Source organism: Benincasa hispida, chromosome 9 (assembly GCF_009727055.1).
Source record: "Benincasa hispida cultivar B227 chromosome 9, ASM972705v1, whole genome shotgun sequence".
NCBI classification, from domain to species: domain Eukaryota; kingdom Viridiplantae; phylum Streptophyta; class Magnoliopsida; order Cucurbitales; family Cucurbitaceae; genus Benincasa; species Benincasa hispida.
Window position 1 is genome coordinate 80,837,194 of NC_052357.1, and position 72,089 is coordinate 80,909,282.

The 72,089-nt window shown below is 35.1% G+C and overlaps 4 protein-coding genes and 1 long non-coding RNA gene across 15 annotated transcripts; 4 read left to right on the plus strand and 1 right to left on the minus strand.

Annotated features, from left to right (window-relative positions):
- The first annotated feature begins 21,375 nt into the window (after positions 1–21,375).
- LOC120086250 (GATA transcription factor 21-like) lies at positions 21,376–23,922 on the plus strand. Its single transcript, XM_039042798.1, has 3 exons — positions 21,376–21,722; positions 22,115–22,558; positions 23,388–23,922. The coding sequence occupies exons 1-3, from the start codon at positions 21,456–21,458 to the stop codon at positions 23,802–23,804; spliced, it is 1,128 nt and encodes a 375-aa protein (XP_038898726.1). The 5' UTR covers positions 21,376–21,455; the 3' UTR covers positions 23,805–23,922.
- Positions 23,923–25,628: 1,706 nt separating this feature from the next.
- Positions 25,629–29,283, plus strand: LOC120085348. Of its 6 annotated transcripts, none has more exons than XR_005483892.1 (4): positions 25,629–26,263; positions 27,046–28,385; positions 28,530–28,611; positions 28,915–29,283. XR_005483892.1 is itself a non-coding variant. In XM_039041290.1 (3 exons), exons 1-3 carry the CDS (start codon positions 26,176–26,178, stop codon positions 28,246–28,248), a joined length of 423 nt encoding a protein of 140 aa, XP_038897218.1. In that variant the 5' UTR covers positions 25,629–26,175; the 3' UTR covers positions 28,249–28,673. The 6 variants fall into 6 exon arrangements, 1 of the variants encoding a protein (XP_038897218.1); XR_005483893.1 differs by having other exon boundaries at positions 27,046–27,185; positions 28,266–28,611; XR_005483894.1 differs by having other exon boundaries at positions 27,046–27,112; positions 28,266–28,611.
- Positions 29,284–32,942: 3,659 nt separating this feature from the next.
- LOC120085707 (serine/threonine-protein kinase EDR1) lies at positions 32,943–42,904 on the plus strand. Its single transcript, XM_039041860.1, has 13 exons — positions 32,943–33,911; positions 35,391–35,831; positions 36,050–36,153; positions 37,072–38,192; positions 38,932–38,972; positions 39,181–39,249; positions 40,389–40,489; positions 41,216–41,294; positions 41,370–41,468; positions 41,559–41,627; positions 41,764–41,813; positions 41,901–42,077; positions 42,246–42,904. The coding sequence occupies exons 1-13, from the start codon at positions 33,456–33,458 to the stop codon at positions 42,346–42,348; spliced, it is 2,910 nt and encodes a 969-aa protein (XP_038897788.1). The 5' UTR covers positions 32,943–33,455; the 3' UTR covers positions 42,349–42,904.
- A 936-nt stretch (positions 42,905–43,840) lies between these two features.
- On the plus strand, positions 43,841–45,451 carry LOC120086148 (uncharacterized protein ycf36). 4 transcript variants are annotated; one of them, XM_039042621.1, is made up of 4 exons: positions 43,841–44,543; positions 44,670–44,713; positions 44,790–44,861; positions 44,949–45,451. In XM_039042621.1, the coding sequence occupies exons 1-4, from the start codon at positions 44,048–44,050 to the stop codon at positions 45,189–45,191; spliced, it is 855 nt and encodes a 284-aa protein (XP_038898549.1). In that variant the 5' UTR covers positions 43,841–44,047; the 3' UTR covers positions 45,192–45,451. The 4 variants fall into 4 exon arrangements, with proteins under 4 accessions (XP_038898549.1, XP_038898551.1, XP_038898550.1 ...); XM_039042623.1 differs by having other exon boundaries at positions 43,842–44,543; positions 44,685–44,713; XM_039042622.1 differs by having other exon boundaries at positions 43,843–44,543; positions 44,805–44,861.
- Positions 45,452–46,357: 906 nt separating this feature from the next.
- On the minus strand, positions 46,358–50,210 carry LOC120087147. 3 transcript variants are annotated; one of them, XR_005484446.1, is made up of 5 exons: positions 49,888–50,210; positions 49,725–49,792; positions 49,540–49,626; positions 49,426–49,451; positions 46,358–46,581 (listed from the first exon to the last, which is right to left on the minus strand). It is a non-coding gene; the product is annotated as an uncharacterized LOC120087147 (long non-coding RNA). The 3 variants fall into 3 exon arrangements; XR_005484447.1 differs by lacking the exon at positions 49,426–49,451; XR_005484445.1 differs by lacking the exon at positions 46,358–46,581 and having other exon boundaries at positions 49,326–49,626.
- Between the last annotated feature and the right edge of the window lie 21,879 nt (positions 50,211–72,089).

Here is a 72,089-nt window from a genome sequence, read left to right on the forward strand (position 1 = left end):
TCAGCCTCAAAAGGTTTTTGGCTGGTCCGGTTCATGTTGTTTGGGTTTGGTTTGGAGCGATTCGAGTGGTCCAGAAGCGGTTTTGAAGTTGTTTCTTGTTGTTTTGTAATAATTAGGCTTTTGTTTGCTTGTTTATGCCAAAACTAAAACCATATCAGTTTGTTTTTAATTGTTTATGCATGTGATATATGTAATTATTAAATAAATCTTGTATATGCATACAGTACGCATGTAGATTTAAAACTCCACCATAGGAAGCATGTTACATGCATTGAAAGTATGTTATAAAATGTTATAATATATAGTTTGCATGCTAGGGTTTCTTTCATTTAATATAATTATTATATTAAATATTGAATGTCTTTGTTGTATGTTGTGGATGTTTAACATGTCTAAAGTTTTGTAAGCTGTTATAAAATTGAATTAGACTTTAAAATCCATAACGAAGATACACAACATGCTTACTTATGTTCACATCTAGTTTTAACCGTTAAAATAGATGGTTACACTATAAAATTTGGTTACAAACTCAAACCAAAACCTGTCTAAGGCTGAGGGTATTTAAGTTGATGGTTTACGGAACACCTCCTACCTGGGGATTATGGCCGAAAGATTGAGCATTGTTAACTGATTTTATGAGCTTGCGTGAGTGGTGTGAGGTTTAAAACTGGTTTAAACACTTAGACATCGTAGGGTTATATCCAAATATAATTGTTATACTTGGATAAAAATGATATAGACATAGGTTGTTTAAATTTAGTCGTTTTGTACCTAAGTAAATAGATACCCAAACATATAGAACACTTCAGTGGGAGATTAACAATATATTCGATATATAGTTATTAGCTTTCACGTCCTCAAGAGTTCACACCGTGAGATCCATGCTCGGCTCCGTGTCACTTTTACAGCGACTACTCCATTAGAAAAATGTTTCATGGATCAATAATAAGGTGAATGAGGGAAGTAGTTCATAGTAAGTAGGTGAAAAAAATGTGTCAATATTGTTCTACAGTCTCCTCCATTAGTTTGAATCGTGAGATTCCTATGTTGCGTCTGCTGCATTTTTAGGCAGCACTAGCTAGTCATTAACCACGGTGATTCCCTCGGAGGGTTGTAACATAGGATTTGGAACAACCCAGGCTTCAGTAAATGAATAGGGTCTTATAGTTCTGTCTTAGGTATTGTCTTCTATCTCGGGGCATATTCGTACCGTTCTATAAGGTCTGAACATGGCGGGTCACACTTACAAGAATTACTAATTGTTAGTAAAGATCTTGACCAAAAATGATAACCAAAAGAACTATAGGAGTAAAGAGTTATTCTGATATAGTATTTGGTCAAGAATTGTCTTGCTTCAGTGAAGAAATTCTTGACTGCCCCTCGATAGCAATTGTTCTAAATCACTAAAGTATTGTTGCAAATAGATAAAAACTTATTGGGTACTTTATTATTTTGCTACAATTGGATTTAGATCCATAAATGTTTAATAGAATTTGTTTATATTGTTTCAGCAATTTCGAATTCAATCGTATAATTGCTAGCTTCCGATAAATTTAACGGTGAAGGATATTCAAACTGGAAATCCAACATCAATACAATATTAGTTGTGGATGATTTAAGGTTTGTGTTGACGGAGGAATGTCCTCTCGTTCCCAATATAACAGAGAATCGAAATGTTCAGGACATCTATGATTGGTAGGTAAGAGCTAATGAGAAAGCTCGGGCCTACATCTTAGCAAGTATATATGATGTACTTAATGAGAAACATGAGGTGATGCCTACCGCCCGTGAGATAATGGCGTCACTTCAGGAGATGTTTGGGCAACTGTCATCCTCTGATCGACATGAAGCCATTAAATATGTCTACATTACTCGCATGAAAGATGGAACCAACACTAAAGAACATATTCTCGATATAATGGTCCATTTTAATGTTGCTAAGGCTCATGGGGCGATGATAAATGAAACAAGTCAAGTAAGTATGATATTGGAATCTCTCCAAGAGAGTTAGCTGCCATTCAGAACCAATTTTGTTATGAACAAAATTACTTATAATTCGACCACGTTGTTAAACGAGTTACAGACATATCAATCTATGATGAAAGTGAAGGAGAAAGAAATAAATGTTATTTCTAAACCTAAGAAGTTTTTTAAGGGGTCAGCGTCTGGAACAAGACCCATTGATAACAAAAAGTCTGTTCCTTCTTCTTCAAAAGATATATTCGTACAAATGAAGAATAAAGGTAAAGGGAATAAGAAAACCACTGTTAAGAAAAAAAAACAAAAACAAAACTCCCAAAGGAAAATGTTTCCATTATGGAGAAGATGGGCACTAGAAGTGTAACATTCTAAAGTATTTGGCTGAAAAGAAAATGGAAAAGACGAAACAAGGTAAATCAGATTTACTAATAGTTGAAACATGTCTAGTGGAAAATACTCACCTTACCTGGATATTGGATTCAACTGCCGCTAATCATTTTGCACTTTTCTATAAGAAACTAGGTTTTAAAGAGATCTTTCTGAACAAGAAATGACTTTCAAGGTGGGAACGAGTGAAGTCATTTCAGTTCATGCAGTGGGAGATGTCAATTTAATTTTTGGAGAATCTTTTATCTTACTTAGGAATGTATATTATGTACCTAAGATGAAAAGAAACTCAATCTTCATTTCCTGACTGCTAGAAAATATGTACAGAATATCTTTTGAATATAATGAAGTGTTTGTTTTTTCAAGAAGTATTCATATTTGTTCTATAAGACTCGAAAATAACTTGTACATATTAAAACCAACTGAAGTGAAGATCATTCTAAATATAGAGATGTTTAAAACGGTTGAGACTCAAAATAAGAAATGAAAAATTTCTCCTAATACCTATCTTTGGCACCTCAGACTTGGTCACATTAATCTCAATAGGATTGAAAGATTGGTAAAAAGCGATAATCTAAATAAGTTAGAAGATAGTTCTTTACCTCCATGTGAATCATGTCTTGAGGGAAAAATGACAAAAATATCTTTTTCTGACAAAGGTTTTCGTGCCAAAGAGCCTTTCGAACTTATACATTCAGCCCTATGTGGTCCGATGAATATAAAATCACTAGGAGGCTATCAATATTTCGCCAGTTTTATTGATGATTACTCTAGATATAGCTACATTTACTTAATTAGCCATAAGTCTGGAACTCTTGAAAAGTTCAAAGAATTTAAGGTTGAGACAGAAAATTTGTTAAGTAAAAATTTCGATCTGATCGAGGTGGTGAGTATATGGATTTATAATTTCAGAACTATCTAGTTGATCATGGAATTCAATCCTAGCTCACAGCAACTGGAACATCACAACAAAACGGTGTTGCAGAAAGGAGAAATTGAACCTTATTAGACATGGTCTGATCAATGATGAGTTATGCTCAGTTACCTCAATCTTTTTAGGGGTATGCAGTACAGACTGCTGTATTTATTCTAAACGCCGTTCCTTCAAAAAGTGTTTTAGAAACACCATATGAATTATGGAAAAGATGCAAAACTAGTTTACGTCATTTTCGTATCTGGGGTTGTCCAGCACATACTTCAAAATCCTAAGAAACTGGAAACAAGTTCGAAATTATGTCTTTTTGTAGGATACCCCAAAGAAACAAAATGAGGATTTTCTTATGATCCCCAAGAAGACAAAATATTTATATCGACAAACGCTACATTCTTGGAAGAAGATCACATAAAAAATCATCTACCTCGCAGTAAACTAATATTCCAAGAAATGACCAAAGATGCTACAGAAATATCAACAAGACATGTTGATCAAACTGGTCCATCAACAACTGTTGTTATCACGTCCATCCTAAGAGTTGAGTATGCCTTGACATAGTGGGAGAGTTATTCAACAACCTGAACGCTATATGGGTTTAACAGAAACTCAAAACATCATACAGGATAATGGTTTAGAGGATCCATTAACCTTTAAAAAGGTAATGGAAGATGTTGACAGAGAATAGTGGATAAAAGCCATGGACATTGAAATGGAGTCTATGTACTTCAACTCTATCTGAGAACTTGTAGATCAACCACATAGGGTTACACCTATAGATTGCAAATGGATCTATAAGAGGAAACGAGACCAAACTGGCAAGCTACAAACCTATAAAGCTAGACTCGTGGCAAAAGGTTTTACCCAAAGAGAAGGGATTGATTATGAAGAAACTTTTTCTGGTGTTACCATGATAAAGTCAATTAGAATACTTCTTTCCATTTCCACATATTATGACTATGAAATATGGAAAATGGATGTCAAGACAACTTTTCTAAATGGCTATCTTGATGAAAGTATTTTTATGTCTCAACCAGAAGGGTTCATTTAAAAAGAACAGGAACAGAAAGTCTATAAGCTTAAACGATCTATTTATGGATTGAAACAAGCATCAAGATCCTGTAATATAAAGTTTGATACTACGATCAAATCTTATGGCTTTGAACAGAATGTTGACGAACCTTGTGTATACAAGAAGATAGCCAATAAGACTGCAACATTCTTAGTTCTTTATGTTGATGATATCTTGCTCATTGGGAATGAGACAAGTTTCCTTGATGATGTAAAAAGATGGTTAGCAACACAATTCCAAATTAAAGATTTGGGTGATGCTCAATACATTCTAGGAATACAGATCTTTCGGAATCGAAAGAATAGAACTCTTGCACTATCTCAGGCATCTTATATTGACAAGATGTTGTCAAAATATAATATGCAAAATTCCAAAAGAGGTATATTACCTTTTAGACATGGAATTCATTTGTCAAAGAAACAGTGTCCTAAGACACCTCAAGATGTTGAGGAAATGACAAGAATTCCATACGCATCTGCAGTTGGGAGTTTGATGTACGCAATGTTATATACACGCCCTAACATATGCTTTGCAGTTGGAATTGTCAGCAGGTTCCAATCCAATCCAAGACACAGTCATTGGACTGTTGTAAAAAATATCCTTAAGTATCTAAGGAGAACAAGGGACTATATGCTTGTATATGGACCTAAGGATTTGATCCTCACAGGATACACTGATTCTGATTTCCAGACTGACATAGATTCAAGGAAATCTACTTCAGGATAAATTTTCTCTCTCAATGAAGGAGCTATAGTTTGGAGAAGCATTAAGCAAAGTTGTATCGTTGACTCCACAATGGAAGAAGAATACATGCCTGCATATGAAGCTACTAAAGAAGCAGTATGGCTACGCAAATTCTTGGCTGATTTGGAAGTAGTTCCAGATATGCACCTACCTATCACACTGTATTATGACAATAGTGGCATTGTTGCCAACTCAAAAGAACCAAGAAGTCACAAACGTGGAAAACATAATAAGAGAAAGTACCATCTCATTAGAGAGATAGTCCACCGAAAAGATGTGATTGTCACAAAGATAGCCTCTGAAGACAACCTTGCTGATCCATTTACAAAGGTCTTCTCGACTAAAGTGTTTGAGGGCCACTTGGTTGGACTAGGACACCAAGTGATGTAATCTAGGGCAAGTGGGAGAATATCTATGGTATTAAAGATACCCTAGTTTATTGTATTTTCCCTTTATGTTTCTCAACATTTTATTGTATATATTTATTCTCACTGGAGTTTTTAGTCCATGGGGGAGATTGTTGGGAATGTCCCATAACTCGCAGTTCATATTAAACATTCTATTTATCAATAAAATATTATTGAGTAATTTATTCAATAAAGTTGTTTATTTGCATTCTATTATAAAAATCCAATAAACATATCCACGGCTGTAGTGTGAATACTTCGACTTTATATGGTAACATAAGCAGGATCAAGTTAATAGTATATAGCCTAAATGGTCTAATAAGTATATGGATGAAATTGGGTATCTCATCCTGGTAACACTATTGGATGCGGCCAATTTTGTAGGTAATACAAATGATGTGATCTACAGATCATTCATGTAGAGACACGTGAGTGGGGGCATCCTATGCAATGAGTTTGCATATAGACTGGACCACAAAATAGTCACTTTTCTTTATAACGATCGTTACTGTTAAAACTGGCTATTTCATTTTAAGTAACCTAGGATAACTCGATCTTAATCTTGAGCTAGCTATGAACTCCTATTTATTTGGGATTATCCTTTAATTTACATGGGTGAGAGTAGTCCAACAGCACTGCTCAATAAGCCTTCTATTTTAGGGATAAGACCTGATGAATAGCTGGGGACATAGCTCTACAAGATGGAATTCACTCCTACCTGATTTAGGGTTAGCAGATAGGTTGTTCTCTTAAGTATTGATTCCAGATCTTAATTGGGGCCCGCCTTCTCATGATAGAGAAAGGACTTGATTAATAAGTATTATCAATTAAATTGTTCATTAGAGGGTCAGTGGGAACTTAAGAAACGAGATGTATTCACGGGGGAAAACAGTGATCTTGACCAAGCTGTGATTACGAACGACCTGTGAAGGATCGACTTACTAATCATGATTATATCAATTGGACATAATATATCTACAGTAAGGGGAGTTCAACTATGGGCTTTAGTGAAATGACCCATTAGTTAACGAATTGGGGTTAATTCGGTGTAATAAGTTTAGCCAATTAATCTCGGATCGTTGGAGCCATGATCTATAGGTCCACGAGGTCCACTACTAGCTCGTAAATGGATTAGCTTTAGAGTAGCATGATACGATAATTTGAAACGTTCAAATTAGAATTAAACGAAATAGGAGAATTTATATTTAAATATGATTTAAATATATGAAGGTGGATTTGTGTAAAATTAATTTAATATTTGATATTAAATTAATTTAATTATTTAAATAATTATTTATTAATTTTATTAGAAAATTTAAATTTTATTAATTGAATTATGAGTCCAACAACTCATTCTAAAGTTCCAAGAGAATAGTGGAGAAAATCTTAAGGTGGTTCGCAGCAAGTTTCGGAGAAGATTACAGTTGAGAATCAAGATTTGAAGAAGTTCTACAAAGGTATGGCTTCAAACCCTCTTGTGATTGATGAGCATGCTTTAGTTACTGCAAAAATTAATGAAATAGAGTGTTGATCATTGTTGCTTCAGCTGCATGCTGATATACTCTAACACTTCAACAACTCTTGTTGAGGTGTTAGGTTCTTCAACACGATAAGCAATTGAATCTTTTAACAAAGGACCATTACCAAGAGACAAGTGCAAGTTAAGATCCATGGAATAGTTTAAAGGTTTATGATAACTGGCAGAAATGCCAGTTATTATAAGCCTTTTATTTAGAATTATGAGGGCTAATAAGTAGAAAACGCGGTGATAATACTTAGAATTTGTGAAAAATTGAGTTTTCCGTCGATAGAACCTAAATCCTCACTGACCTCAATATTATGCATTACTCTATGCCAAAGTGTCTATTTTTGTAGTTATCGCAGGGATCAAATGCATGCGTTGAAAATAAGAAATCGCAGATAAAGGCATGCGCTGAAGGACAATCGCAAGATGGGTAAAACGTGTTGATACTTCAGCTGACTCAAACTCAGATGCATACCTTGGGAGTATCAACAAGATAAGACGATGTGACATTACCCATACTGCAACAAAGGCAGCAGTGAGACATAACGCAATCATGATAGCTGTCGGCGTTTAAACTTTATAAATAGCCCCTTCGACCTTCATTTCAAGGCATCTAAACTTCTGCCTCAAGGCAGAGGTTTGCGATCACAGAAGAAAGCTTGAGCAAGATTTTCAGAGAGAATTCTTCACCTCCACAAACCAAACCGAGTGACGACCGGAGCTTTCGCCGGAGATAGAGCTCGAGAGAGACATCTCCACCATTTATCCATGGCACCATTGGCAGCCTTGACGCAGAGTCCTTCATTTCTCTTCTAACCTCTGTATTATATTACATTTTAGCTTAAGATATTAAGACATTTTGTAATCAATGCATCTTTTGATTCCTTCAATGCTATCTTCTTCATCATCTTTATCTTTATCATCATTTACCTTCATCGTTTATTTATCAAAGGTGATCGCATACTTAATCGTGTAGCCTAGAGATAGGACGCATGTTCCCACCGAGAGGTGTGCGTTGTGCAAGTATAGTGAGTTAATCCTCTTTGCTTGGTGTAAGGCTGTAGCAACGCTTGTCTATGGGTTGTTGCATTGCTTGTCTAAAAGTTAAGTAGTCGCGTTTAACTACCTAAGAAGGTAAGAGATGGAACGCACTAAAGCAAAGTATGCATTGTTCCTAGAGATAGGCACAATCTTATGCTCGACGCAACCATGCACTATAGAGATATAGTCATGCGGCTGACCACCAAGAAGTGTGCGATGCGTTAGTGTGACGAGCTGGGATTACTCGAGTGAATTAAGATAATAAACATTACTATGCGTTAATGGTTGTTGTGTATCTACTTATTCTCATCACAAGTCTTCTATTGCTCAATCTGTTTAGATAGGAGTAGGAGTAGTGTATAAATCCATTAAACTTCTCTTTTTATTTTTATTTATCGCCTCAAACGCATTGCTTCACAAGCATTATTGAGTGACAAGTCCCTATGTTCGACTTCGAATTACCCGAGAAACTTGCGTTCGCGTTATACTTAGCACGAGCGTAAGAAAACTTGTGATAGAAACGCGTGGTCATTGCATACTAGATTAACGCATTTTCACTCTAACGCATGACCTCTGACGCATGGGCGTAAACGCATAGCTTAAGCCATGTCTAATGCATGATTGCGTGCGTAACCCCATCCCTAATTTTCCTTCCAACAAGTTTTTGGCGTTGTTGCTGGGGACTTGGCAGCTAATGCTTTGTGAAGTTTTATGTTTTCGTAGGCACCCTTTCAATCTTAGACGTATTGTAGATTGTACGACCAAGCTGCAAACAATATTTGAAGTATAGACGATGCGTTGAAAGTCAAATATTGACCCCGAGATAAAAAGGCTATTTGTCGAATGAGCTGGAAGCAATCTTAGGCGCATGTCAACCATCATGTGTCCAACAATTGCTGGAAGCTTCAATGGTCAGGGCGAACTCCTTGACCCACGCAATTGAGAACTATCTCCTGCATGGGAGACTCCTTGCAGTGACAACACTCCAATTTCTTCAGGGACGTCTTCTACTCTATCTTTACCTTGCTTTCTTAGTTTAGTTTATTTTTATTGTTATTTTGGATATGCGGCTGCTTCCTTGGTTGTGGTGCGTTTACTCCTTATAGGTGCGATAATAACTCTCCTCAGTGCGCAATTACAACGGAAGAATCCTCCACATCCTTCAACGCATGGCTTCAATCGCATGAATTCCAACGCATTGTCGCATGCGTTATTCTACTTAAGGTTATGTTCTTGTTATCTTTTATGCATTATCCTTTTAAAATTCTCCTTGTCTGATTGCGGTTCTTTGTGATGCATCTATGATGGCACAAATAATTCACCACATTCTCTAACTAGTATCGCAAGGGTCTCCATACTTTTAATAGCTTCTTCAAATTATGAAAGTCTATAGTTTTATTGTGTGCAAACCCTTGCTCAAACATTTGTTATCACATTCCTGTTGAGTTTTTTTTTTAGCTTGCGGTGAGAACGTTGCCACCCTTTAAGTTCGGGGGTAGCAGCGGTCTCGGAGAATTGCGTTCACTACATTGTGGTGATTCCTTCAAAAAAAATTGGAATAATAACTCCGCTGTCAACGCAATTGGGAAACCCATGTTGATAAGAGTTAAGCTATGAAAGGCATTTGCTCGAAGTTGGATGTCCGCATGACACACGTGGGGGCAAGCTAATACGAAGGCAAATCGGCTAGATCAGCACATTAGCGCAACTCCTCTGTCTGGCGTAAGCCAAATTAAGCAAGACATGAGTTGAGTTGAATATGGAACACAACCGAAGTTGGATGCCCGCATGACACACGTGGGGGTAAGCCAAAATGAAGAGCATAACCAGGTTCAACGCTGCATTCAAATAAGTAATCGCATAATCTTGAATTGTTTTGAACGAACGCATTTTCAAGAACTGAACGCAAAGCTGCGGAGAATGAATAAAAAGTTTTTGAGTAAAGGCTTGCCAAATTTAACTTAGAAAAGATTTCTTTGAAAAAGCAGCAGAAGTGGAGGAAAGCATTGCGTCCATGGTTAGAGGTACGAGTAAATTATATTCTGATAGACTGGTCATCGCAAAGAAATGCCAGAAGGTGAGTTAAGAATTTCTTGAGTAAAACGCATTCTTGAAGATAAGCATGATTCTAAGTTTGGGGGTGTGATAACTGGCAGAAATGCCTTATTTAGAATTATGAGGGCTAATAAGTAGAAAATGCGGTGATAATACTTAGCATTTGTGAAAAAATGAGTTTTGCGTCGATTAGCACCTAAATCCTCACTGACCCTAATATTATACATTACTCCGTGCCAAAGTGTCTATTTTTGTAGCTATCGCATGGATCAAACGCATGCATTGGAAATAAGTAATCGCAGACAAATGCATACGTTGAAGCCAGGCGACTGCAAAGACAAACGCATGCGCTGAAAACCAAGCTATCGCATAAATGAATGCATGCGGTGATCGCATGTGCCCATCGCATGGAAGTTGTGGTGATCGAATGCGTCCATCGCATGGAAGTTGCAGTGATCGAATGCGCCCATCGCATGGAAGTTGCGATGATCAAGCGAATGCAGTGATCAATTGAAAATTGCAGTCACGGAGTGACAACCATAATAGAAGAACGATCGTAAGATGGGTAGAACGTGCTGATACTTCAGCTGACTCAAGCTCGAACGCATATCTTGGAAGTATCAACAAGATAAGATGATGTGACATTGCCCATACCGCGACAAAGGCAGCAGTGAGACATAACACAATCATGATAGCTGTCGGCGTTTAAACCCTATAAATAGCCCCTTCAGCCTTCATTTCAAGGCATCCGAACTTCTGCCTCAAGGCAGAGGTTTGCGATCACAGATGAGAGCTTGAGCAAGATTTTCAGTGAGAATTCTTCACCTCCACAAACTAAACCGAGTGACGCCCGGAGCTTTCGTCGGAGATAGAGCTCGAGAGAGACATCTCCACCATTCATCCATGGCACCATCGGCAGCCTTGACGCAGAGTCCTTCATTTCTCTTCTAACCTCTTTATTGTATTACATTTTAGCTTAAGATATTAAGACATTTTGTAATCAATGCATCTCTTGATTCCTTCAATGCTATCTTCTTCATCATCTTTATCTTTATCATCATTTACCTTCATCGTTTATATATCAAAGGCGATCGCATACTTCATCGTGTAGTCTAGAGATAGGACGCATGTAGCAACCCACCGAGAGGTGTGCGTTGTGCAAGTATAGTGAGTTAATCCTCTTTGCTTGGTGTAAGGCTGTAGCAACGCTTGTCTATGGGTTGTTTCATTTCTTGTCTATAAGTTAAGTAGCCGCGTCTAACTCCTGAGAAGGTAAGAGATGGAACGCACTAAAGCAAAGTATGCATTGTTCCTAGAAATAGGAATGTTCGACGCAACCATGCACTATAGAGATATAGTCATGCGGCTGACCACCAAGAGGTGTGCGATGCGTTAGTGTGACGAGCTGGGTTTACTCGAGCGAATTAAGATAATAAACATTACTATGCATTAATGGTTGTTGTGTATCTACCTATTCTCATCGCAAGTCTTTTATTGCTCATTCTGTTTAGATAGGAGTAAGAGTAGTGTATAAATCCATTAAACTTCTTTTTATTTTTAGTCATTGCCTCAAACGCATTGTTTCACAAGAATTATTGAGTGACAAGTCCCTATGTTCGACCTCGGATTACCCGAGAAACTTGCGTTCGCGTTATACTTGGCGCGAGCGTAAGAAAACTTGTGATAGGAACGCGTGGTCATTACATACTAGATTAACGCATTTTCACTCCAACGCATGACCTCTAACACATGGGCGTAAACACATAGCTTAAGTCATGTCTAACGCATGATTGCGTGTGCAACCCCATCCCTAATTTTCCTTCCAACAGTTTATAACCCAAAAGACCAGCATCTTCAAGAATTTGCAGAGTATAATGTCGTTGAGACAAAAAAATACCTTGAGAAGAACATACAAGTTCAAGATCCAAGAAGTAACGAAGATCCCCTAAATCCTTTAACTTGACAAACTAAACGCTCCCCTTGAGGTGTAGCAACGTTATGCTTATAGCCAAGGGGCAAGTCCATATAAATTTATTCAAGAAGATCTCCATGTAAGAAGGCATTATTCACATCAAGTTGGACTAAAGGCCACTGATAAGAATCTGTAAGAGTGAGTAAGACTTTGATACTAACTATTTTGGTAACGGGTGAAAAAGTCTCAATGTAATCTAGACCTTCTTGTTGATTGTATCCTTTTGCAACTAACCGAGCTTTGTAACGTTCAATTGTGCCATCAGAATGAGGGAATGTATATCCACTTATATCTGATGGTGTGTTGACCTGAGGGAAGGGGAACAACAGACCATGTACCATCGCAGTCAATTCACATTCCATAGCTTGCTGCAAATGAGGGAATGTGATAGCTTGGTGAAAAAATTGGGGTTCATAGGAAGCAGAAACTTGTAGTACAAAATTTCAATAGTCAGTAGACAAGTGATTATAAGACAAATAATTGTGTAAAGGGTATTTTATAAAGGTGGCAACACTCAGGATCATGACATCTCGAGATAACAACATGTTACAATGATAATCCCTCAAGTAAGAAGAAGGTCTTATAATCCGAGAAGACTTTCTGACATTCACCTGTTCTAAATCTCGAGAAGATTCAAAGACAGGCAATCCAATGTCATTCAGTATAACACCATCACGGCGAGATCTCACTGCATCGTATCATGAACAACATCCATGGGAGGAATAATGTTAGTTGGAGAAGTAGGAGCCTCAACAAAATCAAAAGACAGGTAAAACAACATCATCAAAAGGTATTTTCAAGTGAACTTGGTCAACCACTGAAGAAAAAGGAAAAATACGCTCATGGAAAACAACATATTGAGATATAAAAACTACATATGTTCAATATCATATAACCTATAACCCTTTGTACCAATAGGGTACCCAATAAACACCGTAGGAGTGGCACGAGGATCAAATTTGGACCTGTGAATGGATAAAGTGGATGCAAAACAAACACCCAAAAGACCTCAACATGGAATAATCAACAGGTTTACCATATAACCTAGCATAAAGAGTCTCCCACTTTAATAATGATGAAGGGGTATGATTGATTAAGAATGCAGTAGTAAAAATACAGTCAGTTCAAAACTAAATAGGAACTCGAGACTGAAAAGGTAAATATCGGGCAACATTCAATAAATGTTGATGCTTCCTTTCAACAACATAATTCTTTTTAGGTCAAGAAACACATGAAAACTGATGAAGAACACCTTTATAATGAAAAAAAAAACTGTAAAGGCCAACTCTGGGGCATTATCTGATCGAAATTGTTTAATTGGCACACCAAATTCAGTTTCAACCATAGTAAAAGACCAAGGTACAATAACCAAAGCGTCACATTTTGTTTTCATCATAAAGGTCTAAGTAAAATGAGAATAATCATCCACTACGGTTAAAAAATAGCAATAGCCATCATGAGAAGGATGTTGGTAAGGTTCCCATATATCACAATGTATTAGTTCAAAAATATGAGAAGCAACATGGTTTTGTGATACAAAGGAAAGTTTCTTTTGTTTTGCTAAGTGGCATACAGAACGAGGGGAATTAAAATTCTTAGGGTCGATATGAATCACATCCTTAAGAGCAGACATATGTTTAACAGAAGGATGCCCAAGACGACAATGTCAAGTATCAAAAGAAACAACAGGTTAAGTGACATACAAAATAGATTCAGCAACACTGGCTGAGGATTAATATCCAAAATGTACAATCCATGAGCAATGCTAGCGTTGCTAGTTGTTGTCGAAGAGGACTTATCCTGAACAACACAAAAATCACCCACAAATTTAACGAAAAGAGGCTGCTGATGAGTTAAAGCATTGATGGATATAAGATTGTAAGTAAAAGTGGGAATGTACAAAACATTAGTTAACATAATGTATTCACTAAGACATAAGTCACCCACAAATTCAACATTAACTCGGGAGGATTTAGGTAATGAAACAAACATCCCCGAAATAGCCCTTAAATCATGAAAATTTTTGCGAGATCGACAAATAGGGCTAGAAGCACTCAAGTCTAAAATCCACTTATCAGTCAAAGACTCAAAGGTAGAAACAGATAAACATATACCTGTAACATGAGATGTGGTTTGATTAGTTTTTGAAGACGATGCTTTGGTTAAGTGAGACTGTAACATGTCCAAGAGGTTCTAACTATTGGGGTTGATGCCCTAAACTCTCATTGGGTCCTGTAGTTTGTAAACACTGTATTGAATAAACGCTTATGATGTAATAATATATGATATTTTCTTCACTATTGTCTATGAAACATTGGGTATTTTATTTGCTTTACCATAAACCAATAAACTAAGATCCCTGGTTGTCGTTGTAACTTAAGCATGTATGTGGAGATATACAGGTGGATCATGCCTTAAGTGATAACCAAAATGGTCTGTAATATATGGATATAGGAGGGATACCATATCCTGGTAACGTTACGGATGCGACCCGCTTTGTAGAATAGTTACAAGTGTTGTGACATACTACAGATGGTCTAATCCTAATCATTCATGTGGAGACATGTGATCGGGGGCATCCTATACAAAGGAGTTTGTATAAGACCGGACCACGAAGTGTTATAGTCTCATTATATAACGTTGTTCATGACAGAGACTTCACTTCACTAGGATGACCATAGGTAACATGACCTCAATCCTGAGTGAGTTGGGAACTCCTGCCTTTGAGGGCGGTCCTTTGATTTGCTTGGGTGCGAGTGGCCAGATTGCCAACTCAAACCTACCACTTTGGAGATTCTTCTGATTTGGGAGTTGGGAACTAAAGCTGCACAAGATGAAATTCACTCCTTCCCTGAAGCAGGGGTAAGTAGATAGATTGCTCCCTTAAGGGCTGATTCCGAGGTTTGAATGATGTGGCGCCACACACTTTCTCATGGTCCGAGAGGTGTCCACACATAGTAGGATTATGTTGTATTGTTCATTAGAGGGATCAGTGGTACTTAAAGAGTTAGATGTAACTATAGGGGCAAAACGGTAAATTGGCCCAACTGTATTTACGAGCATGTGTGAAGGGTTATTGTACTGTTGATTGGTTATATCTGATGGACATAGAAATATATTTGTGGTGAGAATAGTGCAGCTGTCGATCTTTAGTGGAATGTCTGGCAGTTAACGGATGGTGGATCTCGTGGCTAAAGAGTTTAGTCAGCTATTCACGTACCGTTGGAGCTTCAAGCCATAGGTCCATAAGGTCCTTTTGGTAGCTCAATGGATTCAAGTTAAGAATAAGTTTTTGGGTCAGTTTGAAGTGTTCAAATTGACAAGAGGGAGTTTGATTATATATGATATAATTAAACGGATCAATTATATATGATATAGTTGACATGATGTATGAGATACATTAATTGGAGGAAAAGGATATAAATATGATTTATATCTAGTGGAGGAGAAAAGTACTATGGTTTATATGTTGCATTTGATGTGATATTAAACTATAGGTTATAAATATAATATGATTATATTTATTTTTTAATTAAATAATTATGAGATAATTGTTGGCGGTTTTTTTCCCGTAACTGAATGAAATAGTGGGAGGTTGCAATCAGTTTTCATAATTGAAGAATAAAATGAAAATAGTTTTCATTTTGCAAAGAGATCACATAATCGCTACACGAATTAGTACGTTGCCCATCGCCTAGCAAACGAGAGCATACACGATAGCTCAAAGTTTACTAAACAATCATGTACATGTACAGCTTACGTAAATGATTGCATAGCATTTGCTAAACGATCGCGCGCGCGGAGCGATTTACCTAAACGATTGTCTAAACGATCAGCCCCATTTACTATACGATCGTGCACCTTTTGCTAAACGATCAAGCACCCGTCTATACGATAGACTTCAGATTTCTCCCACTTGCTTGGTTGTGGTAAATGATTAGGGATGGCAACGGGGTCGGGCTGGGCGGGGATGCATTCCCCATTCCTGTACCCGTGGGAATTTTTAATCCTCGTCTCCACCCCATTCCCCGTTTTGGGGGGTCGGGGATTCGGGTCCCGTGGGAAAAAATCCCCATTTTTTATTTTATTATTTAAAATTAACTAAAATTAGTATTTGTATTAAAATTGTGAATTTTAGGTAATAAATTAATATTATTGTTAGATATATTTATTTAAATTAACAATTAAAAAAGTATTTTTAATGTTTTTATTATAAAATTTATTATATTAAAAAAAAATTAAAAAAATTAACTAAAACATTAGTTACTTTATATTATATATATATATATATATATATATATAGTTAAAGTAGCTTTTATACTGTTTTAGTTTTTTTTTTACTTTTAATTATTATTATTATTATTACTATGTTAGTAATTAAAAAAATTGGGGCGGAGGCGGGAATCGGGGACGGGGCGGGGATCCCCTCCTCATCCCCGACTGTGGACCCAAGTTAAATCCCCGATTTGACCCTCATACCCGGTAAAACCGAGGATTTCTCGCCCCGATCGGATCAGGGACCCGACCCCGCGGGATATTTTGCCATCTCTATAAACGATCGTTGTTTCCTCCTCATCTCTACCAAACCTAACAGAGCCCACACCTCCTGGATTCTCACTTCGAGAATACTGAGGTTTCCGAGTGGTTGTGTCATCCTTTGCTGTCTATTTATGGTGAAGACCGTTTGGTTGTAGACGACCACAAGGTGGACGATAGCCCTGGCGAGCGCAATGATTGCATGAGTTGTCGTTCCTGACGAGAGCGAGAGTTCAAGGGAAGAAAAGTTCTTCAACTGGTATGTCTCTCGTTACTTTGTTGTTTAAGTTTGAAAAGCATGCTGTAATTTGTTGCTAAATGCATAACTTGTATGTTTGATTGTGAATTCGATATTTCTGTCACAATGAATTTGGAACGATTTTTTTTTCGCTCATAAGTATTCTCTGATAAGAGTTCTTTCACTAACACTGCTCAGTGCTAATGGAAGTCAAAAGGTCAATTGAATTGGAAGAAGATCATGCTATTGTTGAAACAGAGGATTCCACTAGTTTGGAAGACGAACGTTGATTGCTATGTTGCTAACCAGAAGGATATTCGTGGAGTTTGTAACACTTGTCAATGATATGCCCCTGAATATTACAATATGTGTAGGCTGGGCGATCTCGGTGTTTGTTCTGTCCAGTGTAGTTCTGTGACCTCGAAAACTGAGTGTTTGAGGATGATGAAGAATTTTGAACGGCAAAGGTCGCAAGAATCTGAGATATATGAGAGGAGCTAGGGACAGAGTGTTGTTCAACTTCTTGGTTAACCAAGTGCGAACACTTTGTTAATTGAGGGTTCAGGCTCCATCAATAAAAGTTAAGTACAAACCTGAGTATAAGATTCATTCAATCCCGTGAGGAAGCACATCACATATTCAGTTTGATAAAACTCAGTTAGGCTTTTAACTCCTCCACAAGTGCACTTGTCTCAAGTGCACGAAGGACTATAAGAGGCCAATTCATGCCATAATGTCTTCAACCTAGTGAAATAAGCAGTCACGATCTGTTGATCTTGTGTCAAGTTAGAGAGATCTTGGCGTAACTAGAAAATTCATGGTCGATTCTTTCTCTAGTATTGTTCTTGAAGTTCCTCCCAAATTTCTTTGGCATTGTCAAAATATAGAACACTTGTAGAGATTTCCTTAGAAATCGAGTTGAAAATCCACACAATAACAACATGATTACATATGATCCAAGAATGATATTGAAAGGAGTCACGATCTAGCTTGGAAATAGTTCCATCTACGAAGCCGATTTTGTTCTTCACTGTTAAAGCAATAATCATTGATCGACTCCAAGAAACATGGTTATTTTCGATGAGCATATCTAAAACTAGAACAAGACTGACGTTGTTAGTATGATAAAGGTAGTAAGGATCCATGTAATTGTCGGTAGCTGGTTGAGATGCGGTAGTAAGGATCCATGTAATTGTTGGTAGCTGGTTGAGATGCATCAGATGTAGCCAACGAAGTGGGATTCAATAGTTCCTGGTCCGCCAGTGATCAAAGGGTAAATCAGTCTTACCAAGAGACAAAAGGAACAAGCTGTAATGTGGTACTTAACAAAAAATACAGATCTAAAATCGGAGAACAAACCTTGTAAGTGGCGTAAACGGACGGTAATCAACGTAAACGGTGTAAACGGACGGCAAAGCGGCGTAAAACGAACAATGGAAGACGAGGCGCGAACGATGGAAGAGAAGCATTTGTAGTCGCGATGGAAACGAAAATGGACCGTGCTTCGATGTCGACAAAACCAGGTGGAAAGTCGAGGCGTTTGCGATCGCGATGGAAACAGAAACAGATGGAGTCTTCGACGTCGACGGAAACGGGAGGCATGACGAAGGTGGCACCTAAAGTTAGAGTGGTCGACTCTCTAATACCATATTCAGTTGGTTCAGAATATTCTTCCATCTTCATTATTTTCCAATAATCAATAAATGGATTCAACAATAAGAAAAAAGGAAATTACAAGACTACCATTATGTGATGAAATTACAAGCTTATCCTTAATTTTGAACAATTTCTTCCACAACTGCAAATCATACACACAAAGAAAGAGGTTTGACAAAATGGTGGTTCAAATTTGCCCCCCCCCAAAAAAAAAAAAAAGAATGTCATAGGAGAGAGAGAGAAAGAGAGATTTAAAAAGCGTACAACAAGGCGAAGATTGTCGTGTAGTTTTAGGTCCATATGAAATCCAAGTTGCAAGACAAAATACACCCTTCATTCTTTTCTACACTATATATTATTATACAACTATAATTTTGTTGTTTTTTTTATCCCTTCTTTATTTTGTTGTTTCTTGATCCCTTCTTTTTCATGACAACCATTAATTTTATATATTGTCCTCTTAAATTCACCTGTGTGATTCTCATTTCCCCATACGTAGCATCCTTCTCCTTCATATAAAATCATTTTCCCTTCATTCCTATATATATTACACCTCTAATCTAATCTATTTATTTTTATATATGATTTATTTATTTTTTATTGAACATCATAATCAATATTTTCATTAACCACTTACAAACTATTAACTTCTTACATTAGTACAACGGCTTTGCTTTTGGTTTCAAACCAAAAGACCTCATACCAATGGAGATAATTATTCCCACTTATATATACTCATGATCATTTCTTGCACTAAGCAATATGAGATTTTTTTTTGCACTTCTAACCGTAAGCATAAAGGTGTTATTAATTAGATAACATATGAAGTGTGAGATTCTCAACCCGGCTGTTCAGGATTGTGCCTCTTTGGGTTTACCATTATTATAGCATAACTTTTTTTTTTTTGGGATCAAATACTTGTTTGGAGCTGATGTACTCTGATATCATATTAGATAATATAAAGTTTCATCTCAAAATCAATTGACAATGAAATGAGCAACCTATCTATTTCATTAAGATTGTGAGGTCCCTTAATTTATTTAATATGGGATCTTCAACAAGTTTGTATGGCAAACATCATCTCAATCTGCAAATCTTTGATCATATTCTACCTCACTGTATAAATTTACTGAAAGTCAAAATTTTTCTATCCAAATTTTCACATCAACGTATATATACCTGAATATTTTCCTACCTTTTCTTGTTGCACATTCCAATGTATTTAAACACTTGTGTATATATATATATATAGGGTTCTATAAGTACCAATATATCTCTGATAAAGTAATCATTGCCTTTGCCTAACTCTCTCATGTGATCACCTTGTAAGAGCCAGCTTGGTTCGACGTTGCCTTTTCTAAACAAAAAGATTTTGTTTTCTAGTTCATTCTTTTCTCAGTAAAAATAATGATATATATATATAAAGAAACCCTAATCTCTGAGAAAGGAGAGGGGATGTTTTGTTGGCTGTGTTTTGTGTGGGGACTAAGAGAGGAGAAAAAGAGGATGTCAGCGCTCTGTCCATTGCCTTGTCGTAGCTAAATTTATATATTGTCTTTTGGCTACAATTAAGAGCTAGGCTAGGCCAAGATGCATGCATTCCCATATCTATCCACACCATAATTTTAATTTCCCTTGTACCCAGTCTCATAGTTCTAACATTTTTCATGTGTGATGATATTTTATAAGTGTAAATAATTTATTGACATCATCTATTCAATCCAAAAACTTAAGCGAATTAGATACGTGGTTATTCTACCAATTATTGTAAATCTAAGTCTCATTTGATTATCATTTAACGAAACTAACATAATAGTATTTATAACCTTAGTTCTTTAAAACTCAATTAAGAGAGGTATGAGGAAAAATATACAAGTTAATAGTTTACCACATATATCTATATTAATATAGTTTTAATACACTAGTTTATTATCTCATTTATATGAGCTTGAAACTAATTAGCACAAGCTTTACGTGGGGCTAATCAATGTCATTTTGAGAAATAAATAATATTATTATAAAAGTTTAATTAACATGACATAAGAGCACTTGTTCTATCATCATCTTTAATTTATATTGAACCTTAAAATTTAAGTTAATAGGTTACGATATATTGAGTAGGGTTTACACAACAAGAAAATAACTTGGATTGTGTCGGGTTGGGTCAAGATGAAATTTTTTATTTAAATTTTTTTTATGGGGTATGAAGTTATTATTTGATTAATGAAGTGAAACATAGTATTATATCCCAGTAGAGAAGAATATACATTAATTTTATAAGATGGGAGAGAGAGATGATGAAAATTGTGTGCAGATAGAGTTGTGGAATAGCATATCTGGGGGTCGAATGGTAGTATTCCATACCCACCTTTTAGGTTGTCCTTTCATGGAGACGCCTTTAAAGAAGTTTACTCACGTGAAGGGGTTCTCTCAGGAGTACTTTTTATTTATTATATATATATGTATATATTTCTTAAAAAATATCCATATTTATACCAAGAAACTAATAAAATTTCATATGATATTTATGGAAAGGTATAAATTTGGTATATATTTGTGAGTTTTCGACCAACTTATACGCACCTCGACTAAGATATCATGTTCTCTTATTTACTATGAGGTCAACTTATGAGATGGTTGGTATAAATCTATAGTAACTAAATCAATATAATTATTAGTCTAAAGTTTAAAGTGACACAACAACTAAATTCTTACCATTCATCTTAGACGGTATTTATATATATATATATATTTTTTACTGTTTTTAAAAAATTAAATTAAGTTTTTGTCTTTCCTTTATAAGGCCTCCCCATCAAGCCCTTTTGTTTTGTTTTCATTACCCTATCACCTATTGCCCACTTTTCTGGACACAAATAATCAACCCATTCTCTTTTGTAGATCTCTCTCTCCCATGAATCCTCTCTATCCATCATCTTCCTTTGTGGAGAAACAAAAAGAAGAACAAGAAGAAGAAGATCCAAACCTTAAACTCTATATTTTCTCTTCTACCTCTCAAGTAGTAGCTGCTGCTGCTTCTTCATCTTCATCTTCACAACTTGCTTTTACCAGTTGCTTCAGTACTAGTAATGCCACTCAACATGATTATCAAACAATGAATCTTCATCTTCATCATCATCTTCTTCAACAATCTCACCACCAACTTCATCGTCATCATAAGGCAATTAATTATTACTACCCTTTTCCCCCTCATCATTTCAATTTTCTTAATTCCTGATTTTCCGGTTATAATTTCATCACTTACTTTTTCATACTCTATAAATTATTTGACCCTCTGCTCGCAATTCTCGAGTTTTAATACGAATTCATTCTTGTCTTTTATTTCTATTCTTAGAACTTTTTCAGTCACTTCTTTACCATATCAATTTAGAGAAAAATAAATTTCTTAGAGTTTGTACGCATGACCTCCTGTTCTGATTAATGCCATATTCAATAGCGTCCTTAACAATTACTCCCATGTAATTTTTATTATTTCTTTCTTTTTGTATAGTTCATATTTATATGGTTTTTTATTGTTTTGATATGATTTTTTTTGGTGTTTTATATGAATAGGGTGAAAAATCCATTATTGGAGGATCAAGGGAAGAGAATGAAGTGATATTTTCATCTAACATGAGGGAGGCTTCTGAAAGATCAAGATTATTAGAGAAGAAAGTAGAGGATGATGATCATCAGATGATGAAGAAAGAAGATCATAATGGGTCAGCAAAATATTGGATGTCTTCAAAGATGAGATTGATGCAAAAGATGATGATAAACACAAACAATAAGAAAGTTATTAATGGTGGTGCAAATTCAGATCATCAAAGAGCTACAAGAAATTACAACAACAATAATAATGAAGGAGATGGTGGAAAATGGGAAACAATGACGGGAAAATCCTCATCATCATCTTGTAATAGAAATATTGGAGTACAAAACAATGGTGTTAGGGTTTGCAGTGATTGTAACACTACAACCACTCCTCTTTGGCGCAGTGGTCCTCAAGGTCCTAAGGTCATCCCTTCTCTCTTCCTCTCTGACAAATTACTTTATTTTTCCTTCTCTCCTCTTTTGCCTTGCATATATGTTACATAATCTCCCAAAAAAAAAAAACTTTTTTTTTTTGTATATATTGTATAACAAGTTGACCCATTTCTTTGTTTTTACCCATAATCCAGAATTTTCCTTGCAAAGCTTAAGTCCTTTCAGTAAAAACTTTAGGTGGTAATAATGGCAGGATAGTAAAATTGTTGCTTTACCTATATTCATACAATCATATATATATGATACTCATTTGAATTTAAAGCTTACATGACTTTTAGTGTTCATCATAAACCTAGGTGCTGATAGGTTTGAATTTTCATTCTCATTGGGTTGTTTAATATGTGTTAGAGAGGATATTATTATATAAAATTGAAGCTCTATCCTAAAAATCATTTAGCAATGAGAGAAGTAGCTCATGTATATCATAAATATTATGAGATCAATTTCTCAATAATATGAGAGTTCTTAATATGTGTTTTCTCAAGATGGTATCTCTTTTGGGTGATCACTATTTTTAGATCTTTTTTTTTTTTTATTAAATACTCATTTGGGTTTTACAAGCTCTGATTCCATATTAAAAATAACATGAGATTCCCATCTCAAAGTTCATGAATCTTATAGAGGTTATCAAGTCTATCTCCTATTCTTTCGAAAGTGGAGTCATTAATAGATGTCATAAATGTATACTCTTTATATATTTCTGTAACGATGTGATATTGTTACTATAGACTTGTAGGACATGAATTTTATTTGTTTTTGGGCGATTATGTGATATTGGTTTTGGTTTGTTTGGGTGCAGTCGCTATGTAATGCTTGTGGGATCAGGCAGAGGAAAGCAAGACGAGCGATGGCGGAAGCTGCAAATGGCGGTGGGGGGTCGGTTGTTGAAACGACACCGTCGGGGAAGAAAGAGATGCACAAGGAGAAGAAATCCAGGTTGAACTGCGATGGAGATAGTAATGGTGGCAATGTTGGTGATGTGAAGATCAACAAGTGCAATAATAATGATGATCATAAATCTTATAATAATTTGAAGTCACAAAGTGAAAAAGGGATGATGAATAATGAGGTTTCATTTGATGGTACTCATAATTTCACTTTACGTTTGAGCAAAACTAGTGGCCCTTCGGCTTTTGGGAAAGTGTTTCCAAGAGATGAGGAAGAAGCCGCCATTCTTTTGATGGAGCTTTCTTGTGGCCTTCTTCACAGTTGTTGAGGCACAACCTTTTGAAAATTTTTCCCACTTAATGTTTCTTTTTTCTCTTTTTTGGTTGAGAAATAAATCAATGATTGAATCCTTAATCCAATGATAATAAAGCAAATATCTACAACTTTGAGTTATTTTCAAATTTACATATTTCTACTTAATTATTTGATTGTATATATTTCTTTAGTTAAAGATATGAAACGTCATCTCAATATCAGTTGGTAATGAAATGAGTAATTCATGTAAATTAATAAGATTAGGAAGTCTCTTTATCTCATTAATATGAAAGATCGTTCTTGATGCATCTCTTCAATATTGTGCAATATTTTTTTTTGAACAAAAAAACAAGATTATGCAATTTTTAATAGTGTTTTTAGAACAACTTGGGTTCGACTTTCTATATTAGTATTGCTAGGATTTGAGATATATATATAGAATAGTGATTTAATAATTGCCAAATTTAAAATAAGCTAGTGGGTTTTAGTTTTTACGAGGATTGTTAAAGTTGCATGATGTGAAGGTCGTGTTATGTGAATTTGAACTTTTTATGGTAGTTCGGATTTTAAACAATCATGCGTGGTTCTAAGATTTGAAAGTTAGTCATTAAAAATTTATTATAACAAGTGACAATAAGAATACACGAGAACTAAAATGAGGATAATATAACGAATCAACAATAATTGATAATTTGATATATACTTTTCTAGTTTTAAGAAAAATAAAATTAAATGATATATATGGATTACAAAAATTTATGAAAATGGACTTGATTGAAGATTTTTCTATTATGTTCTAATAAGTTCAACTTCACTCATCAATATATTTATTACAGGTATCTTAGATATTTTTTTAGGTATGTTAGATGTCACTTTTTTTTTTTTTTTTTTTAAAATTAAAATTTAGTATTTTCTAACCTATAGCAATCAATTTTCAACTTGTAAAAAAAAATCATGATTATCAACTTCAACCTTATTTAGTAGCCAAAGGAAATGCATCTTTTTTTTCTTTTTAATACAAAAATTCATCCGGAAATGTCTCAAAGATTTTTTCCCATAATTACTGATATATATATTTTGTTATGACAATATAATTCGCATTTTGTAATTGGATTATGAACCTTTAAATAAATGGAATATGAACATTTGAACCATAGACTCGAAAAATAATAATACATGTGTAATTATGGTTAGGGTATATTTGCTTTATTCCATGTAATTCGTTCCTATTACTTATCGATATTAGAAAAGTTTTACCTTTGTTTTCCGGTGTACAAAAGTAAAACTTTATAAAGGGCTTTTGTCAATTTTAATTTTTTTTTTTTTTTAAAAAAATCCTTTACAAGGGTAGGTGCAGCATTTTTCTTCAAACATATTTATTTGTGATAGAACATTCTAAAAAAAAATCACAACTAACTTTTAAGTTTTAATTTATTTATTATTGTATTTGAAAAAAATAAAATATGAAAAAAATTAAGATCTCATTTGATAATTTGTTTTTTAAAATTAAGTTTATAAATATTATTTTCACTTCTAAATTAAGTTAATTTTTTATCAATAATTTAAAATTTTAAAATAAAATTTGAAAATTAAAAAAATAACTTTTAAAAATGTGTTTTTATTTTTTTAAATTTGGTTAAGAATTCAATTATTGTAATTGAGAATGATGCATCGAAAAATAAATATGTTTAATTTTTAAAAATAAAAAAATAAAAATTGAAACGGTTACCGGTGAGGGGGAAAAACACGAAATAAAAAATCATAAAATAAACACACCAAATTTTAAATTTAAATAAACTGCCTCAAAAAAGATACATATTATAAACTAAAAATATCGGCCAATGGTTAGATGAAGAAGTGGTCAATCGAGATGTATGCATTCTTCTGTGCCCATGGTATTCTCGGCCGTCGGTTAACCATGGATTTTCCGACGATTTGCAACTTTGTTAGGGCAAACCTGAGGATCGCGGAGGCATCTGGTTAGGAACCGGCTGCATAATGTTTGAATATTCTACGCATTTGAGGTATGATTCGTCCTCGTCGTTACTTGTAGTCACTGCATGCCTTGAGTTCTTGAATCGGATTCAAAACCAGGCGGATTCGATCGGCTTCTGTCGAGGCGCTTACATCCTGTGGCTCGAAATAATCTTACCAATGTTGAAGTCTCGCAGTGAGTTGGGGATAAACAGCCCTGAGTTTTTTCTCATTTCATTGGGCGGAACTTACTTACTTTTTTGACGAAAGACAATTAAGCCTAACCGATCATGACTTCTTGTCGCTCCGAACAACGCCGATGGATGTCTGGGGAGATTTGTGAGTGCTGATTCTTCAGGGAGGCATGCTCTGTGTGTGGCAATGGATAAAAAAGGAGCAACACATTGGGAATGATGAGTCTACCTGCAGTTCTTGTTCTGCATTTATACAGTACATTTGGGTATTGTTTAGTTCATGAGCTGCTTAGATTTATGGCGGGTAATGAAAGGATTTTCGTTTTGTGACAGTATAATTCTATTAAATTATTGTGTGATTAATAGAATGTACAATCTGAATGGATGCTGGTAATTGGCCAGACATTTTAGAGACCATCCCTTTTGACCACGTTTGAAGTTATTTGGTGATTCTATTTGCAAGACTCTGATTCGACCTCAAGAATGTCAAAAAACACACTTGTTCTAGATTTATACATTCGTTTTTGTATAAGAAAGAACAGACATGTTTTATTCCTTGTTGAATTACAATCTTGACGAGATGTTCAGAAGAATCTACTTGAATTGACACTTTCACCTTAATGATGCATCGATAATTTCTTTGAAGTAGATCAACTTTTTATTGGGTTCATTCAATTCCCTAAAATTGAGAAAAAGCTAGACCGTTGTATTCTTTTTTATGCTTGCTCTACCTCTACTCTTTCTTTTGAGAATGCGTGATGAATGAAGAAATGGAGCAGATTTAGCCTTATACTTCATACTTTCTTTACTTTAATACCAATGATACTCTGATAGAGATTTGAACAACGAAAAGCTCCTATTTCAGTCAGTTAGAAGATTAGATTTCTTATTACTAGATTACATTGTTTCTTTTAATCTATTTCAGTACACTTGTAGGTATCATTTAGATGAAGGAAATTTGTCCGCATGTCATAACCATTTGGGAATATTGTAGTTTAGAGTTCCCCATTATTTGTTTGTATTGACATTGACTTTTCATAGAAGGTCCCATTTGAACTGCTCAACCGATGTTTTAAAATTTTGCAGGTCAAAGGGGACCATCACTACAATTTGTATATTATACCAGTGTCAGGACGTTGGACTATTTCTGCTGGTACTGCTTTGTTTTAAATGAAAATTCTCTTAATGATTCCTTTCAAGTGGAATATCAGTATGAAGAATTAAAGGTAGACCATATGGATTTTGTATATCTTTGCCTCTAGTGCGCTACAAATTGCTATGCCATTGGATATGCATATGAATACTTGAATATGAGGTTTACCTTCTTTATCTTATCCTGTTTGTGGGTGATATTCTGCTGGTATGCTGCCTATTTGTTATTTTTCTATCTTGAACATGTCTCTTAATTCATAATAGTTATTAGTTCCCATTAAATGTCAAAGCCGCTGAGTACCATCTTGATATCTCCATGGGGTTTGTGATAATTTTGCTGACATCTTACATTTTAATAGATAGTGTAAATGGGATCGTCTAAGGTTCACTGAGGCATCAAAGGTTGTAATTCTAAATGCAAAGTACTAGCAATGTTAGTGGGTCACAATTTTTATTTTCTTAATAATCTTTGCGATCTCCTTCCTGGTCCCTTGCTCTTTTGTTTCCTTCATATGGTTTCTAAGGTCAAAGGGACATTACTTATACGAATCCCTTAAAGAGTTTTTCCTCCAGTCGAGAGAAACGTGATTTTCATACTTGTCATTGTGGTGAGAAAATAAAATCTATGGAACTTTCCTCTTCCCGCATATTTTGAGCAACTATACCCAATGCCCTTCTAGCCTTTTTTCGCTTTGCTCAATTTCAAAAAACTCTTCAATGAAATGATTGAATGACATAACTTTCAAACTTCTGGCTTCATAACCTTTTTCCCTTTGCTCAGTTTTAAAAACTCTTTCATGAAATGATTGAATGACATAACTTTCAACATTCTGGCTTCATAGCCTTTTTCCCTTGCCCCATTTTGAAAAATCTTCCATGAAATGATTGAATGATATAACTCTCAATATTCTGACTGAATGCTGTTTAATACCAAAACTTCAGCTTGAATACTGCTGGGGTGCCAAACATTTAATTGGACCACAGGTTTCTTGCGCCAGTTTTTGTGTGGCCATTTCTAGGCATTCTCCTCGTTGGTATCCCTTGAAAAGTGAAATTAAAGGGTCATCCATTGCAAGGGGAACAACTCTCTCTCTCTCTCTCTCTGTTCAATTTACTTTTATTCCTCTGTATCGTTGACGGTTTTACTTTGACAGGTTCATGTATGCTTGTTTTCATTCGAGAAGATACCAATTCAGAAAGAAGAAGGTGGCTGATCCACGACTATATCCTGAAGGTTAAATAGCCGTGGGGATGATTCTGATCTGACATATAAAGTTACAGGCTGGGATTCCTTACAAGTCCTTTCTTTCTGTTAAATGAGTTTAAAGTAGAGCTCAAATGGTTGTTTTTTGCATGCATATCTTGTACTCTATGATAGTTATTTTGACCCAGTTATCTTGAAGTAACTCCAATTGCAGGGTGCTTTGGAAGAAACCATATCCTGGGGTGGCGAAAATCTACAGCTTTTCCAACTTCGTGGCTATAAATTCCCTAGTTTTGGTTGGTTGCCTACTTTTATTCTATAGCTTTTCTTTTAATATTTAAACTATTTGAATAAGAAACATTGGCTCTGTTCACATTTATACCTTGCATTGGAATCTTATCTATGGAGGGCTAAATCAAACCACAACTTGTTCAAACATTCCTATATTTTTAGTGTCATGTTGGCTTAGGACAAATTATACTACACGAAATCAGGAATGGTTGGCTATGCTTAAAAATTCAAATTTGGTTCACCTACTTTTATTAACAATTTAGCTTCATCTGCAATGATTTAAATCTCATATGTTCATGATTTTCCAGGCCCATCATCAGCAGGCGACTGCTACAGTATACGACTTTCATAATTGTCCATGAGATTGATGTTTAACGTCTTACTTGAATTCTTTTAATGTTAAATAACATCAAATAATAATTGGTTATTGCGAGCATTAATTATTGACTAATTAAGTCATGTTTAGGGATGCACACGGATCTTTGTAATACCACATTAATTTGGAAATCATGTATGTGACTTTCCATATAATTGCAATTTGGCAAGGTGGTATTTATTTAGATATTTTGGCCTTATTATTATTTGAAATTACTTGTACTTCTTAGTAATATTTTTGTGGCCGTGGCAACTCCAACGTGGTAAGTTGTATTGTAACCATTCTCCCTCTTATCCGGACATATTTTGTATCTCTCAATTTATAATATTTTGGCTTACTCTCTAAACTTTGGAAATTATTTCTGTTCTTCATTAATCATTTAATTAAAGTACAGGACCAACGTTGACACGTTGTTTTTTCGTTCTCTTCTTATCAAATAATTTAGGGAAAAATAACCTAAGTCTCTAGATTTTAGGGTTTGGTTTCAAAATGTTACACTTTTAATTTTAAGTTTTAAATTTGGTGATAATTTAGTCCATAAATTTTGAAACATTACAATATTACCCTTGAAATTCGAGTTCTGTTTTACCTAGATTTCAATATTTTAAAAAAATGACCATCCTACCTGAAATATGGTTATCCATTTATTTGCAAGAAAACAAAAAGGAAAAAAATACCTTTTTAGTCTCCGAGTTTTCTAGAATAAGTGTGTTTGATCCCCGAAGTTTTAAATTAGCCATTTTAGTCCCTAAGCTTTCAATAATAGGTTTAAAAGGTCCTCTTCGTCAACATAACTGTTTAAATTAACAGATTTGTCTAAATAAATTATTTAAATATCGATGTGGCGTACTGACTAAGTTGATGATTTGGATTTAAACTTGTATTATGAAGTTTGTCTCATAAAGTAACTTCATGAAGTTGAGTTTGATTGAGTTCATTTCTCGTGAAGTTGTGTTGGAATTGATGCTCTAAATCTCGTAGGGTCTTGTAGTTTGTAAATTGTATGAACAAATATTGTGATTTGTAATATATGATATTTTATTCACATTGTCTATGAAATATTTGATATTTTAGTTGCATTAACCACAAACCAATAAACTAAAATATATGGTTATCGTTGTAACTTAAACATGTATGTGGAGACATACAAGTGGATCGTGTGGTCTATAGTATATTGATAAGGCTGGGTACCTTATCCTGGTGACACTACGAGTGTGGTTTGCTTTGTAGGTATTACAAATGTTGTAAAGTGTTATAAATGATCTGATTCTGATCATTCATGTATTAGACATGCAAGCAGGGATTATTATATACAAAGGAGTTTGTATAAGACCGAACCATGAAATGCTTAGTCTCGTTATATAACGCCATTCATAATTAAGACTTTCATTTCACTTGGATGACCATAAGTAATATGACCTTAATCCTAAGTGAGTTGTGAACTCCTACTTATGAGGGCAGTCATTTGATTTGTATGGGCTAAAGTGGCCAGATCGCCGACTCAACAAGCCGCTAAAGTGGCCAGATCGCCGACTCAACAAGCCTACCATTTTGGGGATTCGTCTGATTGAGGAGTTGAAAACTCAGCTACACAAGATGAAATTCACTCATTCCCTGAAGCAAGGGTAAATAGATAAATCACTCCTTTAAGGGTTGATTTCGGGTCTTGAACAATGTGGCACCACATCCTCTCTTGGCCCGGGAAGGGATTTAATCATAGTGGGACTATGATCTATTATTCATTAGAGGGATCAATGGTACAAAGAGTTAGATGTAACTATAGGGGCAAAACGGTAATTTGGCCCAACTGTACATACGAGCGATTTGTGAAGGATCATCGTATTGTTGATTGGTTATATCCAAATGACACAGAAATATATCCGTAGTGCGTCAAAGTGCAGCTGTCGGTCTTTAATGGAATGTTCGACAGCTAACAGATGGTGGATAATATGATTAAGGAGTTCAATCAATTATTCACGTACTGTTGGAGCTTCAAGCTACAGGTCTATAAGGTCTCCTTGGTAGCTCAATGAATTTAAATTGATAACCAGTTTTTAGGTTAATTTGAAATGTTCAAATTAATAAGAGGAAATTTGATTATATATGATATAATTAAATTAATTCAATTATATATGATATAATTGATTTGATACATTAATGTTTGATTGGAGGGACTAATATTTGAATATGATTCAAATATTTTTTTTCTATGAATAAGATTCATATTTATTAAATTTAATATAAATATGATTTATATTAAATGCCATTAAATAAAGAAACAAAACTATTGTTTATATATTTTATATGATGCAATAATAAAACTATAAATTATAAATATAATATGATAAGTCAGTTATCATATTTATTTATATTTATTAATTATTTGATAATTAAATTATTGTTCTCAATAACCACTCTTAGTGGGTAGTTATTTAGTTTTATGACAAATTTGGGATAAAATGAAAATTGAATTCAAAATCTCACATGACTAATTTTATTAGTAATTGAGTAAGAAAGCCTTATTAAACGATCACTTGAGAGCCTAAATGATCAAATAGCTAGTCTATGCGATAGACTTTCTTTTCTACACGATGGTCTCGTTCGTTTACGTGATCGTCTTCCTCCTCTACAACAAATCTTCCCTCAAACCAAAATAAGTCAGGGCCCACCACTTATGGATTCTCACACTGAGAATATTAAAGTATCCACAAGTGGTTGTGTCTAGTTAGTTCGAGGATCGAGTTGCTACCTGTTGCTGATTGAGGGAGATTGCCTTATTCGACGCGTTGGTGAACGATTGAGGGATTATCTTAAAGAACGGGTCTTCAAAGGTATAATCTCTTATCCTCTGTTTTTATTCTAGAAGCATGCTGTAATTCAATTTTTGTGCATAATCTGTTCTATGTGACTGTAAATGTATGAGTTCATTCACAATGTGATTTGGACGATCCGCTTCCGTTCATCCTCTGTAAACGGAGTTCCTTCAAGTTTGTATCGTGAAGTTACTTCATGAGAAATGAACTCAACGTACTCAACTTCACGTCGTTCTGTCTTTTGTCTTGTGAAGTTACTTTACTTCACGATAAACGAACTCAACTTCACATCATTTATGTCTTTTGTCTTGTAAAGTTCGTCTCGTGAAGTAGTTTCACGAGACAAATTTAAATCCAAATCATCAACTTAGTCAGCAAACCACATCAACATTTAAATAATCTACTTGAACAGATATGTAAATTTAAATAGTTACGTTATCGAAGATGACCTTTTAAATCTATTATTGAAAATAGAGGATTAAAATAACTAATTTGAAACTTCAAGGGACCAAATATACCTATTCAAAAGATTTTGAGGAATAAAAAAGTATTTTTTCCAAAAACAAACTTATGTGAGAGTTGAGAAAACAAAGTTTAAATATTTTAAAGCAATGGTCCGAGGTTTGTGTAATTTCGGAATTAGATGTGGACACGTAAGAAATGAGCTGGCAAATCCCTTCTAATGCCAGCTTCACGCTACTGTTTTATTCTTGCAATGGCCTCAAACAAACGTGGCATCATCAGCCTAAATTCAATTAACAAAACTAATTTCCAAGTGCTTACCACATTTAAAAAAAAAAAAAAAGGTAAATAATACATGTCATTTATGAATATAATATTTCTTAGTCAAAACAGAGGCAAATTTGAATTTCAAGTTAAAGGGAGGACCACTTACAATTATTTTTAAAAAAAAAAGAAAAAAAGAAAAAGCCATTTATTTTTTCTTGGTTTGGCACATTTCTAGCGAAGTTATATATCATTTAAATCATATAATGTAACCTCAGATGATGCTAACTCTCCGATCCGCTTACTTTCTTAAGATTCCAAATTAATAACAACAAATAAGAAATCAAATTGACTGTTTTTTGCTTCAATTGTGTATTTCTTTTCAGCGTTGAAACCGCATGTTGCTGTTGATCAGACGGTCGAGAGGAAGCTAAACCGACAGCTATGGGGACCCAATTGATAAATTTCATCAGGGTATTCGTAAAGGCGTGGACTTGGAGGGAAAATGAAGGGTCAAGATGAAGAGATGACAATGGAAGAATGGTGGATGTGATTACAGAGGATCGAGATGGCGTCATTGACTTGAGAAGAGAAAGAAAAGGGAAGGGAGACAAAAGAGTTAATTGAGGGCGTGGAAGGTGTAGAAATGTATTGGAGGGAATGGGTGAGGAGTTTAAGTCTGTTGAAGTGGTGTTAACTTGAGGAAGAGTAGCCATGTTTAATCGAATCTGTGGTTTTTCAGAGTTTAAATGAGTTGTGGGAGCGTAGGTTTTGGCGTATAGAGGTAGAAATAAGCAAAATAGAAAGAAACAGGGGAAAATAAAAGAGGGAAAAGGCGTTTTTGTGAACCTTGTGTATGAAGAGACCAGTGAGATAGAGAGAGATTGATAGATAGAGGAGTTTGTGTTTGTGTTGTGCTGTGGCTTGATGATCGATGTCGAAAATGAAACATCTTCTTCGAAAGCTTCACATCGGTGGAGGACTTAATGAGCACCAGCGATTGAGCGATGCCCGACCTGTGGCACGACCCAGTTCGAGCCCCAGTCCAGGCCCAAGCCCCAATAGTAATCCATCTGGTTCCTCGTCTTCTGGGTCTTCCTCGTCTTTGTCTATGGCGTCTTCTACTACAATGGGGAGATTGGAGGCTGTTGAATCAGTCGTTGATCCGCCGGCTTCTGGGGATGTCGTGGGCGGTGGGTGCGTGGATTTCAATGCCTTGGAAGAGGAGTTTCAGGTGCAATTGGCTATGGCGATTAGTGCTTCCGATCCTGATTCAAGACAAGATACTGAATCCGCTCAGATCGATGCTGCCAAGCGGATGAGCCTTGGCTGTTCACCTTCAGTTTCCGGCAGTAAAGCCCTCGCCGAATTTCTCTCGCTTCAGTATTGGGTATTTTTCCATTTAACTTGCTTTTGAGTTTTTTTGGAATGAATTGGGGCATTTTTGTTCCCATTATTCAACTTCTAGGTTTTGATTTTTCCATACCGTGAATTGTAATTTCAATTATGTTTCAATTACTATACATCTTTCGATCTTGGGGATTCTTTTCTCCCTTTCTGGCACTGAATTTTTGAACAATAGCCATTAGATTAGCAATGTTTCATTTTTAGTTTTTTAGAAACTTTGCATATTAGGTTATCGGTCTGATTGATGAGTGGGGAATTACTATCTTCTATCTTAGGTACTCTCCAGTGCTTGAATTGTTTTTCGGTCATGTGATCAATTACTGCATTGTTGTCGTGAGTGCTGTTCTGATCTTTATTTGAATTTTTGGGTGATTGGGAAGCTTACTCTTTCCATTAGGTATAGTTTATGGAACATAGTTATCACTTGGAGAACCATCGCATTCCACTTTTGGATGTAGATGCACAACTTTTCTTTTCCTCCCCTTTTCGCAACTCTTATTCCATTGGACTGCTACTGGATTGAGGAATTGTTGTTATGTGGCTTTTTCACTTCCTCCTGATTTATGATTTTCAGAGTTAAGTTGGGGCCAAGTTAGTCAATTTTAGTGCAGTTGTAGTTTTGCTTACTTCCTTATTTGCATCACCTTACTTTCATTTTTTTTCGCACAGCTTCCCCTTTTGGGTCTTTCAGTTATGTAAGGATTATATTTTGTTACGATTTTAGTTTCGGAGATGATGATTTTCTGGTTGTTACTTTTTTGCCCATTACGAAGTCATTATTTTCTGGCTTATGCCTGTGATATCGCATGGTTTGTTGGGGTCCTGTGTGTTCAGTTCTAATATTGTTTGGTATAATTGTTATTTTAAACTTCCCATTACTTGTTTTTTGTGCACAATATTCAGAATCAATAGAAGTTCTTCCTTTGTTTTCATCATTTAGTATACACGTAAACCCCACACTCTTCACATGCAAATGCACATATATTGCAAAACTATTGAGTGCAATGTTAGTTTGTTAATCTAAATGACCCTGTGTTTAACGATTTACTCTTTGTTTCTTCTTTTGGGTTTAGGTCCTTGGAATCATATCAATGATCAATTTATAATTTTTGCTTGAAAGGATACATATTTGAGTATTAAGGTTTTCTTTTGGAGTTGTGTTGCCAGGAATTTTTGGAGTTGTGTTGCCAGGAATATTTTGTACTGTATCTTAACTGCTAGAAATTGAAGGAAATGGGATCATCCTTTCATTTGGCCTAAGTCTAAGTTTTGATTATACAAGGAGTTACAACCTTCAAATATTATTACATAAGAATTAGTGACTAATTTTTTTATGCACACAAATCTATGTTTCTATATTTATCAATTTGTGAACATATTGTTAAATGCAGTTTATTCTTGTTGTTGTTGAATATTTGTCATGGCAGCAGCAATTGCATAACTATTTTATTTACCAATGCAGAGCTATAATGTTGTAAATTATGATGAGAAAGTGATGGATGGATTCTATGACTTATATGGCATTACTGCAAACTCTAGCACCCGAGGAAAGATGCCACTGTTAGTTGATCTTAAAGAAATATGTGTGACAAGTGATATTGATTATGAGGTGATTTTGGTTAACCGCTTGCTTGATCCTGAGCTTCAACAGTTGGAGAGACAAGCATATAACATATTCATGGAATGCAGAGTTTCTGAATATGGCTTCATTTTAAGTGGTCTGGTTCAAAAAATTGCTGATATAGTTGTTGCTAGAATGGGTGGTCCTGTGGGTGATGCTGAAGAAATGTTGAGAAAGTGGACCCGCAGGAGTTATGAGATGCGTAGTTCCTTGAACACTATTATTCTACCACTTGGATGTCTTGATATTGGACTTGCACGCCATAGAGCTTTACTTTTTAAGGTTGCAAACTCTCCATTTTATACCCTTTACCATTTATTTTCTTGAACTAGTGCTATCTGCTTTAATAATCTCGGCCATTGTGGTTTCTTAGGCTTTTCAAACTTTGGCTACCACCCCTTTTTGGAACAACAATAAAAAATGTCATAGTTCTTGCCGATATCTTTTTCTTTCCTTTATGTTTTTGGTTGAAGTGGCTTACTTCATAATTTTGGTATTAGGTACTAGCTGATAGGATTAATCTTCCATGCATACTTGTCAAAGGAAGCTACTACACTGGTACTGATGACGGAGCTGTGAACATGATCAAAATTGATAATGGAAGGTAAGGATAGATGATCGTCTTTTTTTGGTCCAGTATACAATATCTAAAGAAATATTGTGGATCCCTCTATCTGGACCCTTCTTGTTTTCTCAATCTGCAGCTGTTCATGTCTTGGTTCCATTTTGTTGATTTAAGTCTATTGGTTCAGTTGCAATGATATAATTCCTAGGTGGTGGTAGAAACACTCCTCTGAGATTTTGTCGTTGACCAATGAATATGGGATGGCTACATACATCTGATGCGCCTAAACAAGAAAAGCATCCGCTGTTTTTTTCTTCTCCTTTTGATTTAGTTTAATAAGTTTGTTCTATAGAAATACTGTAGTTTATGCTTGAAAAAGAAGAAGAAGAGCATCCTGTGATTACAAATAGGCATAGGGATGGATTTGAGGAAATTTTATCGACTTAGCAAGAGAAAATGCAGCCATCAATTTAATACAAAAATAAGGGTACCATTGAAAATTCGAAAAGATTGCCTTACATCTTCCACCCACCCTAATCCTATGCCCCCCACCGCAGAAAAGCCTCTTCCTTCCCGTTCTAGGTTTTTTGGTAACTAATGTACCATGATTTTTGTCCTGTGTGTTTATTAAAAAAAATGTTGAAGTGTTTGCCCAGTCTTTTATATTCATACCAATTTAGTCTAAGTGAATACTTAGGGGGTATTTGGGACAAGGAGTGGAGTTATGTAGTTTGGGGAGTAATGAACTCCTGAGGCCCATAGTGTAAATGAGTTAACAAGGTATAAAATTGATGTTTTTTTTAGTAGTGGAGTCCACAGACTCTTTGGGCCAAATAAGGAGTGTAGTTCACAATTTTGATCCCCTCAACTCCTACTCCCCCAACTCCTTGGGCCAACACTCCTTTATATAATTACTTGGAGCTCTAATATTTACACATGGTTTATTCTATGATGCAGTGAATATATTATTGATCTTATGGGTGCTCCAGGCACGCTAATTCCCTCAGAGGCACCCAGCTGTCAATTTTCGAATTATGGCTTTGATAGGAGGCCCGCAGATGTTATAGAAGTTCCTGAAGATACGCCAGTATTACAAAATGGAGCTGAAGCAGTATCAATTTCATCCACTCAAGATGGAGTAGCAAATGTTTGCAACTTAATATCCAAAGAAGCTTCAGATTTAGATGCTCAATCAAAAGAAAACATTAGGAACTTTATTGAAGAAATTCAAACTGGGAGTTCTGATTATGATTTTGCGAAGCTTCTAGAATTAGAAAGCAGTGCGTGTGAAAGTTCATTGGGTGCATGTGCACAGTCTGCTTCTGCACAAAAGAAGAAAGTGAAAAAAGTGTCGAAGTATGTCATAAGTGCTGCAAAGAACCCAGAATTTGCTCAGAAATTACATGCTGTCTTGTTAGAGAGTGGTGCATCACCTCCTGCAGATTTGTTTTCTGATATAGACTCACAGGATAAGGGTGAAAGCAAAGCGACTTTTCAAATGTATCCACTCAATGGAAAAGGCATAGATGTTGGGCTTCAGAGCCACCCCAATATTTTAGCAAGCCACGGAAAGTCTTCTGCTACTTCTACTGAAACAGAGTATTCGAACAACATTGTCCATGAAAATAAACAGAATCTATCTGCCGAGGGATTGTCTGATGAACAAATGCCCGATACAAATGCAAACAAGCACAGCATCTTTTGGCCTCACAGTATGAAAAACGAGGGATTTGTGTTTGTCGATGTTAATGGTGAAACAGGAAAATTGGTTGATGTTAATGGAACTTTTCATCGTGAACATACGGATGGTCTTTTGTTGACATCTGATGCTGACTTTCACAAAAAACTAGGAAGTGCCTTAGTGAATGAAGAAAGAAGGTTGTTGCAAGATAAGAGCAGTGGACCTCTTCAGTGCTATGATTTGAGTCAAAATCCACATGAAAATTTGTTAGAAATTGATAATAGTAAACTGCATGCTAGTGATGAGCACAATGAGACAATTAACCCAATATTAGGTGAAGTTGCAGAATGGGAAATTCCTTGGGAGGATCTTCATATTGGTGAACGTATTGGTATTGGTAAGACACATGTCTAATTTCAATGAGATTATAAGTTTGATTCCTATGAGTTGGAAAAAGTTAGAATTTAGTCCCTAAGGTTTGATAACCCTCGTAAAAATAGCTCCTACAGTAGGAGCTCGGACTATTTATGAGAGTCTTATCTAACCGTAAGATAGTTCTTATGAAGTTTTATTATACCATTATAATGAAATTTTAACTTTTAAAACCATGTGGACTAAATCTTAGGGACCAAATTCATAATTTAACCTATCATTTTGGTTGTGTGTTTACCATTAGATCCCTTCCTTAAAATATCACTGGGACGAATCAAATTTTAGGGGAATATGTACTGCAGGTTTAATTATTACTTTTATCATTCATAACTGAAAAAGGTTTGTTTGGGAAACCACTTTTAAAATGAGTTTCTGTTTCTACTTCAATTTTTTTGTTTGAAAAACTCGGATAACTTTTATAGGTTGATGCGTTTCCCATCAACTTTAGAAGAAAAGAAAACTCACTTGTGGACTCACTAAAGAAGAAAAGGATGCTGGTAAAATAACAGTTATCTAAATATGTTTCGCTTGTGCATTGAAAAAAAGAAAATTATTCTGGAAACAGTTTTCAGAACAAGTTATTGGTTTTCTTAATCGTATAAAGTTGATGATTGTTGTTCCATCATCAGTGGGCTTTCAATCTACTTCTTCTTGTAATGCATGATGTTTTGAAATGAAGAATAATGGTCTTCTTCGTATCCCAGGCTCATATGGCGAGGTTTATCGAGCAGATTGGAATGGCACAGTAAGTTTCAACAGATAAGCGTATGCATTGTCATGTCACATAGTTTTTCTTTTGTTTATTGTTTTATAAAAAATTCCATGAATTTTTGAGTATTGTCATGTCCAATAAATCCTTAATTTGTTCTTTCGTTAGGAGGTTGCAACATTAAATTTCCTTTTTGAGTATTTTTGTCAGAGTTGGAGTTAAATTTAGCTATTATGAATTACAGGAAGTTGCTGTGAAGAAGTTCTTGGATCAAGATTTTTCCGGTGCTGCTTTGGTTCAATTAAAATGTGAAGTAAGTCGCAAGTTCTAGTTTTTAGGTTATTTATTTGGAAAATTTTCTGGTTCTATCTGTCTTTTTCTTAAAGTAAATGCAAATGCAGGGTGTTTTTTCCCCGACCCAAGAAATTAGCATTTTTAAGATCCAAATGCCCTGATTTGGATCTGGAAAATCAACAAATAGGGGAAATTTGGGAAAGCAAAATGGAACAAATAGAGAATTGTAGCTAACAATTAAAAGTAGTTATGAAAGCACAGGCAGAGATGTTGAAGAGGAAAAAATTCTTTCAAACTTCAGAATTGTGTCTCGAAGATAAAAGGGGACTTAAATGGCCTACACATGGGGTGAGGGAATTGGATGAAGCTTTGTTGTGGGTAGCATGCCATGCTTGATGAGGACTCGGTCTATGAAATATCAAGAACTAGGGATCAACAGATGTACCTGGCTATCTCAACTAGGTTGACACACCCATGGTATCCTCATCAAACCCCAGAACAACATATGATAAATACAATAGAAAACTGTCTTAAAGATATAATTACATAGAATGAATGAAAGCATTCCAATTGAGACAAATATCTTGAACAGAATAATCAGAAAATTTCTTGGAGAGGGAGCACCAAGAAGAAGCTTTCACTCTTGCAAAGACGAAATTTTAAAAACTGCTTTTTTAGTTTTTAAATTTTGGCGTGTTTTTTAAAAACATGGGTAGAAAGTAGATAACAGAACAAGAAAGCTCGAGATGGAAGGGGTGTTTTAGGTTTAATTTTCAAAAGCTAAAACTTAAAACCAAATGGTTAAGGAATGGGGCCTTAGTGATTGACTTTATCAATGAGTGACTGAAACTGTAAGTGATCTGGTTGCTCAATGAATTTTTGGATCTATCAACTATTAACATAATCTGAGTCAAATAATGTCGATTCAATCATTTATCAACATATATCTTAAGAGTAGATGGGTTACTACCTGAGACTTGCCAGACACCTGTGTGTTTAATATTTTGTGGTAGTTACAAATACTTTTTATTTAGTTTGTTGTCTGCAGTACGCTATATTTGCAGCTGGCCATAATTTGTGTTTGTGAAACGTGTTTATTGATAACAATCTCTTTAAGGGCTTTCCTATAGGTCGTTAAGCTCCTGCGTATTCATGCAGGTTGAAATCATGTTAAGGCTGAGGCATCCTAATGTTGTCCTTTTCATGGGAGCGGTCACTCGCCCTCCTCATTTCTCTATCCTTACAGAGTTTCTTCCCAGGTTGATTATGTTGCTTTTCCCCCTTCTCCCTTTAACATTATTTTAGCTTAAAGGTTACTTGCTGCATGTTCTAAAGATTAATTCTGCGATGTAATTTAATTACCGTGATGAGTTTATATCAAATTTACTTCTTTTACTGAGAAGCTGTGGGTCAAATTCAATCTTTTGTTGTGGTATTATGCATATTCTCAATCTCAAGTTAGTTCCAGTTATACTCAAACTACAGTCAAATGCAATCAAAATTGTTGATGTTAATGAGGGACATTTTGGGATGATTCAATTCAAATTGTCGCCTTACATTGGATTGCACACATGAAGAAGCACAAGTTTTCTGAAAAATCTGCATAAATATTCTTACTGTATTATGTTCTGTTATGAAAACTGAAAAGGTACCTTCAAATGAGTTTGGTCTGTAACAAAGAAAAGTATTTCCAACTCGGCCATTCTTCTCCTAATTATTTTGTATTTGGCGAAGTGGCCAATACTTGAAATTTGAAGCAGCACTTAGTTTTCTTTTATCCTTGAGAAGTGATTATAGATAAGTGCTTCACCCAAAAATACTGCTTTTACAAGCTACCTCAAACACTCTTTTTAGATATTTCTGTGCGCTAGTTATGTCATTGTCAAGAAACCTCATTAGCATGAGTATGGTTACCGCATCTAAAGCAAGTCAATCTATATTCATCATGTCCTAATCTTTTATCTATGTGCCGACAAACATTGCAGGGGAAGTTTGTATAGGTTACTACATCGGCCCAACTCTCAACTGGATGAAAGGAGACGATTGAAAATGGCTCTTGATGTGGTAAGGAGTTAGAAAAAGAAATCCTCTCCCCACAAAACATGGTTAGCTCCTTTTAATAAATCTTTCTTTTTCTAGGCCAAGGGAATGAACTACTTGCACACAAGTCATCCGACCATTGTTCACAGAGATCTAAAGTCCCCCAATCTCCTCGTTGATAAAAACTGGGTTGTCAAGGTATATGAAACTATTTTGTGGAAACTTCTCTTTGTATGTTCCAATTAAAGGAGTTTTCTTTTCTAGTAACTAACCATCGTCGCTTCATAGGTTTGCGATTTTGGTTTGTCACGTGTCAAGCAGAATACATTTCTGTCTTCAAAGTCAACTGCTGGAACGGTATTAACCTTGATAGTTGTGCAAAGAAATTGGATATATACTACCTTACTATTTCATTGAAATTGTTAACTTGATAACTTGCACATCTGGTATTGATAGTAATCAATAATGCTAATTATTTTCTGCTTAATTGTAGCCTGAATGGATGGCGCCAGAAGTCCTAAGGAACGAACCAGCCAATGAAAAGTAAGTTTCGACAAGGCATTGAACTCGGGGGAGATATATTTTGCTCAAATTTGACATAATACTGACAAGTGCCTATATGGAATGCAGGTGTGATGTGTATAGTTTTGGTGTAATATTGTGGGAGTTGACGACATGTCGCATACCATGGAAAGGTTTGAACCCAATGCAGGTTGTAGGAGCTGTTGGATTCCAGAATCGGCGCCTGGAGATTCCAGAAGATGTTGATCCAGCAGTTGCACAGATCATTTGTGATTGTTGGCAAACGTAAGTTTCAAACTTTCAATACCCATAGTTGTCTTGTTTTCATTCCTGATCATCCCATCTTCTTTCAATTTCCAATATCACTAGAATTTACAGATTAGAGTCTTAAGAGTATCATTCCATCCATATTTGCAGTTCGTTTCATATTTTAAAGTTTCACTCTTTTCACAGGGACTCACAATTGAGGCCATCGTTCTCTCAGCTTATTACTCGACTGCGGCGCCTTCAACGGCTTGTTAAGAAAACATACTCCGGGAATCAAATATCGGAGTGAACAGAAAAGATTCATGTGCATTTAAATTGAAAAAGTTGTTCGATGGCTCGAAGAGTCAGAGCAGCCAATGTTGGTTCTTTTTCTTTTTTCGTTTCTCTTTTTTCAGTAAAGTTTGAAAAACACAACTGAATAGGGAAGGTGCTAGTTCATTCAAAGTGGGGGCTCAGCACAAACCTATTTAGGAGTGAAAGTGGAAAATCCTCCAAAACAACAGGTAGCTGCATAAGTTAAAAGTGCAGTGGAAGGATTTACCATTTTTATATATTGTAGTTCGTAATGTGTAGTAGGTTGTATTAAATTCACATGTAAGAAATTTCCCAAATGAAAGGGGAAAAAAGAGGAAAAAGAAAAACAAGGAGGAAAAAAAAAAAAAAAAAGAGGAAAAAGTGAAAATAATAACTTCCAAGCTCAAGCTGTGTGTCTGCCTGTGGAGGCCTTTGGGGAATTGTAAACATTTGGTCTCTGCAGATTACTGTGTAAAAGAAATTTAACCCCCAGAACCCTCACAAAAATCAAAAGCAAAAAAGAAAGATTCATATGAAGTTTTTTATTCTCATTTATTTAGTTCTCTTTCTATGTGCTTCACATTTTCAGCTAACGCAAAAGAACACGACTAACATAATGGCTCTTTAGGTTGCTGTTTGTACAATAATATATGTTGTTTCTGTACTTTCTGTATAAAAATAATTAGATGTATCATTAAATTATGATTGTTATGTGAACAAATTTAGGAATTTAGATTAGATATGCCATTCAAACACGAAATCCAATTGGCAGGTTCATAACATATGAATCTCTCATTTTCATGTTATTTCAATAAATGTGGGGCAATCTTTAACCCAGAGGTAACATATGTTTGGTTTAACATATTTAATCATGTTAATTACATTATAATTTAATGTTACATAATTATTATTATTTTTTTTTGGTTAGAACTTCACTAACTCATGAAGGTGAAGAGTTGTGTTTTATCGGGGAGAATTTGTAATCTTCCCATTTGACTGGTAATAGCATTTTTTACGACTTGAAGAGATGTCCATTTAATCCATTGAGTCGAGGCTCGAGAACACAATACACGCATGCATTATTTTTATATATAATTAATTATTTAATATATATATATATATATAAAATTGAGATTAGGATATGATGTAATATTTAAATTATTAAAAATTATGAAAATTAAACATTTTATTCATATAGACACATGAGTGAATGAGGGAGATATTTAACTATTTAAGTAAAATGTTTTTATTTATAGTAATCTAATTTAATTAATTTAAAAAAAATCCAAACTAAGAGTGGGAATGGGATTGGAAAGCGAGGACATCTCTAGATTAGACTATCCCATCCTTAAATTAGAATTTTTAATGTTACGCATATAATTATTTTAGTCGATTCTTAAAATAAAAAAAAATAAAAACTTAAATAAAATAAAAATATCTTAACTAGTTGAGCAATCATCGTCCAATCTTAAAAGGGATGTATTGATTGGGAAATATTTAGGCTAGAAAAATTTCAGTCTGAAAGAGGAACTAAAAAGAATGGAAGGAAGAAACAAAACAAATGGCGTTCAATCCGTAAAATGGAAATAATCTTTTTTGTTTTTTTGAGACGAACCCGAATTAAAATCTAATTCGGATAGGGAATAATTGGGCAACCAGAAACAGAGGAAAAACCGTTCGCCGGTCGAACAACTATGACCGGAGTCCTGTACATACTCCCGGGAAAAGCACCACCGCGGACTTTCCTTCCGTCGGGGCCGAACTCCAGGCCATCAATTTCACCGTTCAAAAACCCTGGACCTCTCCACCTCCGAAATTCCGTTTCTAGAATATCCCTCTCCTTCTCTTTCCGAAAAGGAAGCAACATGCCACCGGAAACAGGCTGCCCCGTTCCGCCGGAACAGCTGCCGATTAACGAATATCAGACTCTCTCCACCTCTTTCCCCTTCTCCTGGGCCGCTGGAGACATCGTTGAGTACTGTTCTCGATTGGTTGCCACCGGCGCTTCCTTTGCGCTCTTCATCGGACTTCCGGTTGCTTGGTTCGGCACCGTGGGAGTCGAATCGGATCCGTTGAAACGATTTCTTTGCGCTGTTTCGAGTGGGATTTTGTTCGTCACGATTGCGGTTGTTAGGATGTATCTCGGTTGGGCTTACGTCGGTAACCGTCTCCTCAGTGCGACTGTCGAATGTAAACCCTCATTTCTTTGTTCTTACTATGAACCCTAAAAATCGTAGTTCTTCGTTTAAATATAGTACTGAGTTCTTACTCTTCATATCTATTGAAAACAAAAATAAATTAATCATGGTTCTGAAGATTTCCTTTATACAGACGAAGAGACCGGATGGTACGACGGGCAGGTACACTCAGAAAGTTCTTCTTCTTCTTCTTCTTCTTCTCTTAGGATCAAGGTTCCATTTCATCCCTGAAATCAAGAGCTTATGTCTGCAGATTTGGGTAAAAACCGCCCAAGTTTTAGCGCGCGATCGCCTCCTCGGTTCCTACACTGTAAGTAACCGATCTCGATTTCGATTTCGGCTCCATAAAATCAAAAGTTTCAGTTGCGATTGAGAAATATTATGGCGTATGAAACAGGTGAAGCCGGTGCTCAGTAGGCTAAAGTACACTCTCGTTAGCCTTGCGGCGTCTCTGTTTGTGTCCATTGTCGTGCTCGTCAACATAGATGGAGGCCAATTGCTAGGGCCTTTCTTCACCGGAAAATATGCAGCGGATGACGGCAGTGGCAGAGTAATTCCCGGTGTTTATAGCGACGAATCCGCCAGATCTTTCGAGCCCGATGCGTTCTGTGGAGCTGGGGAAGCTGATCTTGTTCAATGATATTCATTCTGCCGGTAATTGTTTGATTAATGGTTTTCTTTGTGAATGTTTATATATATATACTTAAGACAATAAAACGGGGGAATGATACTTCTAGTTTGGAGGCAGTTAGCTTTTCTCTCTTTTAAGGAAGTTTTATAAGCAATTATGCATAGGTCTAATGCATTGTAAATTTAACTCGAGATTTGATGTGTCATTAAATGTGATGTTAGGAAACATTACATTTTTATAAAAATACAAATTCTTGTCCATGGTTAAAATTTTGTGGTCAAACTTTTTCCAAACCTAAACTCGTGTTAGGAGTCTAATTAATTCGCAACAGATGAGGTTTGTGATCGCCAAATGGACAATTTAATGTTGATCGGTGCTTTGTGACATAAGCAAAATATTAGTTTTCATTGTTTTTATATTTAAATTACCAATCAAAATTTCTTCGTTCAAATCTCAATATTCACATGTTAACTCAAATGCATATATTATGTCAGCTTTATTTATGGGATGATTGCACAATTAGCAAAATAACTTTTCAAATCAAGTCCGTGTCTTCACTTTTTCTGTTCTGCAAAAATGGCGAGAAAGGTCCAACCACCCCAATAAAAAGGGGAAATGTAAAAAATGTCCTCCAATATTGTAAACATGCGGACGTACAACAAAAAGAGAAATACATATGCATGTTTTTTTCTGGTGAATTATTAATATACTTCATTAACAAATTTGATATATCTTAACCGATATACCTAAAATGTTGCCTATGAATAATGATATCTTCATTTTGGGTATATTAGTTGGTGAAGATTAGATATACTATTGATACACTCATGTCTTAATTATTTCAAGTATTTACTGATTGATATTTGATGCACAATCAAGTCTTATATTTAATACAATATTGATGCATTTGGAATACGATACTTATAAAATGAAGTACAAATATTTTACTTCAAAATAAGTCATTGATTGAATGTGGTGATTGATATTATACATATTATTGATACACTTGGATGTTGATTGATGTTAGATACACTCATGGTAATGACCTGACTTTCTAAAATACCTGATAGGGTCGTTACTTCATGCATGCATAAACTTGAACATATACATTTACTTTTAAAAAAAATGAGAATTAGACTATTTTATCAAACAAAGAGTTCAACCAAAGTTCCAGCTCAAAATTTATAACATTTTGATTCAAGATACCCCTAAAACATAGATTTTAAAATAAGGGAAACCAACCGAAAAAAATCCCAAACACCCTAGTTCTGTAAAAAACTAAAGTACGTACAGAAAACATGAAAACGACTCAAGAACTCGTATGCGGAAGCATTTGTCTGGTCCCATGGGCACTATCACGAATTCCTCTTGTCAGTCGCTCGTGTATCCTTGCTCTTACCTGAAAACATGTAAACATAAAGAATGAGTATAAAATACTTAATAAGTGACCCCATTATCGAGACCATGCTAAGCAATCACTTGCAGTGAATACTTGGGGCTAGTGGGACATGCATACTGTAACTATTCCTGGATGACTATCTAAGAGGGTAACCTATCTCGCCCTAACTCGCATGTCTAGTGGCTTGATGGCACACTGTAAAAAAAAAAATGAAAGTGAACCTGTCGATTCATGAAAATGTAACATGCAAATGAACTCATCAGTTCATACATGTCTAGTGGTCTGATAGTGCACCGTCAAAACATGGAACTGGACCCATTGGTCCACTGTATCAAAACATGCATCTAGGCGAGACAGTAGTGTTGGGTTTTGTTGAAATTCCTTGAATCTGTTTGCTGGCGCTTCGAACAACATATTTATTTATTTGCAATTATTTACGATTTTCACCCTAGGGTTTAGAGTAGTTCGCTATATAAACTCTCTAACCCTAAAGGTGCCGTTTTGATGTAATTCTGAAAACATTCTCTCAAATAATATTGTTCTCCCTCTGCCCGTAGACGTAGCTAACCGTAGCTAACACACAGTTAGTGAACCACGTATATCTGTGTGTCGATCTTCCCTATCTCTACGTTCCTTTTGTGTTCTTTAATTGTTGATTTCGCAACAGGTTTTATGCCCTAAAACTCATAGATAGTAAATGTAACATTTGATCGATCATTAATAAAATGTTATTAATGTTTATTGTAATAAATAGTTATTGTTTATCTTGTACTTATCTTACCTAAATAACCATAATCAAATAAACTAACATCTTAAACTATTGTATGAGTCATGAAATGTATGTGGAGACATACAAGGATCAATATTCAAGATACGATATAAAGGGCCTATAGTATGTAGATAAGGCCAGGTACCTTACCCTTGTGACACTATGGATACGACTCACTTTGTATTTTATACAATGATCCAACACGTTCGTGTAGGGGACATATAAGTGGAGGTATCCTATGCAATGAGTTTGCATAAGACTAGACCATGAAATAGTAACCACTAGATGTAATTCCATTGATTAGTAAGGTTTCTATTTCACTAGGATGACTTAGGCAACTTAGTCTTATTCCTGAGTGAGTTATGGACTTCTGTTCATGAGGGATTGTCCTTTGCTTTGTATGGGTGATAGTGGCCAGTTCGTTGACTCAATAAGCATGGGGACAAAACCAAACATAATTTTACGCGATGGAATTCACCCCTTTATGAAGGACTAACTTGCTGTCACTGGTCTATATCTGTGGACACAAAAATATATCTGCAATGAGAAGAGTGCAACTATGGGTCTTTAGTGGAGTGTACCCATAGTTAACGAATAATATTATTTAATTGGTTAATGAGTAGAGTGCAACTACGAGTCTTTAGTGAAGTGTACCCACAGTTAACGAATATTATTTAATTGGTTAATGAGTTTAGTCAATTAATCTCATATCGTTGCAGCTTCTGATCTATAGATCAATGAATTCCTCTTCCTAGCTCGTAAAGGGAATTGAGGTAACTATCCTTTGAATAGAGTTTGAAATGTTCAAATTCACTTAGGGAAATAATATAATGTATAATGATACATTATAATATAAAGTTTATATTTGGATATGATTCAAAATTAATTTATGGGAGAATTAAATATTTGAAGGAGTTCAAATATTAATGACTTGGATTCATATTAAAACTATAGGATAAAATTAATATATATTTGATGCACGTTAAAACTACAGATTATGAGAGAAATATAATTGAATATGATTCAAATGTAAGCCAAATTAAATATCAGAGATAATTTAATTGGAGAAGTAAATAATTATTTAATTTAATTTAATTTAATTAAATTAGATTTAATTAAATTAATTGAATTAAAACTAGGAAAATTCTTATAAACAAAAAAATACAAAAAAATATTTACACTTTATAGCAAAAAGTTTCAAAAGTGNAATTAAAATTATAGATTATGTAAGAGATGTTTCATTTAATATGATTTAAATAGATTTAATTAATGATTAATTTAATTAATTAATTAGATAACTCCCATGTAGGGGAGTTATCTAAAAATGTGGATGATCTCACGTTTCAAGAGATTCTCTATCTTGGTTGATAAAAAAAGTGGTTTGATCATAGAGGAGAAAAAGAATTTTTTACACAGAACAATTATCTATTTTTTTGACTTCTCTCAAAGAAAAATTCCTCCTCTTTCCTTTTTCCCAATTGAATTGATTCTCACAAACCAAAAAAATTACCAAAGGTTTCTTAGAGGATAGGAAGGTTGCTCTCTTGGTGGTGTTCTCAAATCCTAATTGTAGAATTGGATTATCACTTAATCTATGAAAGTAAAGGTTTCCTATCCCTTTTTTGTGTATTTATTTTTTTTAGCATGCTTAACCTAGGTTCTAATTTTATGATAAGCTAAATTTTGTTTTTTTAGGTCTCTGTATCATTTTTGAATTGACCAATATATGGGTATTTTAGAAATTCCAAATTAATAATGAGTTTTAGTTCTGTGATTTCCGCTGTGTTAAAGACTTTCATCCCTATAGGTAGATCGCCCCTACTGGTCTAACATGCATCACATACATAAATCTTATTAGTGGTTCCACAACACAACTCATATCATAACATATAGACTCAACATGCTCATAATCCTAACAACTTTCATGCATAAAAAAAGAGTAAATATTCCAAATCATGCTACTAAAATCCATTAAATAACTTGATAATTCTAAACTAGAGCGTCTGACATGAAGGCACCGGTAAGTATCACTTACTTCGACAATAAGCAAAAATAATTAAACCAAGCAAACCAACCTCTTAACAAATTCTTGAATTGGAACCTACAACATAATCCAAATTTTGAACTCAAGTCTTTAAGTCGAATCTCAAACACCAATTAACCAAGTAGCTCCAACTTGAAATACTTACAAATAGTCTTTGTTGAACCCGCCTAAAATCGATCTCAAAACTCCGGACAACATGTTTTCGACCTTAAAATTTCTTCAAAGCTTGAATCTAAGGTCAAACACATTAGGTAAAAAAAAGTTTAGTCCATAAACTTAATTGGTAATCAACCACAACCCAAAAACTTCATAGAAAACCCAGAAACTCACCAATCCTTTGCCAAACAAAACGTAATTCTGCTGGACAGCACTTTTGCCACAAAAAACTCCAAATCACCCTTCAAATGCCATGAGAACAATGAAATTAGACTAAATCACATAATGGTTATTCAAGAACCAATCAAAAACATACCCAAACATACCCAAAACTTACCTAAACTTCAAGATTCCAACGAGCGACGGTGACACAGTGGATTGGGCAGGGAGGCCCGGCTGACTGGCAGTGTGCGACAGACTGGCAACACGAACAACACGAGCCCAAACGGTGACTGGACACGAGTGCGTGTCTGCTGACGTCTGTGACTAGTGTAGGCGAATGACGCACGACTCGACGACAGTGATCGCTGGCGAAGACCATGGCAACGCGTCGGCTAGGTTGAGCGACAGACAACGATCTGAGCAAAACACCGGCGTGAGGGCTGAGGTGCTGGTGCTTCACGAAGGAGAAGATGAAACTCCCTTCTTTTTCCTTTTTTACTTTTCATGCTAACCGAGACACCAATATATAATAAATATTTTAAATCAAAACCCTAATCACTTTTATCAATCTATCTATCTCTCTATCTACCTATATATATATATATATATATGTATATATATATTCACATTTCATTTTCTTTTTCCCTCTCCAAAACAATTCCTCAAATTTCAAATTAACTCAGTTTCTTCTTCCAAACCTTAATTAATTCCTTCCAAAATTTCAAAAAATCAAAATTTTAACCTCAAAACTAAGAAACAACATCCAAATAATTTAAGATAATTAAATTAAAAATTTCCTCAAAATTTGGGTTGTCACGTTCTTCCTTCCTTAAGAAATTTTTGTCCTTGAAAGTTTTAATCATGAAAAAGCTCTAGGTACTGAGTCCTCATCTCATCCTCTCGTTCCCATGTTGTTTCCTCAAACTGATGATTCTGTCATAAAACTTTCACTAATGCTATCTCCTTGTTGCACAAAGTCTTCACCTCCCTTGTAAGAATTTGAGTAGGTTTCTCCTCATAATTCAAGTTCTCATTCAACTGTAATGGCTCGTAATCCACCATATGAGACGGATCTGTCACATACTTCCTCAACATGGAGATATGGAAAACATTAAGAATTGCAGAGAGAGACGGTGGCAATGTTAACTGATATGCCACAGAACCAATTTGCTCCAAAACCTCGAAAGGCCCAATGAAACGAAGACTTTACTTCCCTTTTCAAACCTCAGACAGCTTTCATAGATGCCACATTTAGGAACACTTTATCACCCACCTCAAATTCAAGGTCCTAATGATTAACATTGATGTAACTCTTCTATCTACTTTGGGATGTTTGCATCCTCGGTCTCTAACAATTTCCATTCACCAACCCCATCCCAACAAATAGGGGATTTGCAACCCTTCCCATATAGGGCCTCAAATGACAACATGCCAACAGTAGCTTAATAACTATTGTTATAAGTAAACTCTATAAGATGCAAGTGAGAGTCCAAACTCCCTGAAAACTCCAACGCACAAGCGTGTAACATATCCTTCGGTGTTTGGTTCAAGCGCTCCATTTTCCCATCTATCTGTGAGTGAAAAGCTGTGCTGAAATCCAACCTAGTACCCAACGCCATCTAGAGACTCTTGCAAAAACTAGATGTGAAACGAGGATCTCTGTCAGACATGATAGATACCGACACTCTATGTGATCTCACCACCTCTTTCATGTATATCTGAGCTCACTTGTTCATTGAATATGTAGACTTCCACGAAATGAAATGCGCCAACGAGTCTGTCCACTATATCCCATATCACACTATATCCTCTTGTTGTCCTTGGCAAACCCATAATAAGTCTATAGACACATTCTCCTACTTTCATTTTGGTACGTTTAGAGGCTGCAACAAGCTTGTTGGCTTCTCTTTTGGGATTTTCACCTACACCAAACACTTACTAATAAAGGGAATTAATTGTATGACATGCAATTAATATAATGTATATGGTACATTATGATATAAATTTTAATGAGGAAAATAAATATTTAAATATGATTCAAATATTAATTATATGAATGTGATTCATATAAAAACTATAGGTTAAAATTAATATGAATATTGATTCATATTAATACTATAAGTTATATGAGAGAATTATAAACTATAAGTTATATTATATGTGATATAATATAAACTATAGGCTATATGGTATATGTGATATAACATATAGTTTAATTAACTATATTAAGTTAGTTTATTTATATATATATATATATATATATATATATATATATATATATATATATATATATATATAAAATTAAAATTAAAATTCTAATTCTTCATTTTTTGAATTTTAGAAAATTAAAATGGGGAGGGAATTGTTTTTTATAACTCCCTTTTTCTCCCTTCTACGTGCAACATAAAAAAGGGAAGTTGGGGTTTTTAATCTTCATCTTATTCTTACCATTCTAGTGCTCTCTTTATGAAGGAGAAATCTCTTAGCAAAAACTCTCTTCTTCCCTTTCACAAAATTAAAATCGCAAGCTCATATAACACTGCGTGATTCTCACCTTGAGAATAATGAGGAAGAATTTTTTGTGGTGTTCGTTCTGGGTTACTGTTGTGCTGTGAAATTTTGTTCAAGTTTTGGAGAGGAAGTTCCATACATGACACTTGGCTGTGGAGAGGAAATATGAAGAGTTAAGTCTTCAAGGGTGAGTTTCCCTTTCTTCTCTGTAGAATTTTCAGTACAAGAAGCATGCTTAGTTATTTTATGTTTATCATTATTTTCGTCACTCTACATTTATTGTTTTGTACAAAAAAATTAGAGACACATGCATTCAATTACTTCCACTTCAGGGTATTCCAAATCCTTCAATTATTATTAGAGCCATTTTGTGTCTCAGTTTCTCATTTTCTAACATCAATTTAGATTGTTGGTGGGATTTTCGGCACTACATTATCAATGTTTGGTGGTTTGCTCTTTGGATGTTTTCAAAAATTGGCTTAGTAATTTCTGCTTTAATTCAATCCATTTGTAAGGGCTTAATGTATTTTTTTTGGCATTTTAATTCTTGTAATCGAGTCTATAATTATTCATGTTGCTTGTGATGTGTGTCTAACTTCAATTTGGAGGCTTTTGCGCAAGAACGGAGCAATTCGGATGAAGGATTGAAGCAGAGAAAGCATTATGCCTTCGAGCGTAACGTACAACGTAATTACGTTGTGCATTACACTGTAAGGAAAAATGTGTACGTAATGACGTTGTTCAGTGTAGCACTACGCTTTGGCAACTCAAAAGCCAGTGTAGCTTCGCTGTACGCTATGACAAACGAAAAGCTAGGATAACCACGCTGGCCTAGAGCATCGTTACACTTCGGATGTGACGTGTGCGCGTCAAGCAACCTCCAAATCATGGATTCGAGCGTGGATTAAAGCAGTTTTGGTAGGTTTTTTGTTGTTTCATTAATTATTAATTTGTAATAATTAATTTTATTTGTATTCTAATTAATAAATTAATATAAGGGTTATATTGATTTAATTAATATTTAGGAAGTCAATTTTCGGTCCAATGTTGCTTTTATTATTTTGTGCATGTGATGTATGATTTAATTTGTTATATTGCATAGTGTGTGCCATATATTATAAAATCTCACCATAGGATAAACATTATTTCATGCATCATTTTAATATAAATATTATATTATATAGTTGTATGATATAATTAAGTATGCCCATGCATCATATTTAATATAATTGTTATATTATATGATTGCATGCATTTATAACATGTCTATGCATCATTTTATATTATAACTATTATAATATATAGTATGGATGATGGATGTATGTTATGTATATTTTCATTACTTTATTGTATAAATGTTATGTGTAATGTAATGAAAATGGAGATGTATGAAGTATGACACCACTTTAGAAAAATATAATTGTTATATCTTTTAAAGTATGCCATTAGATGCATGTATAGATTTTAATTATTTCATTAAACTGAAGGAATCGAATTCCGAGCGGAAGTATGTGAACACCTTGCATCCCAAAAACTAATTTTTGAATAAACAAAAACATTGTTCTAAAACAGAACTCATGAAGGATAAACATGTTAAAAGCATGCTTTAATGAAGGGAAACTAAGAAGAAGAACTATTTCTTACCTTTGAAGATTTCCAAGCTTCTAGAAAGATCCTCTTGGTTTTCCGATGAACCTCTCCTCAATCGGTCTTAAACACGAATGTCTCCTTAATCGATCTTGAACACTACTACAAGAATAAACTTGTTATTCTCTAGGATTCCAATAGAAGGATAGGTAGTATCCAACTATTAAAAGAGGAAGAGTTAGAAAGATTTCTTTGGAAAGAGTAGAGATGATTTTCTTTTGGTGGCTAGGTTAAAATTCACCAAATGAATTCATACCCTAAAAGGGTCATAAGGAATAATGTATATGGAGAAGGGCTAACCTCTTATCCAAGTCTTTCCCAATTTACCCTTATGCTCAATTAATCAAATAACGTTTATTTAATTAATTAACACATTCATTGAATAACCAACTATACATTAAATACAATTTAACGTATATATTTAACATCGTATGTTTATGTGTACCACCTCTTTATTAATTTAATTGATAAATTCTTTATGAATCTAATTTGCTTGAATTAAATATTTGAATCTTATTCAAATATTTCTCTCCAACTTAATTTAAATTATAGATCATAATCCAAAATCAATTATATATTAATCACATTAGCATATAATTTCCTCAATTTGATTTGAACAATTCAAATAATTTCTCTTTAATATCGTTTAGTGAGCTAACAAGGGGACCTGGTGGACTTGCAGATCAAAAGCTCCAACAATATGAGATTAATTGGCTAAACTCATAAACCAAATTAATCAATATTTGTTAACAATGGGTACACTCCACTAAAGACCCATAGCTGCACTATTCTCACTACAGATATATTTCTGTGTCCACAGTATAGTCAATAATAGCAAGTTAGTCCTTCATGAGTGTTCGTAATGCCAATTAGGTCAAATTACCATTTTACCCTTGGGTTACCTCTGACTCCTTAAGTACTAGTGCTACTCTAATGAAAATCCTGTTTATGGTCCAACCAATAAACAGAAACCCTTTCAGGCCAATGAGAGGGTAGGACTCTTTGTTCAAGTCCCTGAGACACCACTTAAGGGAACTATCATTTACTTAGCCTGAAGTCAAGAAGGAGTGAATTCCTTCTTGTATTATTATGTTCCCAGCTCCTCACTCGGTCTTGTACCCGAAACGGAAGACTTATTGAGTCCGTAAACTGACCACTCTCATCTATAAAAATCAAAGAACATTCCCTCATGAATAGGAGTTCATAATACACTCAGGATTAAGACTAAGTTGCCTAGGTCATCCAATTGAAATAGGAACCTAACTAGTTAACAACGTTACATCTAGTGGTTACTATTTTGCGGTTCGATCTTATGCAAACTCATTAAATAGGATACCCCCACTCGCGTGTCACCTACACGAATACGTTGGGTCATTGTGTGTGTATCAAATACAAAGTGGTTTGTATCCATAGTGTCATCATGATAAGGTACCCAGTCTTATCTCTATACTATAGACTCTTTAGGCTGTATCTTGAACATTGATCCCTATATGTCTCCATATACAGTTCAAGACTCATAAGGCAACCTTGGATGTTAGTTTATTGGATTTAGGGTTATTAAGAAAAAATAAAATACAATACAATCAATAACATTTATTGAATTAACACTGACAACTACTTTATAATGTTGTTTACTGATTGACTTTTTCAAAGTGATGACCTAGGTAACTTGATCTTAATCTTAAGCTAACTATGAACTCATGTTTATTTGGGATTATCCTTAAATTTGCATAGTTGAGGGTTGACTCATCTGAAGGAACTCTTATCAAAGAGTACCTCTTAGTGGAAGCAAGATCGTTCTAAACTCATTGTGACATAATTGCAGCATTCACAATCAAACAGACTAGTTATGTAATAACAACAAATTACAGGCATGCTTTAAACTTTAATAACAACAAAAAAATAAGAAACATACCAGTTGAAGAACCCTTATTCGCCTCAAAACTCGTTCTCGCCAAAAGACCGCTCCTCTCGCTCTCGCTGAGAACATCCAAATAATCGTCCACCTAATCGTCTACCCACGAACGGCCTCCTCACAAACTCGGCCGCAAGGAAGACATCACCACTTGGAACCCTTGGTATTCTTGATGTGAGAATCCAGGAGGTGTGAGCTCTGTTGGATTTGATAGAGGGAAGGAGGAAGAGAACAATCGTATACCACGACCAAGAAAGTGGAAGAAGGCAGGTGTCTGCGTATAGACGATGCTTGATCGTTTAGGTAGAGGTACATAATCGTTTAGTAAAAGGGCGGTGATCATATAGACGATCGTTTAGTAAGACGTTCGAACGTGCAATCGTTTAGAAAGAACTAGACGACCGTTTAGCAAATCCTATATGATCGTTTAGTAAACCGCGTGCGTGTATACAATCGTTTAGAAACTTTGAGCTATCGTGTAGGCTCTCGGTTTGCTATGTGATAGGCAGTATACACCATCTGGTGAGCGAATGTTTGATCCTCTTGCAAAATGAAAAAAAAATTCATTTTATCCTTCAGTTACGAAAACTGAATGTAACCTCCCACTATCATTCAGTTTTTAAACATTTTATTCCGTTATTAACCAATCTCTCAATCCTGTTGAGATTTATGTGACCCAGTATCAAGTGCCAAAGATAAGCATTTGGAGAAATCTTCCTCTTCTTATAAGTCCTAGCAGTTTTAAACATTTCTATGTTCAAAACAGCTTTGACCTCAGCTGGTTTTAACATGTATAAGATATTTTCCTAATTTTACAGAGAAAATCTGTTTATTTCCCATATTGATGAATACTTCACTATTTTCGAAATAAACTTTATAATTTTGTTTTAGCAAACAGGAGACAGATATTAGATTCCTTTTCATAGAAGGAATATAATATACATTTTTCAAATAAATGTATTTATCTCCTATAAATAACTTCATATCTCCCACTGCTTTGGCTGAAATCTCCTAGGTCCCTACCTTAAAATTTGTTTCACCTTCTGTTAACTGTCTCCAGGAACTTGTTTCCTGTGAGATAGTACATACATGATTAGCGGTTATCTAGATTTTATCGTTTTCCACTAAACATGCTTTGATAACAAGTAAATCATATTTATCTTGTTGTTCGAATTCAACATTCTCATTTACATAATTCATAATTTCAGATGAGTTGGAAGATAGAGGACAATCCTCTGTTAAAACTATCTTGGTTTAATCAACCGCTAGTAATTTATTTGTTGATTTGATTTTACTGTTATGTAAGTCGGAAGTGAGTATTCTAGAATTCGATATGCTGATAAAATTCAAACAAATTCTAATTAGCAAATTGTAACAAATCCAAAGTCAAATTTTAGCAAAAAGTAATAATGTACCCATAACCATTATTTATTTGCAACGATATTTTAATGTGTCCGAAGTATGTGCTACCGTGGGGCAGCCAGATATTCCTTCACTAAAACAAACAATTTTGACCAAACACTATCCCCGGAATAACTCTTATTTCTATAGTCGTTTAGTTATCGTTTTCGGTCAAGATCCTTACTAACAACTTAGTAATTCTTATAAGTGTGACCCGCCATTTTCAGATCCTATAGGACGGTATGAATTTGCCTCCGAAATAGAAGACAACATCTAAGACGAAACTATAAGACCCTATTCATTTTACTGAAGCCTGGGTTGTTCCGAATCCTATGTTACAACCTTTCGTAGGGATTGCCGCGGTCAACGACTAGTTAGTGCTGCATAGAAACATTAGCATGCACAACATAGGAATCTTACAATTCAAACTAATGGAGGAGACCGTAGGACAATGTTGACACGTTTTCTTCACCCACTTACTATGAACCACTTTCCTCATTCATCTTGTTATTGACCCATGCAAACACTTTCTGTATGGAGCAGTCGAGGTAAAATCGACAAGAAGCCAAGCATAGATCTCACGGTGTGAACTTTTGAGGACGTGAGAGCTAATAACTATATATCAAATATATTGTTAATCTCCCACTGAAGTGTTCTATTTTTTGGGTAGATTTATACTTAGGTTCTTTTCGGATAATAAAACAACCCTAAGTCTATTTAGTTTATCCAAGTATAACTCTTATAATTGGATTTTAACCTATGATGTCTAGGTGATAAACCATTTTATTACCTCACATCACTCATGTATGCTCATAAAACTGGTTACTAATGCTCAATAATTTGGCCATAATCCCCAGGTAGGAGGTGTTCTGTAAACCGTCAACTTAAGTACCCCTAGCCTTAGATAGGATTATATACCGGTTGAGTTTGTAACCTAGGTTTTATAATTTTTAACAATTAATACAGGTGGTCAACCTACGTGAGCATGCAACTGTTGTTTATGGATTTTAAATGTCTAACCCAATTTTATAACAACTTATAAAACTTTAGACATGCTATTCATCCATAACATATATGAGGTATTCAACATTTAATATAACATTTATATTAAATATGAGAAACCCTAACATGCATACTATATATTATAACAATTATAACATACTTTTAATGCATGTAACATGCTTCCTATGATGGGATTTTAAATCTAAATGGTATACTATATGCACATACAAGATTTATTTAATTATAACATACATCAAATGCATAAATAATAGAACATAGACTGATATGGTTTTTAGTTTTGGCAAAAAAAAAAAAAAAAAAAAAAAAGCAAACAAAAACCTATTATTTTAAAATAGCTTTCGAACGCTCCGGACCGCTCGAACCGCTCCAAAACAAACTCAAGTAGCTTGAACCAGACCAGAACGTCTAAACCGAAACAACCCACAAAGAACCGGTCAAACTGGTAGCCATCGCACATGTTCAACATCTCGCTGTGTCTCATCGTTTAGCAATGATGACCATTGTCTTGCATTTTCCCTGATCGTTTAGTAAATGCTTGATCGTTTAGCAAAGCTACACGATCGTGTAGTATTTTCCTTCTATCACATAGTGTCATCGTCTATTGCCAAAGGAAGCTACACAATCGCTTAGTATCTTATACTATCGCGTATGCCATCGTTTAACACGGACAATTTTACTACACGATCGCTTAGCTCCATCGTCTAACGCATGAAGTTGATCGTTTAGCGTTCACAAAAAACAAATGAATCATTTAATGCCATCGCATAGCATTCAACGCATGGCCCAGCTGCTGCACAAAGGTATGCGATCGCGTAGTGCTATCACATAGCGACTCTACGTATCACTTGGCTGCCGCATAGAGGTAAACAATTGCATAGTGCTATCGCTTAGCCACTCAATGCATCGTTTAGCTCCCGATCATAGGTAAATCATAGTAAGTGATCGCTCAGGTCTATCGTATAGCTCTTCATCGCATCGCTTAGGTTATATTATATATGATATAACATAAAGTTATGTATATATATGTATAATAAGTTTGTTATTTTATATATATATAAGTTTTTTATTTATTAAAATTAAATTAAATTATTTTATTTTATTTTATTTTTAAATTGAATTTAAGGGAAGGAAATAACTCCACTCCCCTTAATTCTCTCCATATCACGTACGTGAGAGGTAGAGGTTTTCCTGACAAGCTTCTTCTTCTTCCTGCAAATAGGCAAAAGTAAAAAAAAAGATACAGAAAGTTTTTAAGAGAAAAATCTCAGAGAAATTATCTTCATCCTCTCAATTCTCCCTTCCCTCTCCAAAATCACCAGAGCACCACACCTCATGGATTCTCACCTAGAGAATACCGAGGTCACTAATTGGTAGTGCCCTTTTAGAGTGTTTGTGTTTTTTACAAAGAAGAGAATCGTGAAGAGATTTGGAGTCTTCAAGGGTAAGCCTTCTATTCCCATTTTTCTCTTCTAATTTCTTATGCATGTTGTATTATTTGAATTAAATGCATATTTCTATATATTGTTTCTCTGTAAAATTGAATTTTGTAAAAATGGGGTTTGGGAAGATCCATCGCTTTCGCTCAAGGACCCTTCATTGGGATCCTTCAACTGATCCATTTACAGAGGTTCTCATGGCTAAAGTGTTCGAGGGTCGAGTGGATGGTCTAGGACTACGAGACAGGCCTCATCTAGTCAAGGGCAAGTGGGAGATTTTTATTGGGTGCGTAATGTATGCCCTAGTTTTTTTTTGTGTACTTGTTGAGTTGTATGTCCTAAAACTCGCAGTTTGTAAAGTTAAACATATTCTATTATCAATAAAGATGTTATTCAACATTTATTCGATAAAGTTGTTATTGAATCTATAAATTGCATTTATATAGTCTAAATCCAATAAACTAAGATCCATGGTATTATATGAATACTTGAACTTTATGTGGAGACATAAAAGTGGATCAGGTTCGAGTAAATAGTCAATATGATCTATAGTATACGAATAAGGTTGGGTGCCTTATTCTGATAACACTATTGGATACAGCCTACTCTGTATTTGTTACAAGTTGTTGTAAAGGTGCTACAAACGAAGTGATCTTGATTTGTTCATGTATTGACATGAGAAGTGGGGGCATCCTATGCAATGAATTTGCATAAGATCGGACCAAGAAATAAACCATTCTTACTTTCTAACGTTGTTTACTATTTAAGACTGATTATTTCTCTTAGATGACCTAGGTAACTTGATCTTAATCCTGAGCTAACTATGAACTCTTGCTTATTCGAAATTATCCTTAGATTTGCATAGGTGAAGGTTGGCTCAATATTGTTGGGGATGAAGCCCTAAAGTCTCGTGTCCTGTAGTTTGTAAACAGTTTGTACGAACGCTTATGTTGTATAATATATGATATTTACTTCACATCTTGATTTTGCTCAGTTGTCTATTTTATTTGCTTTACCACAAACCAATAAACATAAAATCCCTGGTTATCTATATGTAACTTAAGCATGTATGTAGTGACATATAAGTGGATCATGTTTTGAATGATAACCAAAATGGTCTATAGTATATGGATATAAGAGGGGGACATTATCTTGGTAATGCTACGGAGGCGGCCCACTTTGTAGAATGGTCACAAGTGTTGTGACTTGTCACAGATAGTCTGATCCTGATCATTCGTGTAGGGAACATGCGGGTGGGGGCGTCCTATACAAAGAGTTTGTATAAGACCTAACCACGAAGTGTTAACGTCCCGTTATATAACACCGTTCATGATAGAGACTTCACTTCATTAAGATGACCATAGTAACATGACCTCAATCGAGTGAGTAGGAACTCTTGCCATTGAAGGCGGTGCCTTTGATTTGTATGGGGGCGGGTGCCAGGTCTCCAATTCAAAACCTATCATTTGGGGATTGTCTGATTTGGAGAGCTGGGAACTCAGTTACACAAGATGGAATTCATTCCTTCCTCGGAAGCAGGGGCAAGTAGATAAGATAGCTCCCTTAAGGGTTGATTCCAGGGCTTGAACGATGTGGCGCCACATACCTTCTCTTGGCCCAAGAGGGGTTCACACATAGTAGGACTATGTTGTATTGTTCATTAGAAGAATCAGTGGTATTTAAGAAGTGAGATGTAACTACAGGGGCAAAAATGGTAAATTGTCCTAGCTGTACTTACAAGCATCTGTGAAGGGTCATCGTACTCATGATTGTTATATCCGATGGACATAGAAATATATCTGTGGTAAGAAAGAGTTCAGCTGTTGGTCTTAGTGGAATGTTCTGGCAATTAAAGGATTGGTGGATCTCGTGGGCAAATAGTGTAGTCAGCTATTCACGTTACCGTTGAGCTTCGAGTCACAGGTCCATTTGGTCCCCTAGGTAGCTTGATAAAGTCGAGAATCAATGTTTGGGTCAATTTGAAATATTCAAATTGACAAGAGGAGTCTGATTATATATGATATAATTTGGATTGGAATTATATATGATATAATTAGCTAAATGTATGAGATACATTATTTTGGGAAAATTAGATATAAATATGATTTATATCAGGGAGGAGAAATTACTATATAGATATATGATATCAAACTATAGAGGTAATAATATAATATAATTATATTAATTAATTATTAAATTATTAATTTTATGAGATATTGGCCCAATTATTCTCCTCAATCGTGCGTTAGTGGGAACAGCCATGTTCGGTTATGGTAACGAAGAATAAAATGAAAATTTGTTTCATTTGGTAAAAAAGTTCGAAAAAATCGCAATCGGTGTGAAAAACGTATTCGGTCCCCTAGCTTGAGAGCCTACATGATAGAGTTTGATCGCCTAAACGATTACACCACCTCACGTCAAACGATCGCATGCCTTTCCCTAAACGATCGCTAGCTTTCCTAAGCATACACCGCATTTTCTAAACGATCGTATATCTTTTATATAACGATCGCTTAGTAAAACCTAACACGATCATGTAGCTTTGTCTAACCGATAAGCATCCTTTATACGATTAGTTGTCTCTCCCACTTGCTTATCATCTAAACGATCAGTCTTTCCTCTTACCTCTACCAAATTCACCAAAGACCACACTTGGATTCTCACTCCAAGAATACCAAGGGCTCCAATTGATGGTATCGTTCCCACTGCTTACTTGTTCGTGCTTGTCTGTGTTGCTGCAGTTCGTGTAGACGATCGTGCCACTATAGCCGACTGATTTTCCGGGCAATAGAGTTCGTAGAGGTTCTTCCACTGCGTGAGTTCGAGTTTTGAAGAGAGTCTTCAACTGGTATGAGAACTCATTCCTTTGTATTTTATTTATCAAAGCATGCCGTTAATTAGTGTTAATTTACATAACTATCTATTAGAATGTATGTGTTGTATTTCAGTTACAATGAAATTGGAAAGATCCGAACACACTCATGGATGCTCTTCGTTAAGAGTTTCTTCAAATATACCTCCCATTTCAGGGGTAAAACTGGGTAGATAGTTTGGGACATAAGGTGCAATAAGGAATTCACGTCTACCCGTTTTAAGGATAGAAGAAAGGTTGCTCTCTTAAGTATTGAATCCAGATCTTAAACAAAGGGCCTCCCCCTCTCATTAGCCCAAGAGGGATCTTGTTTGGTGATTAGATCATAAACCATATTAGAGGATCAGTGAAACTTAAGGAGCAAGACGTAATATTGGGGGTGAAACAGTGTATTGACCCAACCGTTATTACGAACAACATGTGAAGGGTTGACTTACTAATTATGGTTAAATCAAGTGGACACAAATATATCTAAAGTAAGAAGATTGTAGCTATCGAGCTATAGTGGTATGACTTGATAGTTAACGAATAATGATTAATTTGGTCTAAAGAGTTTTAGCCAATTAATCTTAAATCGTTGGAGCTCATGATCTGTAGGTCCATAAGGTCCCTCTACTAGCTCGTAAAACATGAAGACTTTGAATTAATAAATTGAGTGAATTTGGAATGACATCAATTTGATATTAAATTATTTAATTAATTAAAAATAAAACTAATTTTCAATTTCAATTCAATTTAAGAAATTGAATTTTGGCGTTTGAGATTTAATTAATTATGAATTAATTAAATTTTAGTAGAATTGATTAAAATTTGAAATTGGAAAAATAAAGACTTGGTTTGAGTGGGTTCTTCCCACATTTATACCAAGTAGAAGGTGTTCCTCCCAAATTTGCACATAAATCCCACTTCTTCATCAAGTTGTTATTGGCATTGAGCTGAGTTTGAGTAATTGCATGTATTTTGTATATAAAAGCTCTAAAATTGAAGATTGGAAGGGTGAATTTCTGAGTTCTTGAGAAGATTGCTGCGGAAATTCATCTCCACCAAAAACCTTTCACAAATTCACTCTAATTGGAGTTCCACCACTCAAATTCAAGGCTGAGAATAGTTGAGAAGATCTTTTGATGGTTCACTGCTGAATTGGAGCTGGAATCACGTGAGGAGGAACATTAAGTTGAGGGAATTCATCAAAGGTATGTTATTAAGAAACCCTCTTTTTAAATTTCTGTTTAAGCATGCTTATAAAACTCAAATTAAATGTAATTAGAGTGCTCATTGATTCTATTTGCTTCCGTTGCATGCTTGTATATTCTAACAATTGGTATCAGAGAGTGATTTAAGCATTCAATTAGCGTTAATTTGAGTTTTGGTGGGTGTTTTTCATAAATTGTATGAAAATGATGAATTGATATGGTTTTTCTGAGTTTTGGCATTGTTTTCTCTTTAATTATGTTGAAATTCTTGTAATTAGCTCTTGTTTGATGGGCCTTAATGTGTGTTTAAGTGTCTGTAATTCAATTGGAGTCATTAGAGTTGCAATTAGGGTGTAATTGAAGAAAGAAGTGAAGAAGGTCGAGCAACATGAACTGGAAATTCAAATCACTGCCACAAACTCGATGCTCGATGGAATACTCGATGGCATTCTCGATGGAATTTCATGAAATACTCGATGCACAATGCCATATTTGATGGTACTCGATACGTTTTCTTGATGAAAATTTCATGAAATACTCGATGCACGTGCCATACTCGATGGTATTTTGTGAAATACTTGATGCTTGATGTGTACTTGATGCTTGATGGTACTCGATGGTTTTTGCCCGGGTCTGCCCATTTTGAGCATTAGAGGTTCGATTCGAGATGTGCGGGTCTGATTTAAGGTAGTTCAAGCGATCCAAAAGCGTTTTGGAGTCGATTTTTGCTGAATTTTGTAATAATTAGGCTTTTGTTTGCTTGATAATACCAAAACTAAAACCATATTAGTCTATGTTTAATTATTTATGCATGTGATGTATGTTATAATTAAATAAATCTTGTATGTGCATAAAGTATGCCATGTAGATTTAAACCATAGGAAACATGTTACATGCATTGAAAGTATGTTATAAAATGTTAAAATATATAGTATGCATGTATAGGGTTTCAAAGGTTTTGATATAAATGTTATATTAAATATTGAATGTCTTTGATGTATGTTATGGATGGTTAACATGTCTAAAATTTTGTAAGTTGGTATAAAATTGGTTTAGATGTTTAAAATCCATAATAAAGATAAGCTACATGCTCACGTAGGTCAACCACCTATTTTAATAGTTAGAATAGGTCGACATCTTGTAAAATTTGATTATAAACTCAACCGGTATATAATCCTATCTAAGGATGGAACTTAAGTTGACAGTGTACGAAACACCTCCTACCTGGGGATTATGGCCGAATAATTGAGCATTGTTAACCAGTTTTATGAACAATACGTGAGCATGTGAGGTTTTAAAATTGGTTTATCAACTAGACATCGTAGGTTAAATCCAAATATAAACTTTATACTTGGATAAACACCTAGACTTAGGTTGTTTAAATTAACCGAAACAAACCTGAGTAAAAGTATACCCAAACAGATAATAGGACACTTCAGTGGGAGTATATTAGAATGCTTCAGTTAGAGATTAATAACGTATACGATATGTTTAGCTTTCGCTCCCTAAGAGTTCACATCTAGATTCATGCTTCACTTCATGTCATTATGAACCTCGACTGCTCCATTCGGAAAGTGTTGGCATAAATCAAGATTAGGTGAATGTGAGAAGTTATTCACACTAAAATCAAAAGTGATGGTTTTGATTTTAAATCTCACGTCCTAAGAGTTCACATTGAGATTCATGCTTCGCTTCGTGTCGATTATGAACCTCAACTGCTCCATTCGAAAAGTGTTGACATGAATCAAGATAAGGTGAATGAAAGGAAGTTGTTCAATGTAAAATTAAACATACGATATATAGAATTCAACTCTTACATCCCTAAAAAATTCACACCGTCAGATCCATGTAACGCTTCGTGTCGATTATGAACCTTGACTGCTCCATCCGGAAAGTATTTACATAGGGTCAAGATCAAGGTGAATGGGAGAAGTAGTTCATAGTAAGTGAGTGAAGAATATGTGTCAATATATCCTACGACTCTTCCGTATTTTTGGACCATGAGTTCCTATGTTGTGCCTGCTTGTCGTCTTTAAGTCGGCCTTGCTAGTTGTTTAACGATAACTATCCCCTTGGAGAGTTATAACATGGGATTCGGAACAACTCAAACTCCAGAAATAGATAGGATTCTTAGGTCGTTTTCAACCTTGACTTTCCAATTTGGTAGCATCATTGGGACTGACCCCTGAGGTCTGAAAATGGAGGGTTATACTTATAGAATTAGTAAAGTGTTAGTAAGTTTTGATAAAAGATGGTAGCTAAATGACTATCAGAATATGAGTTATTTTGGAGATTTTCTTGCTTTAGTAAAGGAGTATATGACTGCCCCTCGGTAGCCCTTATTCTGACTCACTATGGTATCGTTACAAATAAATAATGATTATGGGTACATTATTATTTTTTGCTACAACTCGATTTGGATTTAGTTACAATCTACTAATAAAAATATGTTTAAATTTTCAGCATGTCGAATCCTTCTAAAATACTCGCTTCCGCTTTAATTAATGATAATAACAATTCAACATGCAAATTATTAGCAAATGATGATTCAAAATAAGTTTTAATAGAGGATTGTTCTCTATCTCCCAAATCATCTAAAGTTTTGAACAATATAGATGAGAGTGAAAAATTCGAACAACAAGATTAATATGATTTACTTGTCATCAAAACATGCTTAGTGGAAAACGATAAAATAACCTAGATAATAGATTCAAGTGCCACTAATCATATCCGTACCTTCTCTTAGGAAACTTGTTCCTAGAGATAACTTATAGAAGGCGAAGCAACCTTTAAGGTAGGGATCGGAGAGATTGTCTCAACTAAAGCAGTGGGAGATATGAAGTTATTTATGGGAGATAAGCACATTTTACTTGAAAATGTTTATTATATTCCTTCAATGAAAAGGAATTTAATATCTGTCTCATGTTTGCTGGTACGAAATTACAAAGTTTCTTTTGAGAATAATGAAGTTCTCATTACTTTAAAAGACACCAATATTTGTTTCGCAAAAGTAGAAAATAACTTGTACATGTTAAACTGACTGATGTAAAAGTTGTTTTAAACATAAAGATGTTTAAAACAGCTAAGACTCAAAATAAGAAAAGGAAAGTTTCTCCAAATGTCCATCTTTGGCACTTGAAACCTGGTCACATAAATTTCAACAGGATTGAGAGATTGGTGAAGAACGGTTATCTAAATCAGTTAGAAGACAGTTCATTACCATCGTGTGAATCTTGTCTTGAGGGTAAAATGACTAAAAGATCTTTTTCTGAAAAAGGTTTTAGAGTCAAAGAGCCCTTAAAACTGGTACATTCGGACCTTTGTGGTCCTATGAATGTTAGAGCTAAAAGAGGGTATGAATATTTCATTAGCTTTGTTGATGACTATTCGAGGGATGGGCATATTTACCTAATGCATCATAAATCTAAAACATTTGAAAAGTTCAAAGAATATAAAGCTGAGGTTGGGAACCAATTAGGTAAAAAGCTTAAAACACTTTGATCAGAATGAGATGGTGTGTATATGGACTTGGAATTCCAGAACTATTTGATAGAGCATAGAATCCAGTCCCAACTCACAGCCCCTGGCACACCTTAACAAAATGGTGAAGCAGAAAGGAGAAACAGAACCTTATTGGACATGGTTCGTTCCATGACGAGTTATGCCTAGTTACCAAGTTCCTTTCGGGGTTTCGTAGTTCAAACTACAGTATATATGTTGAGCATAGTTCCCTTCAAAAGTGTTTATGAAGTACCTTACAAGCTCTAGAGAGAACGTAAAGGGAGTTTACATCAAGATATGGGGATGCCTAGCACATGTGTTGGTGCAAAATCCTAAGAAATTAAAACATAATTCAAAAGTATGCCCATTTATAGGTTACCCCAAAGAAACAAAAGATAGTTTTTTCTATGATCCTTAGGAAGATAAAGTATTTGTATCGAAAAATGAAACTTTCCTAGAGGATGACCACATCAAGAATCATCAACCTTACAATAGGGTAGTAATAGATGAAATGACCAGAGAAACGAAAAATGCATGAACAAGAGTTGAAGATCGCACAGGTCCATCAACAAGAGTTGTTGATGAAACTGATACTCCACGTCCTTCTCAAGAGCTGAGAATGCCTCGACGTAGTGGGAGAGTTGTGCAATAGCCTGACCGGCACATGATTTTAACTGAAACTCAAGTCATCATACCTGATGATGGCTTAGAGGATCCATTAACTTTCAAACAAGCAATGGATGATGTGGACAACGAATAGTGGGTTAAAGCCATGGATCTTGAAATGGAGTCAATGTACTTCAATTCAGTCTGGGACCTTGTAGATCAACCAGAAGGGGTAAAACCCATAGATTGTGAGTGTATCTACAAAAGAAAATGAGACCAAGCTAGAAAGGTACAGACTTACAAAGTTAGGCTTGTGGCAAAAGGGTTTACCCAAAGAGAGGGGGTGGACTATGAAGAAACCTTCTCTCTAGTTGCCATGATCAAGTCTATTAGAATACTCTTGTCCATAGTTGCATTTTATGATTATGAAATCTGGCAAATGAAAGTCAAGACAGCCTTCCTAAATGACTACCTTGAGGAGAGTATCTATATGTCTCAACCAGAAGGTTTTATTGAACGAGGTCAAGAGAAAAAGGCTTGTAAGCTTAATCGATCTATTTATAGGTTGAAACAAGCATCTCGATCCTGGAATATGAGATTTGACACTGCGATCAAATCTTATAGCTTTGAATAAAATGTTGACGAACCTTGTGTTTACAAGAAGATCATTAACAAAACTATCACTTTTCTGGTTCTATATGTTGACGATATTCTACTCATAGGAAATGAAGTATAATTTCTAGCTGATGTCAAGAGATAGCTTGCTACGCAATTCCAAATGAAAGATTTGGTGAAGCACAGTATGTTCTTGGAATCCAAATAGTTCGAAACTAAAAGAACAGAACTCTAGTATTATCTCAGACAACTTATATCGACAAGATGTTGTCTAGATATCAAATGCAAAATTCCAAGAAAGGAATGTTGCCTTTCAGACATGGAGTTCATTTGTCTCAGGAACAAAGTCCTAAGACATCTCAAGATGTTGAGGTTATGAATCAAACTCCATATGCATCAGCAGTAGAGAGCTTGATGTATGCCATGTTATGTACTGGTCCCGACATATGCTATGCAGTCGAAATAGTCAGCAGATTTCAGTCCAATCCACGATATGATCATTGGATAGCTATTAAGAACATCCTTATTTATCTTCGAAGAATGAGGAATTATATGCTCGTGTATGGTGCTAAGGATCTTATCCTAACAAATTCTGACTCTAGTTATATGCTCGTGTATGGTGCTAAGGATCTTATCCTAACAAATTCTGACTCTAGACCGATATTGATTCAAGGAAATCAACTTCGGGGTTAGTATTCACTCTAAATGAAAAAGCATTAATGTGGAGGAGAATCAAGCCAAGTTGTATAAGTGAATCCACAATGGAAGCTGAGTATATAGCTGCAAGTGAAGCAGTATGGCTTAGAAAGTTCATAACTGATTTGGAAGTGGTTCCAAATACTGGTCCCGACATATGCTATGCAGTCAGCAGATTTCAGTCCAATCCACGATATGATCATTGGATAGCTATTAAGAACATCCCTATTTATCTTTGAAGAATGAGGAATTATATGCTCGTGTATGGTGCTAAGGATCTTATCCTAACAAATTCTGACTCTAGACTGATATTGATTCAAGGAAATCAACTTCGGGGTTAGTATTCACTCTAAATGAAAAAGCATTAATGTGGAGGAGAATCAAGCCAAGTTGTATAAGTGACTCCACAATGGAAGCTGAGTATATAGCTGCAAGTGAAGCAGTATGGCTTAGAAAGTTCATAACTGATTTGGAAGTGGTTCCAAATATACACTTGTCAGACACCTTGTATTGTGATAACAGTGAAACAGTTGCAAACTCAAAGGAGCCTCAAAGTCATAAACGTGGAAAACACATCAAGTGGAAATACCATCTCATCAGGGAGATTGTACACAGAGGAGACGTGATCCTCATGCATATAGCCTCACAAAAAAGCTAATCTATTTACAAAGGCCCTCTCAGCTAAAGTGTTCGAAGGTCATCTAGTAGGACTAGGTCTACGAGATACTTATCACTAGTGCAAGTCAGAGAATTTATGGGTATCTGATGCCTTAGTTTTTTGTATTTATACTTTTGTTTTTATTCTCTCATTGTACTCAACAATGTATATATATTTATCCACTAGAGTTTTAGTCCAAGTGGGAGTATTGTTGGGTTGTATGTCCTAAAACTCGCAGTTTGTAAGTTAAACATGTTCTATTATCAATAAAGATGTTATTCAAAATTTCTTCAATAAAGTTGTTATTGAATCTATAAATTGCACTTATACAGTATAAATCCAATAAACTAAGATCCATAGCTATTATATGAATACTTGAACTTAATGTGGAGACATAAAAGTGGATCAGGTTCGAGTAAATAGTCAAAATGATCAATAGTATACGAATAAGGTTGGGTGCCTTATTTTGGCAACACTATTGGATGCGGCCCACTTTGTAGTTGTTACAAGTTGTTGTAAAGGTGCTACAAATGAAGTGATCCTGATTCGTTCATGTATTGACAAAAAGAGTGGGGGCATCCTATGTAATGAGTTTGCAAGACCAAGAAATAAGTCACTCTTACTTTCTAACGTTGTTTATTGTTTAAGGCTGACTATTTCGCTTAAATGACCTAGGTAACTTGATCTTAATTCTAAGCTAACTATAAACTCCTGTTTATTCAAAATTATCCTTAGATTTGCATAGGTGAGGGTTGGCTCAATAGCACCTACCCAATATGCCTCCCATATTATGGGTAAGACCTAGTAGATAGCTGAGGAGATAGGGTGCAATAAGGAATTCACGTCTACCCATTTTAGGGATAGAAGAAAGGTTGTTCTCTTAAGTACTGAATCCAGGTCTTGAACAAGGGGCCCCACCCTCTCATTGGTCCGAGAGGGATTTGGTTTGGTGATTGGATCACAAACTAATTGTTCATTAGAGGATCAGTGGAACTTAAGAAGCAAGACGTAATATCGGGGGTAAAACAGTGTATTGACCCAACCGCTATTACGAACAACTTGTGAAGGGTTGACTTACTAATTATGGTTAAATCAAGTGGATACAAATATATCTAAAGTGAGGAGAGTACAACTATCGAGCTACAGTGGTATGACTTGACAGTTAACAAATACTTATTAATTTGGTCTAAAGAGTTTTAGCCAATTAATCTTAAATCGTTGGAGCTCATGATCTGTAGGCCCATAAGGTCCCTCTACTAGCTCTTAAAATATGAACATTGATTCTGTTTGCTTCTGTTGCATGCTTGTATATCCTAACAATTGGTAACAGAGAGTGATTTAAGCATTCAATTAGCGTTAATTTAAGTTTTGGTGGGTGCTTTTCATAAATTGTATGAAAATGATGAATTGATCTGGTTTTTCTGAGTTTTGGCATTGTTTTCTCTTTAATTATGTTGCAATTCTTGTAATTAGCTCTTGTTTGATGGGCCTTAATGTGTTTTTAAGTGTCTCTAATTCAATTGGAGTCATTAGAGTTGCAATTAGGTGTAATTGAAGAAAGAAGTGAAGAAGGTCAAGCAGCAGGAATTGGAAATTCAAATCACTATCACAAACTCGATGCTCGATGGAATAGTCGATGGCATTCTCGATGGAATATCATGAAATACTTGATGCACGATGTCATACTTGATTGTACTTATGCACGATGCCATACTCGATGGTACTCGATACGTTTTCTCAATGAATATTTCATGAAATACTCAATGCACGATGCCATACTCGATGGTACTCGATGCTCGATGGTATTTAGTGAAATACTTGATGCTTGATGGCATACTCGATGCTTGATGGTACTCGATGGTTTTTTGCCCGGGTCTGCCCATTTTGAGCATTAGAGTCCAGTTCGTGATGTTCGGGTCCGATTTAAGGTGGTTCGAGCGATCTAAAAGCATTTTGGAGCCGGTTTTTGCTGAATTTTGTAATAATTAGGCTTTTGTTTGCTTGATAATGCCAAAACTAAAACCATATTAGTCTATGTTTAATTATTTATGCATGTGATGTATGTTATAATTAAATAAATCTTATATGTGCATAAAGTATGTCGTGTAGATTTAAAATCTCACCATAGGAAGCATGTTACATGCATTGAAAATATGTTATAAAATTTTAAAATATATAGTATGCATGTATAGGGTTTCAAATGTTTTGATATAAATGTTATATTAAATATTGAATGCCTTTGATGTATGTTGTGGATGGTTAGCATGTCTAAAATTTTGTAAGTTGGTATAAAATTGGGTTAG

Excerpts from the sequence above, each read along its gene's own strand:
- LOC120086148 (XM_039042621.1), top strand. The coding sequence starts at position 44,048 with ATGACCGGAGTCCTGTACATACTCCCGGGAAAAGCACCACCGCGGACT. Across the intron at positions 44,714-44,789 it reads CCGGATGGTACGACGGGCAG|AGCTTATGTCTGCAGATTTG; the intron begins GTACACTCAGAA and ends CCTGAAATCAAG. Across the intron at positions 44,862-44,948 it reads GCCTCCTCGGTTCCTACACT|GTGAAGCCGGTGCTCAGTAG; the intron begins GTAAGTAACCGA and ends CGTATGAAACAG.
- LOC120085707 (XM_039041860.1), top strand. The coding sequence starts at position 33,456 with ATGTCGAAAATGAAACATCTTCTTCGAAAGCTTCACATCGGTGGAGGA. Across the intron at positions 36,154-37,071 it reads ATCAAAATTGATAATGGAAG|TGAATATATTATTGATCTTA; the intron begins GTAAGGATAGAT and ends TCTATGATGCAG. Across the intron at positions 41,295-41,369 it reads TGAAAATGGCTCTTGATGTG|GCCAAGGGAATGAACTACTT; the intron begins GTAAGGAGTTAG and ends TTCTTTTTCTAG.
- LOC120086250 (XM_039042798.1), top strand. The coding sequence starts at position 21,456 with ATGAATCCTCTCTATCCATCATCTTCCTTTGTGGAGAAACAAAAAGAA. Across the intron at positions 21,723-22,114 it reads AACTTCATCGTCATCATAAG|GGTGAAAAATCCATTATTGG; the intron begins GCAATTAATTAT and ends TTATATGAATAG. Across the intron at positions 22,559-23,387 it reads GTGGTCCTCAAGGTCCTAAG|TCGCTATGTAATGCTTGTGG; the intron begins GTCATCCCTTCT and ends GTTTGGGTGCAG.
- LOC120085348 (XM_039041290.1), top strand. The coding sequence starts at position 26,176 with ATGATGAGTCTACCTGCAGTTCTTGTTCTGCATTTATACAGTACATTT. Across the intron at positions 26,264-27,045 it reads GCTGCTTAGATTTATGGCGG|GTCAAAGGGGACCATCACTA; the intron begins GTAATGAAAGGA and ends AAAATTTTGCAG. Across the intron at positions 27,186-28,053 it reads ATCAGTATGAAGAATTAAAG|CTTGAATACTGCTGGGGTGC; the intron begins GTAGACCATATG and ends CCAAAACTTCAG.